Source organism: Salvelinus namaycush, chromosome 5 (genome assembly GCF_016432855.1).
Source record: "Salvelinus namaycush isolate Seneca chromosome 5, SaNama_1.0, whole genome shotgun sequence".
NCBI classification, from domain to species: domain Eukaryota; kingdom Metazoa; phylum Chordata; class Actinopteri; order Salmoniformes; family Salmonidae; genus Salvelinus; species Salvelinus namaycush.
Genome location: NC_052311.1, coordinates 43,601,456 through 43,673,267, shown reverse-complemented (window position 1 = coordinate 43,673,267; position 71,812 = coordinate 43,601,456). Strand labels below are relative to the sequence as shown.

The window sequence follows — 71,812 nt, the reverse complement described above, 5'->3', positions numbered from 1 at the left end:
TTTTTGTCAGATGTTACTATGGAATACTGAAGTATAATTACAAGCATTTCATAAGTGTCAAAGGCTTTTATTGACAATTACATGTGTCACGTTCTGACCTTAGTTCTTTTGTTATTTCTTTGTTTTAGTTGGTCAGAGCGTGAGTTGGGTGGGTTATCTATGTTCGTTTTTCTATGTTGGGTTTTTCGTTTGGCCTGATATAGTTCTCAATCAGAGGCAGGTGTTTGTCATTGTCTCTGATTGGGAGCCATATTTAGGTAGCCTGTTTGTCATTGTGGGTTGTGGGTGATTGTTCCTGTTTTATGTGTACTTGTGTTCACGTTACGGGACTGTTTCGTCGTCGTTTGTTTGTTGTTTTTTTGTTTTGGTTCTTGTTCACGTATTCTAATTAAAATGAATACATACCACGCTGCGCATTGGTCCCCCGATCCTTCTTACTACTCATCCTCAGATGAGGAGGACGATGAACATGACAGAATCACCCACCACCAAAGGACCAAGCAGCGTGGTAACGGGCAGCAGCAGCAGCGATCGCAGGACTCCTGGACCTGGGAGGAGATTCTGGACGGCAAGGGACCCTGGTCACAGGCTGGAGAATATCGCCGCCCCAAGGCTGAGCTGGAGGCAGCGAAAGCGGAGAGGCGGCGGTATGAGGAAGCAGCACGAAAGCGCAGCTGGAAGTCAGAGAGGCAGCCCCAAAAATGTATTGGGGGGGGCACACGGGGAGTGTGGCTAAGTCAGGTAGGAGACCTGAGCCAACTCCCCGTGCTTACCGTGGAGAGAGAGGGACCGGGCAGGCACCGTGTTATGCCGTGAGGCGCACGGTGTCCCCGGTGAGCAGGCATAGCCCGGTGCGGTACATAGCAGCGCCTCGTATCGGCCGGGCTAGAGTGGGCATCGAGCCAGGTGGCATGAAGCCGGCTCTACGCATCTGGTCTCCAGTGCGTCTCCTCGGGCCGGTGTACATGGCACCAGCCCTACGCATGGTGTCTCCAGTACGTGTGCATAGCCCAGTGCGGCCTATTCCACCTCGCCGCACTGGCATGGCTACGGTGAGCATTCAGCCAGGTAGGGTTGGGCAGGCTCGGTGCTCGAGACCTGTAGTGCGCCTCCACGGTCCGGTCTATCCGGTGCCTTCTCCACGCACCAGCTCTCCTGTGGCAGCCCCACGCACCAGCCCTCCGGTGGCGGCGCCACGTACCAGGCCTCCAGTTCCAGCACCCCGCACTCGCCCTGAGGTGCGTGTCCCCAGCCCGGTACCACCAGTTCCGGCACCACGCACCAGGCCTACAGTGCGCCTCCAGGGTCCAGTATGCCCTGTTCCTGCTCCCCGCACTCGCCCAGTGGTGCGTGTCCCCAGTCCGGTACCACCAGTTCCGCACCACGCACCAGGCCTACAGTGCGCCTCGTCTGTTCTGAGCCGCCTGAGCCGCCCGTCTGTCCTGAGCCGCCTGAGCCGCCCGTCTGTCCTGAGCCGCCTGAGCCGCCTGTCTGTCCTGAGCCGCCTGAGCCGCCCGTCTGTCCTGAGCCGCCCGTCTGTCCTGAGCCGCCTGATCCGCCCGTCTGTCCTGAGCCGCCTGATCCGCCCTTCAGTCCAGAGGCGCCTGAGCCGCCCTTCAGTCCAGAGGCGCCTGAGCCGCCCTTCAGTCCAGAGGCGCTTGAGCCACCTGAGCTGCCCTTCAGTCCGGAACTGCCCCTCAGTCCGGAGCTGCCCCTCAGTCCGGAGCTGCCCCTCAGTCCGGAGCTGCCCCTCAGTCCAGGGGCGCCCCTCAGTCCAGAGGCGCTCCTTAGTCCAGTGGGGCTCTTTATTAGGGTTCCCAGTCCAAGGTCGGCGGCGAGGGTCACCGCTCTAAAGACGCTACTGAAGCGGACTAAGACTATGGTGGAGTGGGGTCCACGTCCCGCGCCAGAGCCGCCACCGCGGAGAGATGCCCACCCAGACCCTCCCCTATAGGTTCAGGTTTTGCGGCCGGAGTCCGCACCTTGGGGGGGGGGGGGGGTACTGTCACGTTCTGACCTTAGTTCTTTTGTTATTTCTTTGTTTTAGTTGGTCAGGGAGTGAGTTTGGTGGGTTATTTATGTTCGTTTTTCTATGTTGGGTTTTTCGTTTGGCCTGATATGGTTCTCAATCAGAGGCAGGTGTTTGTCGTTGTCTCTGATTGGGAGCCATATTTAGGTAGCCTGTTTGTCATTGTGGGTTGTGGGTGATTGTTCCTGTTTTATGTGTACTTGTGTTCACGTTACGGGACTGTTTCGTCGTCGTTTGTTTGTTGTTTTTTTGTTTTGGTTCTTGTTCACGTATTCTAAATAAAATGAATACATACCACGCTGCGCATTGGTCCTCCGATCCTTCTTACTACTCATCCTCAGATGAGGAGGACGACGAACGTGACAACATGAAGATGATGAAAAGAGTCAATATTTGCAGTGTTGACCCCTCTTTTTCAAGACCTCTGCAATCCGCCCTGGCATGGTGTCAATTAACTTCTGGGCCACATCCTGACTGATGGCAGCCCATTCTTGCATAATCAATGCTTGGAGTTTGTCAGAATTTGTGGGGTTTTGTTTGTCCACCTGCCTCTTGAGGATTGACCACAAGTTCTCAATGGGATTAAGGTCTGGGGAGTTTCCTGGCCATGGACCCAAAATATCGATGTTTTGTTCCCAGAGCCACTTAGTTATCACTTTTACCTTATGGCAAGGTGCTCCATCATGCTGGAAAAGGCATTGTTCATCAACAAACTGTTCCTGGATGGTTGAGAGAAGTTGCTCTCGGAGGATGTGTTGGTACCATTCTTTATTCATGGCTGTGTTCTTAGGCAAAATTGTGAGTGAGCCCACTCCCTTGGCTGAGAAGCAACCCCACACATGAATAGTCTCAGGATGCTTTACTGTTGGCATGACACAGGACTGATGGTAGCGCTCACCTTGTCTTCTCTGGACAAGCTTTTTTTCCGGATGCCCCAAACAATCAGAAAGGGGATTCATCAGAGAAAATGACTTTACCCCAGTCCTCAGCAGTCCAATCCCTGTACCTTTTGCAGAATATCAGTCTGTCCCTGATGTTTTTCCTGTAGAGAAGTGGCTTCTCTGCTGCCCTTCTTGACACCAGGCCATCCTCCAAAAGTCTTCGCCTCACTGTGCGTGCAGATGCACTCACACCTGCCTGCTGCCATTCCTGAGCAAGCTCTGTACTGGTGGTGCCCCGATCCCGCAGCTGAATCAACTTTAGGAGATGGTCCTGGCGCTTGCTGGACTTTCTTGGGCGCCCTGAAGCCTTCTTCACAACAATTGAACCGCTCTCCTTGAAGTTCTTGATGATCCGATAAATGGTTGATTTAGGTGCAATCTTACTGGCAGCAATATCCTTGCCTGTGAAGCCCTTTTTGTGCAAAACAATAATGACCGCACGTGTTTCCTTGCAGGTAACCATGTCTGACAGAAGAAGAACATTGATTCCAAGCACCACCCTCCTTTTGAAGCTTCCAGTCTGTTATTTGAACTCAATCAGCATGACAGAGTGATCTCCAGCCTTGTCCTCGTCAACACTCACACCTGTGTTAACGAGAGAATCACTGACATGATGTCAGCTGGTCCTTTTGTGGCAGGGCTGAAATGCAGTGGAAATGTTTTTGGGGGATTCAGTTTATTTGCATGGCAAATAAGGACTTTGCAATTAATTGCAATTGTCACGTTCCTGACCTGTTTTCTGTTGTTTGGTATGTGTTTAATTGGTCAGGGCGTGAGTTTGGGTGGGTAGTCTATGTTATGTGTTTTCTATGCTGGGTTAATGGGTTGCCTGGTATGGCTCTCAATTAGAGGCAGGTGTTTGGCGTTTCCTCTGATTGAGAGTCATATTAAGGTAGGTTGTTTTCACTGTTTGTTTGTGGGTGATTGTTCCTGTGTCAGTGTATTCCACATGGGACTGTTTCGTTTGTCCGTTCGTTTAAGGTAGTCTGTTCCTGTTCTTGCGTCCTTCGTCTATATGTAAGTTCGTTTGTTTCAGGTCTGTTGCCTTCGTTTATTGTTTTGTAGTTTGTTCTAGTGTTTTGTCAGTGTTTCGTCTGTTTGTAATAAAGTCAGTATGTATTCATCACCCGCTGCGCCTTGGTCCGTTAATACACCACCAGACGAACGTTACAGAATCACCCACCAAACCCGGATCAAGCAGCGGGTTAACGGACAGCGCACGAAGCAGGATTTCTGGTCTTGGGAGGAAATCATGGAAGGAAAAGGACCATGGGCTAAAGTTGAAGTGAATCGCCGCCCATGGGAACAGCTGGAGGCAGCTCGGAGAGCGGAGGAAACCGGAGAGAGGAACCGGCGTTATGAGGGGACGCGTCTAGCACGGAAGCCCGAAAAGCCCGCAAGTACAACCCAAAAATTTCTTGGGGGGGGGCTAAGAGGTAGTGGGTCTAGGGCAGGTAGGAGACCTGCGCCCACTTCCCAGGCTAACCGTGGAGAGCGGGAGTACGGGCAGACACCGTGTTACGCAGTAGAGCGCACGGTGTCTCCTGTACGTGTGCATAGCCCGGTGCGGGTTATTCCACCTCCCCGCACTGGTAGGGCTAGATTGAGCATTGAGCCAAGTGCCATGAAGCCGGCTCTACATATCTGGCCACCAGTACGTCTCCTTGGGCCGGCTTACATGGCACCAGCCTTACGCATGGTGTCCCCGGTTTGCCTACATAGCCCGGTGCGGGTTATTCCACCTCCCCGCACTGGTCAGGCGACGGGGAGCATACAACCAGGTAAGGTTGGGCAGGTTCAGTGCTCAAGGGAGCCAGTACGCCTACACGGTCCGGTATATCCGGCGCCACCTTCCCGCCCCAGCTCAGTACCACCAGTGCCTACACCACGCACCAGGCTTCCAGTGCGTCTCCAGAGCCCTGTTCCTCCTCCACGCACTCTCCCTGTGGTGCGTGTCTCAAGCTCAGTGCCTCCAGTTTCGGCACCACGCATCAAGCCTCCTGTGCGTCTCCAGAGCCCTGTACGCACTGTTCCTTCTCCCCGCACTCGCCCTGAGGTGCGTGCCCTCAGCCCGGTACCTCCAGTTCCGGTACCACGCACCAGTCCTATAGTGCGCATCGAGAGTCCAGTGTGCCCTGTTCCTGCTCCCCGCACTAGCCTTGAGGTGCGTGTCTCCAGTCCGGTACCACCAGTTCCGGCACCACGCACCAGGCCTACTGTGCGCCTCAGCAGGTCAGAGTCGGCTGTCTGCCCAACGCCGCCTGCACTGCTCGTCTGCCCAGCGCCGTCTGAGCCATCTGTCTGCCCAGTGCCGTCTGAGCCATCTGTCTGCCCAGCGCCGTCTGAGCCATCTGTCTGCCCAGCGCCGTCTGAGCCATCCGTCTGCCCAGCGCCGTCTGAGCCATCCGTCTGTCCAGCGCCGTCTGAGCCATCCGTCTGTCCAGCGCCGTCTGAGCCATCCGTCTGTCCAGCGCCGTCTGAGCCATCCGTCTGTCCAGCGCCGTCTGAGCCATCCGTCTGTCCAGCGCCTTCTGAGCCATCCGTCTGCCCAGCGCCTTCTGAGCCATCCGTCTGCCCAGCGCCATTAGAGCCGCCCGTCTGCCACGAGCCATTAGAGCCGCCCGTCAGTCAGGAGCCGCTAGAGCCGTCCGTCAGTCAGGAGCTGCCAGAGCCGCCAGCCAGTCAGGAGCTGCCAGAGCCGCCAGCCAGTCAGGAGCTGCCAGAGCCGCCAGCCAGTCAGGAGCTGCCAGAGCCGCCAGCCAGTCAGGAGCTGCCAGAGCCGCCAGCCAGTCAGGAGCTGCCAGAACCGCCAGCCAGTCAGGAGCTGCCCTACAGTCATGAGCTGCCCTACAGTCATGAGCTGCCCTACAGTCATGAGCTGCCCTACAGTCATGAGCTGCCCTACAGTCATGAGCTGCCCTTCAGTCATGAGCTGCCCTTCAGTCATGAGCTGCCCTTCAGTCATGAGCTGCCCTTCAGTCATGAGCTGCCCTCCAGTCATGAGCTGCCCTCCAGTCATGAGCTGCCCTCCAGTCATGAGCTGCCCTCCAGTCATGAGCTGCCACTCAGTCCGGAGCTGCCACTCAGTCCGGAGCTGCCACTCAGTCCGGAGCTGCCACTCAGTCCGGAGCTGCCACTCAGTCCGGAGCTGCCACTAGTCCAGAGTTGTCCCTCTGTCCTGAGCTACCTCTCTGTCCTGAGCTACCTCTCTGTCCTGAGCTACCTCTTTGTCCGGAGTTGTCTCCTCTATTGTAGAGGGGCGTTGGTGAAGGTTCCTGGACCATGGTCGGGGGCGAGGGTCGCCACTCAAGGGACGCTAAGGAGGTGGACAAAGACAGTAGTGGAGTGGTGTCCTCGTCCACCGCCGGAGCCGCCACCGCGGACAGATGCCCACCCAGACCCTCCCCTTGAGTTTTAGGGGTGCGCCCGGAGTTCGCACCTTGAGGGGGGGGTCCTGTCACGTTCCTGACCTGTTTTCTGTTGTTTGGTATGTGTTTAATTGGTCAGGGCGTGAGTTTGGGTGGGTAGTCTATGTTATGTGTTTTCTATGTTGGGTTAATGGGTTGCCTGGTATGGCTCTCAATTAGAGGCAGGTGTTTGGCGTTTCCTCTGATTGAGAGTCATATTAAGGTAGGTTGTTTTCACTGTTTGTTTGTGGGTGATTGTTCCTGTGTCAGTGTATTCCACATGGGACTGTTTCGTTTGTCCGTTCGTTTAAGGTAGTCTGTTCCTGTTCTTGCGTCCTTCGTCTATATGTAAGTTTGTTTGTTTCAGGTCTGTTGCCTTCGTTTATTGTTTTGTAGTTTGTTCTAGTGTTTTGTCAGTGTTTCGTCTGTTTGTAATAAAGTCAGTATGTATTCATCACCCGCTGCGCCTTGGTCCGTTGATACACCACCAGACGAACGTTACAGCAATTCATCTGATCACTCTTCGTAACATTCTGGAGTATATGCAAATTGCCATCATTCAAACTAAGGCAGCAGACTTTGTGAAAATTAATATTTGTGTCATTCTCAAAACTTTTGGCCAAGACTGTACAATTATCTGTAAGGTTCCTTAATCAATCAGTGATTTTCAAACACAGATTCAACCACAAAGACCAGGGAGGTTTTCCAATGTTTCGCAAAGAAGATCACCTGTTTATAGATAGATTTTTTTAAAGAATCTGGCATTGAATAGCCCTATGAGCATGGTGAAGTTATTAATTATGGTGTATCAATACACTCAGTCACTACAAAGATATAGGCATCCTTCTGAACTCAGTTGCCGGAGAGGAATGAAACCGTTCAGGGATTTCACCATGAGTTTAATTGTAGTTACTCCACAATATTTACCTAATTGACAGAGTGAAAAGAAGGAAGCCTGTAAAAATATTCCAAAACATGCATCTTGTTTGCAACAAGGCACTAAATGAATACGTTAGTGTCCTCAATATAAAGTGTTATGTTTGGGGCAAATTCAATACAACACATTACTGAGTACCACTCTCCATATTTTCAAGCATAGTGGTGGCTGCATCATGTTATGGGGGTTGAATACTTATCTTATCAAGATACTGTACATTCGTGTTTTATTTTTTGTAAATGTTTTGGTCTTGTTCAAATTTTTCTTTCACTCCTACATTACAGAGTATTTTGTGTAGATCGTTGATAAAAAATGACAATTACGTACATTTTTATCCCACTTTGTAACACAACAAAATGTGGAAAAAGTCAAGGGGTGTGAATACTTCGTTTTTTTAAATGGTTATAAAGGTTATTTTATTTTCATGACTGTCTTCATCCATAATCGTCAGTTACACGATTATACGGTAATTGTCCATCCCTAGTGTGTGTGTGTGTGCAAATGACTCAATGTCAGTGAATTTAACAGTCTTTATTAACATCATCCATCTATTTGCAGAAACTTAAGAAGTGTCAGATGTTTATGTGCACAGAGCAGAACTGTTACAAGACTTGGATAACCAAAGACCCAATGCCTTGTCCCCTCAACCAGCCCTACTGTGAGGTAGGCTTAAAAGTGCACCCCCACCCTATCCTATTCATCATTCTATACCCATAGTAGACAAACTAGACATCCTTCATTGAACTGTAAATGCTGTAGGATACAAATGTACACTTTAAGTATTTCATAACGAAAGAAGGAAAATACATTTGTCCACGACAAGAATGATTATCTGTTATGATCTCAACAACATCACTCAGACAAGAGAGAATTTCCTTTCGCCAATCTCGTACATTCTTAAACTCATCAAACTCCATGCATTCTCAATCCACGTTTCTCTTTTCAGCTGAAAAAGATGACAACTGGTTCAACAACGATCTGGATGGGAGGCTGCAATGCCAACTGCACAAGAAACACCTGGTGTACAACCACAACAGATACATGCCACCAAGAGTGCTGCAACACCTCCATGACCTCCTGCCTCAAGCTGGATGGTACTCTGAACGTTCCTTCTTCTGCCGCGAGGGGTCCGCACTTCCCTTTAGCATTGGTCACTGCTGCTCTGCTGGTTTGTCTGCTCAGCATTGGTTCTCTGGTTTAAACTGGGTCGTGTTTAGTAGGTACCAAGCGGGAAAGAAATGTATTGAACGAGGGAGGAAATACCTTGACTTGTCCGTTGCAAAATGGTTTAAAAACGTTGCCTGTTGTGTGACTTAATGAACACAACCCTGATGTGTTGACCTACTGAGCCATTGCTTGAATAATATACAGCGGTAGTAGTTAGCACAGCAAAACCTGGTTTCAATTCCACATGAATACTATACTGGTTGTAGGTCTAGCCTACTCTGTTTATGTTTGTTTGTTTGTTTGCTTGTATATGTATTGATGTATTGAGATACTGTATATGAGGGCTTGTCACGTCCTGACCATAGAATGCCTTTATTTTCTATGGTAGAGTAGGTCAGGGCGTGACTAGGGGGGTTAGTCTAGTTTATATTTTCTAGGTGGGGTTCCAGGTTGTTTTTTCTATGTTGGGGTTTTTGGTATGATTCCCAATTAGAGGCAGCTGGCTATCGTTGTCTCTAATTGGGGTTCATACTTAAGAAGCATTTTTTCCACCTGTGGGTTATGGGATATTGTTTCTGTGTAGTTGCCTGTTTAGCACTGCATTGTCATCCCGGTTCGTTTGTTCTTTATTTTGTTTTTGTATTTGCTTAAGTTTCACTTTCATTAAAATTATGTGGAACTCAACGTACGCTGCGCCTTGGTCCGATCATTACTACGAACATCGTGATGGAATATCCCATCACCAAAGGACCAAGCAGCGTGACCAGGAGGATCAACGACGACTCCGTGGTTCGCAATCATGACGCAAGCATGACGAGGTGGTTGGCGGAGCCAGGTTTCAGACCAGAGCCAACTCCCCGCACTCGTTTTAAGGATCGTGTGATCGTTCAGGCACCAAGTTATGTGATGATACGCACTGTGTCTCCAGTGCGCATTCACAGCCCGGTGCGCTCGGTGCCAGATCCCCGCACTTCCCGTGCGAAAATGAGCATCCAGCCAGGATGGGTTGTGCCGGCTCAGCGCTCCTGGTCTCCAGTACGCCTCCTCGGACCAGGATATCCTGCGCCGGCTCTACGCGCTGTATCCCCAGTGCGCCTTCACAGCCCAGTGCGTTCTGTGCCAGCTTCCTGCACTTGCCAGGCTAAAGTGAGCATCCAGCCATGACGGGTTGTGCCAGCTCTACGCTCTAGACCTCCAGTGCGCCTCCACAGTCCAGTACGTCCTGTGCCTCCGCCTCGCACTCGCCCTGAGGTGCGAGTCATCAGCCCGGTGCCACCTGTACCGGTCCCACACATCAGGCCTCCAGTGCGCCTCCACAGTCCAGTACGTCCTGTGCCTCCTCCCCGCACTCGCCCTGAGGTGCGTGTCATCAGCCCGGTGCCACCTGTACCAGTCCCACGCATAAGGCCTCCAGTGCGCCTCCACAGTCCTGAGCTTCCAGCGACAGTTCCCAGTCCAGAGCTTCCGGCGACAGTTCCCAGTCCAGAGCTTCCGGCGACAGTTCCCAGTCCAGAGCTTCCGGCGACAGTTCCCAGTCCAGAGCTTCCGGCGACAGTTCCCAGTCCAGAGCTTCCGGCGACAGTTCCCAGTCCAGAGCTTCCGGCGACGTTTCACAGTCCAGAGCTTCCGGCGACGTTTCACAGTCCAGAGCTTCCGGCGACATTTCACAGTCCGGAACCTCCAACGACGGTCCATAGTCCGGAACCTCCAACGACGGTCCACAGTCCGGAACCTCCTGAGATGGTCCACGGTCCGGAACCTCCTGAGATAGTAAATTGGCCCGCACCAGAGCCACCACCAAAGATGGTGGATCCGAGAGCCAAGCGGGTTCTCCGTCCCGCACCAGAGCTGCCCCCGATGCTGGCGGATCTGCGGGATGAGCGGGTAACTCGTCCCGCACCAGAGCCTCCACCGACACTAGACACCCCCCCAACCCTCCCTTTTTTCCCAGGTTTTGCGGTCGGACTCTGCACCTTTGGAGGGGGTACTGTCATGTCCTTACCATAGAAAGCCTTTATTTTCTATGGTAGAGTAGGTCAGGGCGTGACTTGGGGGGTTAGTCTAGTTTATATTTTCTATGTGGGGTTCCAGGTTGTTTTTTCTATGTTGGGGTTTTTGGTATGATTCCCAATTAGAGGCAGCTGGCTATCGTTGTCTCTAATTGGGGATAATACTTAAGAAGCATTTTTTTCCACCTGTGGGTTATGGGATATTGTTTCTGTGTAGTTGTCACGTTCCTGACCTTATTTCCTTGGTTTAGTCTTTGTTTAGTTGGTCAGGACGTGAGCTGGGTGGGTGTAGTCTATGTTTTGTGTTTCTATGTTGGGTTTGTTGTTTGGCCTAATATGGTTCTCAATCAGAGGCAGGTGTTTTGCATTGTCTCTGATTGGGAACCATATTAAGGTAGCCTGTTTGCACTGTTGGTTTGTGGGTGATTGTTTCCTGTCTTTGTGTTCTGCACCAGATAGGACTGTTTTCGGTTTTCACATTTATTGTTTTGTTGCTTGTAGTGTTCACGTTATATTCTTTATTAAATCATGTTGAACACTAGCCGCGCTGCGTTTTGGTCCTCTCCTTCATCCCAGGAAGAAAGCCGTTACAGTAGTTGCCTGTTTAGCACTGCATTGTCATCACGGTTCGTTTGTTCTTTATTTTGTTTTTGTATTTGCTTAAGTTTCACTTTCATTAAAATGATGTGGAACTCAACGTACGCTGCGCCTTGGTCGATCATTACTATGAACATCGTGACGGAGCTCATATGTGCTTTTGAGAAATGTAGACAATTTAAGTGATAATGATTCCCCTATGTGAGTCCAAACCAAATGGGTTTAAAGGGTATTAATGAAGAATATGACGATTAATATGGCTACAGAAAGCTATTCGACCATACCATCATACCCATTTATAAATCAGTAATGCGTAAAACATAATACACGGAAGATGATAGCTATTTACGATCATAGATGACTGACCTAATTTATGGTACGGTAATAAATGATCTGCTTGTTGATACTTATTGAGATTTGTGTAAGTTGAAGTTTACAATTATGACATTTTCACAAATGTCCTCTTTTTTTAGGCACACCGTTATTTTCTTTCGCCAGTGGTTTGCATGATGACTTGCATGTTTTCTTTGATTTTGCACTTGCAAAGACCTTCTAGCCTGGTCTCAGATCTGGTTGTGCTCTTTGCTCACTCAATTGCTCATTGACAAACCAAACATGCCCAGGACAAGGAGTTGGCATGATAGCACAAACAGACTGGCACTCAGGCTAAAGACTTTCTCCAATACAAAAGCAAATATCTGTTCTTTACAGATATTGCATAATAACTCAGTTATTACCTAGTCTTAGCATATTGTGAAGGACAGATTGACAATTTATGCACTTATAAAAGAAATACAAAATATATATATTGGACTATAGAAGGTGTTTGAAATATTTGTGCTGACGCATTGAGGTGTAATTCATATCTGTGAATGTAGTCATACACTGTACAACTGTAATATGTGTTTTACGCCTTTTATTATTTAGCTGTATTCTTATTTATAATTCACCATCATAACAATATGGAAATTGATTTATAAAAATTGGTTTTGAAATTGGGTTATAAAAAATGTCAAAGTGTATATTTTTGCAGTAGTTTCATGGAAAGTTGACATACAACACCTGATATGTCATATCTAATATTTGGAGAAAAGTTACTAAAAGAAATGTGTCATGTTGGATACTTTCTACATTGTGTATATTGTACAAACTGTAACAACTGCTATAAATATAAATGAAATAAATGTTTGACCAAAACAAAATGTGAATATTTTCTTTGAAATTGTCTGCAGAGCTCACCTGTTATGAGATTTATTTAACTATTTGAATCAACTAGACTTCTTTAACAAATACTGCATCAAAAGAAACACAACAAATTATCTACAAGAGGACAGGCCAGGTCCTTGTAGACTTGTTCTTATTTAGTAATTGTACCTTAAAAAGTATTGGCCATTCAGAATTAATACATAGATTAAAAGTTCTGATTAAAACATTTAAATTATGACAAAACATTATGTATTCCGTGCCTCTATGCACCATGCATTATAATTTGATTACCATGGAGATGGCTGTTTAAACCACGTATAAATAAATAAATAAAAATTTGTAGCTGTGGCTAATACCATAGATATAGAACACTAATGGTATATTGTCTATGGTTATAGCAATATTGTTGAAATATCATTACAATTGTAAAGTTTGCATCATCTTACCAGCATCAATGATGTCATGATGATGTCAATGATGTCATAATCAAACATTATCACCAAAATAAACAATTTAACACAATGAATTCAGAACAGACATCTTGCTCATGCAGTGTGACTATGGATGCAACTATGAATGCAAATGATCACCCATCCTTTTCAACACCAGCCTTGCATCCCAATAGAACCCCTGGAAATCTTGTTAATAAGTTCATAGATGACTCCATTCCCTCCAACCCTGGTGTTGATGAGGATGACAATGATGTGATCCATTCAACCAACTTTGTGAATCACTTCTCGGGTAAGAGCTAATAAAAATCGAAGAAACTAAACAAATAATTCTACCATAGATAGAGATCTTTGCTAATCTGTTAATATTGGTAAATTATTTTTTCCGGTAGGTTCCTCCATTTTATTTTGATTCATGACATTATGATTGTTTATGAAATGACATTTTACAGGTCAATCATCCTTTTAATTTGTAGGCTTAAGTCATCAGAGTACCCCTGAAGATTTGGTTCAGTTTGTTGCATAATCAATTGTTGATGAGGATGTCAATTATGTCGTCATCTGCTTGGGAGAGTTATGGGCCAACCTCCTTCCTGGACATGTCTCAGGACAGCTTATCCAATAGAGACCAGTCCTCTCAGTCAGAAGACCTTGACTACCTAACAGGTGTCTAGTATGGTAGTTGATCTAATTTGCTGAATTTGGCATTGAATTGCTTTGTTTCGGTGTGTTGTTCCACTCTCTTTACCATCTTCCACTTTGTCCCTGTTGATCCACAGACCCACCCTGCTTCTGGAGACCCAGGGGGGGCCAAAGGAGCTCCAAAGTAGCTCAAACCAGCTCTCGGGTAAGATCTTACTCTACCATGCTGCTTAATCTGCTAAACTTTGATTATTGGTCAATTCATTTTTCTGGTAAGTTACCCGATCCACTCTTTACAAGCAACATTTTTTTCCTCTTGATCTACAAATTGGGGCTTGCCTCATTCGAATGCCTGGAGCCAATCGTTTTAGTCTGGTTATGATTACTATGACAAGCCTGGCTACCTGTCAGTTACGAGTTCTACCTCTGTCTCGTGTGCTAGTTTGCCTAATTTGTCTAATTTACTTGATTTTGCATTGGATTGTTTTGTTTGAGTATTGTTCAACTCTCTTTACCATCTGCCACATTGTCTGTGTTGATCCACAAAGCCACCCTGTGTCTGGACTCCTGACTCCAGCGGAGCAAGGAACCCTGAAGCAGCCGAACAGCCCCTGGGAGTCTCTTATCGCTTAACCAGAGGGTTTGGACTCCCCAGACAGTCTTTTTTACTCCTGAGGATGATGTGGTGTACATGTGAACAATCACCAGGTTCTTCCCGGAGTCCCGGGACATTCCCTGCCGCTCTGCAACTCATGTTGACGATGAAGAGGTTATGTACATTACAACAACCACCAGATCCGTCCTAGACGCCCAGGATATTTCCCCATACTCTGGCTCCACCCACAGCAAGCACTCTGAGAAAGCCACCTCAAATGCATGCTCTACTATTACTAAGGAGGAACTATGGAGTATGTGGATCTCAGATACACACACGTAAGGGGTCTTAGGGTGTAGTGTAGAATGATTTAGTTTATTATTATAGTGTCTTGCATCTTCAGGATGCCCAGCCCACATATGCTTATAAGACTCTGCAGTAGAAAATAATATCATATATGCACACAATAGGCCACATGCTGTCCATTCACATATAGTACTTTGTTTACAGATCATTACATTTGTATACTGCTTCGTTTTCTTTGTTTTCATCATCTATCACTTTGTCCCTCTTGATCCTCAGCCCAGGACTTCAGACGGGCTTTGCCTCTCCAGTTGAGATCTCTGCATTCTTACAAGAGACCTCTGAAGGTTGAGTCTCAGTCCAACAATAGGAAGAGGTGCCACTGCCTGGGGTGTGACGCAGAGGACTGCCCTGTCAGCAAGAGAGCCAGGAATTCATCTCCAATTGGCTCTCATGGGGCCATGAGGCACATTAATAGAACACAAAATAGGCACCAGAATAGAGCTGTGCCACAGTACAACAAGACATTCATAATAAGATATTGTGACATTTTCCTTAGATTTCTTCCTGAGAAATGCCATCCAATACAATAACTACAACACTTCAATCCAATGCAGTATTATGTTAATAAAAAGGTCCAGGGCCTATGTTTTTTCCTATTAAACTACAAAAATTATTGATGGCTAGACATGGCTACACAATACTGTCCAAATAATATAATAATGTAACTTTCTTTTGCCTGATGAATAAGGGTTTGATATGTGTGTGTATCAGGATTGGGGAGTAACTAATTTCATGTAATGCAGACATTTAATCTGATTACATTTTTTTTTATACCTGTAATCAATTACGTTAACAGCAAATAATATTGTAATCATATTAGAAACACTTTTGAAAAACTAGATGATTAGTACTTTTAAATTCAGAAAGGATGTTTGCGAACAAATACATTATAACACCTTTATGTTTTCTCAATGACATTCAATTTAGGATTGAAGAAAGGTGCAAGTTTGAGTTTGTTCCACCTTAGCCAATCTGACATCAAGTCAGAGACCACTACTATGATAACACACCAAATGCGTTCGATCATCCTTCTTGTCTTCTTCTAATGCCTCTTAAATGAAAGTAATCCAACAGCAACTGAAAGTAATGACATGACATTAGTGAATTTGGGTAATCCAAAAATGACATTACTAATTGCAATTTTGGACAGGTAACTAGTAGGTAATTTAACAGAACATTTAGAAAGTAACCTATCCAATCCTGGTGTGTATGAAGTAGATAGCACATCTACAATTTAATATTACACCTGCATCTGTCCGATTTAACAGTATTTATTCATGCTGCAATAGTTTATGTGTTGGGGGCTAGGGTCAGTCTTTTATATTTGGAGTATTTCTCCTGTATTATCTGGTGTCCTGTGTGAATTTAAGTATGCTCCCTCTAATTCTCTCTCTCTCCCTCTCCTCCCGGAGGACCTGAGCCCTGGGACCAGGCCTCAGGACTTTTTCTCTCTACCGCACCTGAAGTCTCTAACTCTGAATGCTCAGCTATGAAAAGCCAATTGACATTTACTCCTGAGGTGCTGACCTGTTGCACCCTCTACAACCACTGTGATTATTATTATTTGACCCTGCTGGTCATCTATGAAAGTTTGAACATCTTGGCCATGTCCTGCTATAATCTCCACCGGCAAAGCCAGAAGAGGACTGGCCAATCCCCAGAGCCTGGTTCCTCTCTAGTTTTCTTCCTAGATTCCTGCCTTTCTAGGGAGTTTTTCCTAGCCATCGTGCTTCTACATCTGTATTGCTTGCTGTTTGGGGTTTTAGGCTGGGTTTCTGTATAGCACTTTGTGACATCGGCTGATGTACAAAAGGCTTTATAAATATATTTGATTGATTGAAACAGTGAGTAATCCGATTAATATTTCCTCGAACGACAGCCAAAACATGACGTCACTCTTATTCGCTGAAATCTCTGCGTGGCAGGTCCACAAGTATCTAAGGGAAAGGGAATAAGGACATCTAGAAGAATACGGAATCATGTCGGGAACACTGCAATACAGTTTTACGCACTGTGAAAGCAAAAATGTAGTCGGTTTTGTTGTTTTGTGTTCTCGATAAGTAGGTGGTCTAGCCCAACTTCGTAAGAGAGAAACGATTGGCCTGTGTCTATTCTCGCTTCAATCTGTATTTTGAGAGCGTGAGAGAGTTCGCACGAAAGTAACGGTTTTAAGTAATGGATCAATCCTTCGTAATTCAAGAGATTTTGGCAGAAGACGAACATTGCGTCATAGTATCCTTTATAGCATGTACTAAATGTTTTTTGTATCACTCGGATGTTACGAGTGCGTTATCTAAAGGCTGATGTTTGTCTTCCTTTGGAAGAAGAACACAATGTTTCATTCCGTCGTAGCCTACGGGCAGTTCACCAAAGGCGAGGCCGTGGAGTTTGTTTGTCAAGGCCTAATAGGCTATACGTGTGTGTACCTGAATGTAGTGATATTTTATATATATTTCATTCAATAGTACAATTATTTGGATTTAATAGGCTTTGAGTGTGAAGAAGCAGAATGCAAGTTGCTCAATGAGGACATTGGTGCTGCTTTTCGACCGTAACACCAGTGTTACACTAGTATACGCCCTTATGTTATACTATGGACATTGTGTTTAAATAGCTAGGGCTAACAGTGAAGATGTGTGAAGAGCAGAATCAACAACCTCTGCATAAGAAGGTGTGAAAGTTCACATTTAGCCAGTGTTATGTACATGACAACTGAAAAGTACCAGTGGCCTGGCTTCGGCTCCAAGTGAGAGCAGGTCCGCTGAAGCCATGGCCAATGAGACACGGGTGCCGGGGCTGCGTAGATGGAAACAGAAAAGTTTGAGCCTTTTGGGTGAAGCACTGGTGTAAATCCTGTATGGATATAGGTGTGACATGTAGAGGCTACTGTCCAATTTTTGCAATATGATAGGTCCTCCACTGGGTGGCAATCTTATACAAGCTACTCAAATCAAATTGTATTTGTCACATACGCCTAATAAAACAGGTGTAGATAGACCTTACCGTGAATACAAGCCCCTAACTGTAGGCTACTGTAGGTCTACATATTTCCCAGACGTTTGATTTTTTTATAGCAATGACTAGGCCTCTGCTCTTTGAGGATACTTGATGCATAATGTTTTTCCCAATATAAAAAAAAGCATTTCATTTTTATATCAACAATTGTGTAGACCTTTTTTCAAATGTAACATTGTGCAAAAATCTTTGCAATTCCCTTAACTAGATTGTTGTAAACATGCTGTTCAATGTCTTGTCTTGGTGGACAATGTCACTGAAAGCAGACTATTGGGTTTGGTGGAGCGCACCAAGGAACATGCGTGAGTTGAAATTGGTGCTATTCCACCAGACTTATGAAATATAAATGCTCTGAAAAAATGCGTTACACCTGCCCATAGTAATGTCCTACCTTTGTATCCTATAGGCTGTTTGTTTTTACCCATAGAAGAATGGCGATAACTGGTGAAGATGTCACATTGGATGACATTTTTCCCATCTCTAATGACTTTGCAGTTGTGGAAGGTATGCAATAGTTAATGGATTGGTTTTAACTTGCTTATTATAATATGCACAATGGAGGTGGAGGCTTATAATGCATTGTAATAACATGTTATGCTTTCCTCAGTGTCCTCGGCAGATGAACTTTCTTTTGTGGGTGAGTTTTATTTTTTCCCTGGGTCAATTTCCCCCTGGTATGTTCATAGGGCCAAGTTATTAAATGTCTATTACATGATATTTCTATAGGTGCAGACACTAGAGTGAGGCTGAACTTCCAGGATGGGGATCTGGAGGTGAGGCTCCCCTTTGGCTCGCACTCTCGCCTTTTCCTCAGTGAGGTCAACAAAGCCTGGAGGGGTAAGACATGGCCTACTTTTCCTTCAAATTATCACAAGTGTTGCATCCAAATTATTTCTCCTGAAGTGTACACCTGGTCGCTACTTACCACAAATCTATAAGCATTGAATCGGTGGAGGCATGGGCAAGAGGGGGTGTCCACCATATTTCTTAAACCAGTCATTTCCTTTCATTGACATTCAAATCAGCATTGACAAAAAAAGTTTGTTCCACCAGAGCAAGTCTGACCACAAGTCAGAGACCACTATGATGACACACCAAATGTGTTTGATGGAGTGCGGGAAAAGAGCAGGAATAGGCTTTTATAGGCTACAGACTTAAAGGGGCAATCTGTAGTTGCTACATCCATTCTTGGATTTATAAATGATATATATACATATATATTCATTGATTCTTGAAGAATATAACTTATAAATGCCTCGAGCTTAGTTCAACTATCATACTCCTTGAGAACCCAAAATATATGTATGCCTGTTATTCTCAAATGTTTGTAAACTTTTTTACCAAAAGATCTGTGGATTTGCCCTTAAACAGCTACATATTATCAAGATATCAAAGTGTCACCAACAAAAAGGTAAACAATAGGCCTATAGCAAATGCAGCATATGGCATTCATTTTTCACATGTACTGTAAATAGCACTTTTCAGTAGTGCTCAAAGCATGCCATTCCATGAGTGTAGCATTTATTTTTCAACTCGAATCAATGAGTCCAATCAGTCCTACATGACAACAAAATCATAAACAACAGAGTAGGGCTGGCTAATAAGTCCTTAGTTTTGGGGTTATGCTCAGGTAAAATAATTTGACTAATCTATACTTTCATATTTCCAAGTCCTATTCTTGAAGATCGAGGGGTATAACATTTATTGGAATGACTGATATTCTGATAGACTTTGGTTTTTAATGTAAATATATAATTTAATCATATTATATGTAGCGATGGATTAGAAGAAGCCTACATAACCAACCCATAGGGTAAAATTTAACATCCATATATTTTTAATTTTTTAATTTCACCTTTATTTAACCAGGTCGGCCTGTTGAGAACAAGTTCTCATTTACAACTGCGACCTGGCCAAGATAAAGCAAAGCAGTGCGACACAAACAACAACACAGGGTTACAGATGGAATAAACAAACATACAGTCAATAACATATGGCCAGCAATGTAAACTTTAACATTGATTTATCCTGCGATAGATGTCGTTCAATTGGTAACATACATTTTTGTCTTCTTCTAATGCCTCTTAAGGAGAAACTAATCTAAAAGTAACGGAATGTAATCAGATTACATAACTGAGTTTGGGTAATCCAAAAGTTACATTACTGATTACAATTTTGGACAGGTAACTAGTAACTGCAACGGATTAAATTTAGAAAGTAACCTACCCAACCCTGACAATCACATATTTTTTAACCATAAGTCTATTGTGTTCTGTATGTACTTGTTGCTACTCAGAAAAATGGCAGATGGTTCAGAAAATGTTCAGTTGACAACAATAGGATTAATTCAAGTTGGTAAAAGTACAAATTATGTAATAGATGAGCAAAGAAACAGCAGCTCCTCACCACAAGTTACACAAAACTCTAAAAAGAGGGGAACCAGTTGTCACTTATAAGACAACAGCCAAATATGATGCATACTTGAGAGAGAGAGATAGCGATAGAGAGAGAGAGAGAGAAATGGCATCAGAGAAAGAGAGAGAGTGAAAGAAGGAAAAGAGACTGGGGAGGCGCATAGTTTTAGTGCTGTGTGCTCATCCTGAGTAGTTTATGTCTGTTGCTTAACTAAGCATTTGTAACTATGTAAGTGTAGGATAAATATAATATTTCCTTCCATCTGAATTATATATTTGAATTCGGCTTTTACGTGTTTTTTTCCTGTTTATCTCAATCGGATGAGCCACTGGATTCGTTGAGACACAGAGTCTACTTTGCTATGTATGTGTCATTTTTGGCATTAGCTCACTACTTTACACAATGGAGCTCTTAAATTTAAGATGGAGGACTAAAGTTCTTTTTTAAAAAGGGCCACACTCACTTTTACTCTGTGAGAGGAAACAGTGATGGAAAGGTTTGGTAACCTGGCAGGTTTTGTTGTGAACAGGAAGAATGTGAGAAACTCACAAGGTAAGCAGAAAAGTGACATCTTTGTATGAGCGTGTGGTCTTATTGAAAATAAAATAGCAGCATGAGTGATTTTGGTGCGGTAATATTCTCAAGGTAGCGCAAATGTACGTGTAATAGGAAGTGTGTGTTTGTGTGTGTGTTTCTGTGTGTGTGTGAACCATGTGAAAGAGACATAACTGAATACCTTTTTCAGCCACACAGTAACAAAAGATTTTGATTCAACATACGAGGCAACTAGCTTGTGAGAATGTGAAGTAACCTGCCTCTGAATCACTTTCTACTTTGAGTACCTATTTGAATGAAGCAAATGCTGTGTCATTTTCAGTTCACTGTATTACTGATGATTATCCTCATTGTGTGTTCTGTGAATCTGCTGAGGATCTCTTGGAATTGTTTCCTTGTCATTGATGCTCCTCCAGCTTTTCCACTTCCGTGGGATATTGGAGCAACAAATATAAACTATTTGAATAACAAATAGGCTACAATTGTGTTTATAGCCTACAATTGTGTGTTTATAGCCTACAATTGAAATGGCATGTTTTGGGATTTGTGTAAGTGCCTTTTTCATGTTTTCCTTTTTCCTCCTTCAGATGTTTGCAAGTCTCCCAAGGAAGCACCGAAGTTTGAGTGGCTCCACAAGTACCGCAAAGCCTCCAAAGGCCAAGGTGGCGTTAAACAGACCCTTGCACCTTTGGGAACGACACACACCAAGATCAGCCAGCATAAGAAAACAGGTAAGCCAACAGCCCTCTTCGTGTCCCTCTCAGTCAGTACCCTTCCTGAACTTCTACCCTTATCACACAGAGCCCATTGTGTGGTAATATCTAGCAAGTATGTGTAGCTGACAGCTGAATTAAATTACAGGTCTACACTAAGAAAGCACATGATTGATAATTAACCATGATTCTTGGATCATGATAACTGTATCTGATCCAAAGCCTAGGAGGTGCCCTCCAAAGTGACGTCACAAAGCTATGTCATTCCTTATGGTTTTGTGACATGTCTCTTGTTGATGTTAGTTGGTCTTGTTAAACTTTGGGGAGATTGACAACATTATCATCCATATTGGCTTTAACTCTAGAAAAACTGTTTCACAATGGATCTATCTTCACACTGTGAGCAAACTATCGCACATGTGTGCCTGTCAGTGTCAGCCACTGTCAAAGGAAGCTATTTGCTCTGGCACTCCGATTGATAAGCAAAGTGCCCAAACCTGTACATCTAGATGCTATTTGCAATGTTGATTTGTTGTTGTTGATTTGTTGTTGTTGTTGTTGTATCTTCTCAAATTTTCTCCTGCCACTGAAATATACTTTTCATTATTTCATGCAATTTCTTTATGCATGTACAATGCATATCAATTCACGTTAGTTAAAAAATTGGTTGACATGGAAATAATTGTAAGACTGCATTTGGCCGACATAAACGCTTCATAGTTGTGTAAACATTTGTACTGAAGCTTTTTTTTTAAATTTGCCACCTGCCAGAGACCGCCCAGTGTTTTCTTTTCTTTTAAATGTTTTTAATATATATATATATTTTTTTTTACACCCTTTTTCTCCCCAATTTCGTGGTATCCAATTGTTAGTAGTTACTATCTTGTCTCATCGCTACAACTCCCGTACGGGCTCGGGAGAGACGAAGTGTTTTCTTGGTTGATTAGTTTGGTTTGTGACACCGCCGTCATCACTTGCGCAAGTGCGGGTGAAAAAAAATGTATCAACATTCCTTGCACGAACAGGTCCTTGGACATTGCACTGCACATCATGCGTGGAAGCACTGCTTGGATATGTCTAGAGTGAATAAAGACACTGGTAGGGGGAAATGTTTATGATTTTCTGTTGTATTTAGATTGTCTATTTGCTAGCGCAGTCTGAAACGTAAGCAACTTTTTTTTCTGTGCATTAGTGCTTGTTCAAATTAGCTAGCTTTGCTAAGAATATAACTTCTAGCTAGCTATGTGGCTTTCTTTATTGGATGTTTTGAGCAGAGTTATGGTTTGGAACGAGCGCGCTAGTTAGGTAATTAGCTAACTATCCATATACAGCATGTCAATATTATGGTTTGTTAAGGTTCGCCATCTATATTTCTAAGATAGGCCATATTCTGTAGGTTTGCGACATTTCATCAGTCATTGTGTCCTGATTTGGGTTTGGTAATGCACCATGCAAACCTGACGTTCAGCAGCTTTGGGATTTTCACAGTTTTAGCTATCTCAGTATCTGTCAACTGAAGGTGTAAAGCTAGACAGGCAATTAGTAGCCACTCATTTCAATTGAAAATGGATGGACGCTGTAGTTTGATTGTCTTGGGTTCTCTTTATTTTTGTATCTTGGAAAATGTCCATATTAGTAGATTGCAGATAAGAACATATGTCTCTGCCCATTTTATTACTCCTAGATACAAATGGTTATTTTATGCAATGCTGAACTTTGTGATGAGCACGGACTTTTGTGCACCCACACTGTAGTATGCTACAGCAAAGTGGTTGACTCACACTTTTCTTTATTGAACCAAGACAGGGCAGCCTTTCATGTTTCTATTTTTAGACTGTAATTAGTGATGATCGCAATACTAACTTTGCCTTTACAGTGGACTGTTTGTTGGTGTAGCGTTTAACAGGTTTAACGAGCCTTACCATGACCACAGATTAATGTAAAACGTGTAAAAGTCCTGCTAACAAGACACTTTATAGGCTAGCTCATCTTCTGTTCTCTGTGGACAGAAGGAGGGTAAAATGCAGTAAATCATTCTTCTGAAATAGGCCTACTGAAAGCCAATGTAGGCCTAGATGTTTACTTTCAATATTAAGTTAGGTCAGGGACTGGGAAGCTCCGTTGGGGTCTTGTGGTGTATTATTTAGGACTTAGGTGAAATGCAGTAAGTCATCCTTCGGAAATAGCTGAGATCCAATGTAGTCCTAGGTCTAGATGTTGACTTTCAACATGAGCCTGGCTTGGGGACAGGGAAGCTCTCTAGGGAGTTGGGAACAAGGGATCTTGTGTGTTGGGGCTTACTCCTCCCCCATATTGGCCTCTCACAGCTCTCTGCGAGTTTCCATCTGATCTCACAGGGCGCAGTTTGTTTCCATTTCCTGTGTTCCAATAGCACGTGCGCACATATACACACAGTAAAAATGGACATTTGCGCTACAGCCCCACTACGCTGTAATTGATACTGTCATTTTGTTTACTCAAAATAGCACTCTGGTTCTCCAATGCCCCTGTTTTGTACATCAGTATGCCTAAAGACAGCATTCAATAGCCTAGACTTCACCCTCCCTCTTGGTTAGCCTTTGAAACAATATATTTCATTCTTAATGCAGTCTTTATCAGGAATTGTATCTGTGGTGAACTATTAGACTTTTTCTTTTGGGTAGCTGTAGCCTCTGATTATAAGCGATTCCATTGCACTACAGAAATGTGAGTTCTTCCTCTGGTATTGTTTTGCAATCGCTTTCCATAAACAATAGATAAAGCTAACATTTACCTTGACTGTCTTGTGAGAGTGTATAGTATGCAAGGAATATCCCCCGAGATGGTAAGAACTTGTGTGTGATGTGATTAGAAGTACATGCTGACCCAACCGGACACATTGCGTGCGCGAGCGTTGCAAAATAAATGTAGAAATCCATGTTATTCAATTATTGCACACCAACGAGCGTCTGCGTTGCCAAGGGCTAAAATAGAAGTCATTCCTATTTCTGACGCATATCGCGCTGCAAGTCCTGCCTCTCCCATCTCCTCATTGGTTTATAGAAGCAGGTACCCACGTGCCATCTCCTCATTGGTTATACCCACGTGGGTGATTGAAAGACGAACTGTTTTGCCGGTCGTCGTGGTAATACTATGACAGTTTAGATGCCAATCACCATATAAGTTCAAAGATGAAAAAGCCTGGAAGGAGGAGAGATGACTAGAAACGATTCAGTTGACCGTTTTGTGTGTGGATTAATTGTCGGAGTAGAGGACCTTGTGTATTTCAGGTAAAATAACAACTCAATGTTTATATCCCAGGACAAATTAGCTAGCAACAGCAAGCTAGCTAAATAGGACAAATTAGCTAGCATGTGCAAGCTAACTAGCTAAATTGCATAAATGTTTAATGCTTTTCGACCTGTCCCCAAATTAATGTAATTGGTTCAGAGTTTGTTTTGATATTTTAACCTGCGTGTCGTGATCGCGTTTCGTGTGGGGGGACAAAATACATTTATGCATGATGGCGCACGATGGCACACGCGCGCAGCTGGTTTGGGTTCCGTGGTAGGCTTTGCTAAAGGATGAGCCTATGTTTACGTTGTATTAGCCTATGTTAACTTCTAACTCTTTTTCTCCCAAGTCCTGTCCAATTGCAGTAAGCTATTGGTTCCTGAAGTTATCCCTGCTTAGTTCACGAAGCAACTCAATACATCTTGTGCTTAGCCTGGGGTGTAATCATTAGTCCAAACAGTTTCAAATGGAAAACATTTATCAACAAACAAGAGTTTCTATTGGATAAATTCAAGTATGTCTCCCCGTTATCATTCCGTTTGCTTCCGTTTCATTCCTAGTGAATACACCCCTGGTCCGATTGTTTTTTGCTATCTTGTCCTCATACTGGACAACAAATCTCAAAAGCTTGTAGGCCTAGGTCTATTGCATGAAAACCTGTTGGCTAATTTCTTGCACAGCTGCTTGTATTGAGTTGATTCTCTAAAACAGAATGCAATAAACGATGAACTCGCAATCAGATACTGCTACAGTATATGCTGGTTAAACAACAACAAAAACGATGCACCCTCAAAAGCAATTTCCTCTATTACACTTGCCATGTTCGTAGAGTTTGTTCTGCCAAGCAGTAGGAGACAGTGGCCATATTGTCTTAGACTCAGGCTTTGACTCTTCCATTGATTTGAACAACTTAAAATGCAATGTATTGTCTCGGGTATCTTGCAATAGAGAGTTGATGTCAATGAGATTAACCTGGATAAATAAAGGTTATGCCTGAACAACAATATACATGCAACAATTTCAAAGATTTTACTGAGTTACAGTTCATATAAGGAAATCAGTCAATTGAAATAAATTCATTAGGCCCTAATCTATGGATTTCACATGACTAGTAATATGTTTAAGGTATGTGTTGGACACATACCTTAAAAAAAATAAAAACAGTCAGTATCTGGTGTGACAACCATTTGCCTCATGCAGTGCTACATCTCCTTCGCATAGAGTTGATCAGGCTGTTGATTGTGGCCTGTGGAATGTTGTCCCACTCCTCTTGAATGGCTGTGCAAAGTTGGTGGATATCGGCGGGAACTGGAACAGGCTGTCGTACAGCGTGTTCCACATGCTCAATAGGTGACATGTCTGAGTATGCCGGCCATGGAAGAACTGGGACATTTTCAGCTTCCAGGAATTGTGTACAGATCCTTGCGACATGGGGCCAAGCATTATCATGCTGAAACATGAGGTGATGGCGGCGGATGAATGGCTCGACAATGGGCCTCAGAGCCTCGTCGTGGTAGCTCTGTGCATTTAAATTGCCATTGACAAAATGCAGTTGTGTTTGTTTTCCGTAGCTTATGCCTGCCCATACCATAACCCCACCCCCACCATGGGGTACTCTGTTCACAACGTTGACATCAGCAAACCGCTCGCCCACACAACACCATACACGCTGTCTGCCAAACCGCCATTTATCTGTAAAGCGCGCACTTCTCCAGTGTACCAGTGGCCATCAAAGGTGAGCATTCGCCCGCTGAAGGCGGTTACTACCCCGAACTGCAGTCCGGTCAAGACCCTGGTGAGGATGACGAGCACGAAGATGAGCTTCCCTGAGACGGTTTCTGACAGTTTGTGCAGAAATTATTTGATTGTGCAAACCTGCTGTTTCATCATCTGTCCGGGTGGCTGGTCTCAGAAGATCCCGCAGGTGAAGAAGCCAGATGTGGAGGTCCTGGGCTGGCGTGGTTACACGTGGTCTGCGGTTGTAAGGCCGGTTGGACGTACTGCCAAATTCTCTAAAACAATGTTTGGAGGTGGCTTATGGTAGAGAAATGAACATTCAATGCTCTGGTGGACATTCCTGCAGTCAGCATGTCATTTGCGCGTTCCCTCAACTTGAGACATCTGTGGCATGGTGTTTTGACACCTGCACATTTTAGTGGCCTTATATTGTCCCCAGCATGAGGTGCACCTGTGTAATGATCATGCTGTTTAATCAGCTTCTTGATGTGTCAAACTGTCAAGGGGTTGGATTATCCTGGCAAAGAAGAAGTCCTCACTAACAGGAATGTAAACAAGTTTGTACACATTTGTGAGAAAATAAGCTTTTTGTGTGTTTGGAACATTTCAGGGATCTTTTATTTCAGCTCATGAAACATGGGACAAACACTTTACATGTTGTGTTTTCCTTTTGTTCACTATAGAATATAATAAAATGCTATATCTAATGCAATGCTTTTGAAAACAGCCTCAGTCCATTTTCCGTACTTCCGAGTAAGCAAGGACCAAATCGACTTCACTATTGACTAGTGTGGTCTATTTCAGGCATGAGCTGATTGATTCTTCACAGGTGAAGCATTTGCATTGCTAGCTCCAGGGGCCTTATAGGATTAGTGTTGGCACATGGCAATGTATTTACCTGATTAGAATAACTTGGTTTACAACTCCTTTTGGCTCGCTCTTTCTCGCACTCTCTTTTGTTGTCTTTCTCTCTTTCAACTCCCTCCCGCTCTCTCATTCTTGCTTTGTCACTCACTCACTCACTCACTCACTCACTCACTCACTCACTCACTCACTCAACAGGGAACTCATTGAACGCAGCAAGCAGATCCCCAGTAGAAGGGAACAAGAGGGTGAACAGTGGAGTGGAGCACCCCAGAGTGGAGTCCGGCCCAGAGAGGTAAGTACTGAACACCACTCTCCTCTCTCTGACAGTGGTATGCAAATGGCTTGGTGCTTGAAGAAGGATAAAAGGACCAGTGTGCCATATTGGATTTCTCATCTCGCCCTCTAACCCCTGTCCTGTATTGATGACGACATTGAAATGTTTGTGTTGTGGGTATATTAGGCCCTTGACTCTATTACAGAATCACTATATAATGTCTCTCACGACATTAGCTTCCAGCCAGGCTAATGAACATCATGACTTAAGAAAAAAAACACCCACAACACACATCATCCTGGACATTAAATAATGATAGCCTAACTGTAGCTCTGCATAAGAAAGAACTTGGTGCCAAGTGCAAACACACTCTTGTGATACCTTTAGTTGGTTTAGTCTGAAACGAGATATGTAGTGGGAGATGTTATACAGTAGTAAAGGGGTGTAACTACATTTCTGACACTCCTGTCCCCCCACCCCGACCATCTTATATACACACATTTGGTCCTTTAGAAGATGTTCTTATCTAGAGCGACCTACCGTCAGTGCATTCAACCAAGGTAGCTGAAACCTCCACATAGCACAATCATTGCAACTAAAAACTTGGATCTTGTGGGCCCTGCAGCCAAGGGAAAGTGAAGCGTGAGGGCTGGGATGAGCTGAAGCGCGAGGGCAGGCATGACCTGGTACGCCAGTCCAGCCACACAGCGTCCAACAAAGCCACAATGCTAGCCATGCCGCAGTTTGGCCTGCGCGACAACCTCATCCGCTGTGAGCTGCTCAAGAACGAGGACATCTACACCTACCTGGAGAATTTCAGGTAACCCCCCTGCCTCTGTCCCTATCAACATCACTGAACATTTATTCTTATATCCTTTTTATGTTGCTGAGCTATACTGTGCTGGGCTGGTTAGGCATCCACCATTGCTGGACCAGTGACTAGCCCGCTACTATATTGCTTGATTCACAAGCCAAGCCGACTTGTACTGCGCTGTTCTGTTTACACATCTGGAAAGGACCATGTTAATATAATTATCCCAGCTACCACAATTTGCTCTGGGTTGGCACAATAGTGTGAAAAGGGTATATTTCAGCAAAAAGGCCAGAGGGGGTGTGGTATATGTCCAATATACCACGGCTAATGGCTGTTCTTAGGCACTACGCAACGCTGTGGTATATTGGCCATATATCACAAACCCCTGAGATGCCTTATTGCTATTAAAAACTGATTACCAATGTAATTAGAGCAGTAATTTCTTTTTTAATTGTCGTACCTGTGGTATACGTTCTGATATCAAGACTGTTAGCCAATCAGCTTTCAGGGCTCGAACCACCCAGTTTTTGTATTTGTAGCTATCCAACTTGTACTATGCAAACTAACATCGATGACTCATCACAAATATCAAGAACAACAGTCAGTACCGCAAGCTACAGGGTTGACACATTTTGCATTAAACAGGATGTCAGTGTTGAGTTGTGAAAAAGCAAGTCATGGCTATAACTGACGAATTGTCCATTTCCATGTAATGTTGAAGGAAATTGTTGCTTTTGAATTACTACTATCCAACCTCATAGTAATTAATTTCTAATGCAGTTTTTAAGCAAAAGGGTTTTACAAATGTCTTGGTGATAACAAGCTTTGGTTCTGTCCCAATCTCTCCACCCACTTGTACAATTCCCTTCACGAACATGAAAGTAAATGATTGGTATATGGTAGTGAAAAAGTACACATTTCAGGAGGAAGAAAATATGATTAGGACGCAGAAGGTTTGTACAGAACATGGACAGTGTCATGGCGACAAGTGATTTATACTACAATGCCCTCTGGTGGTGGACACACACACAGCTCTGTGAAGTGTTTAGGTTCTTGCTGCCCATTGCACCATATGAAGGGGCTTGCTAAGGTCATGTCTGCCATACACCCGCACAGTTCACCAGTTACGCCTATATTAGGCAGTGTTAGGCTTTGCTCCCACTCTCTGACTTTGTACTTACCACTCCCCCCTCTCTCACTCTCTACCCCCCATCTCTCAGTTTCTTCATAGGCACATACAATGTGAACGGCCAAACCCCCAAAGAAAGCCTCCGTCCCTGGCTGGGCTCCACATCCACTCCCCCTGACATGTACTGCGTGGGGTAAGTCCCATCCACCCAGGCATTACAAATCATTTCCCCTCTAAATCCATAACCCACATAGACTGTACAGTCGGTGTCTGAGACCCCACAACAAGAGGATGAATTAAGTCATAGATTGTGTTGAGTGGGAAGACTGTCGTAGTTGCTACAGCAGCAACTGAGCCAATTCAGCCAAACCTCTATGAATCGCGTCTCCTTTCCAGTGTGCACGACTAGTCTTGTGGTGTTTCAGATGAAATAACATTTATCTAATCTGCGAATTAGGATCTTTAACACAAGGTTTTCAATTGTAGAAGAGTGCATTTGAATTTAAAATATTGATGGGAGACTGTTACAGAGGAGTGTAAATGGTTTTTTTTTAGGCTGGATTATATTGTTGTATGTTTTAATTCTGTAATGTATTGATTGTTGCTGCTGCCTTGGCCAGGTCTCCCTTGAAAAAGAGACTCTGGGTCTCAATGGGCTTTTCCTGGTTAAATAAAGGTTAAATAAATAGAGTCAGTTGAGAAGAGAGGACTTATGCTCTCCTTGATCGTGTTAATCAGGGTACACTGTCGCAAAACGTTTAGCAACAGAAAACCAAAATGATTATCAATTGGTTACCTTCGGATAGTACCTCCCCGTTTTCTTCCGTTCTGTGCCTACTGAACATGACCCTGTGTTGCAGGTTCCAGGAGCTGGACCTGAGCAAGGAGGCCTTCTTCTTCAACGACACGCCCAAGGAGACCGAGTGGATGAGGGCTGTGTCTGAGGGGCTGCATCCAGACGCCAAGTACGCCTTAGTAAGAACCTCCCTCTCCTTCAGTTAACCACTGGCCACTTGTCATGCCCAGTCTTGCTACTGCCACAAGGTTGTGTGTCCTAATACTAATGTAAAAAACGTCTTGCTGTAGATGCCCTCATCTGCTAGTGGCTTAACGATGACTCTACTTTAGTCTGACCCACTACAGGCGGTCCAGCAAGAACCAGGCAGATGTGGCCATATTCAGAGTTGTATTCTTTAGTTCACTAACACACACAAATGATCTTGTGGTTCTATGAAAGAAAGGAAATTAACAACGGGTAATATTGTCAGGTCTGTACATAGCGTAGCATTACACACACATTAGGCATGCTAACACAGTAGGCCTACTACAGGATACATATCAGAGAGGAGCTAATCACTGATGAGGCTAGCTGACAGTCAGGATTTATGGCCATGTCTCTCCAACCAGATAGAGATCTTCTCTGATTTTAAGGGGCACCTTTGCTTAATTACTAGGCCAAGGCTGTAAATCAAGTGAACATGCTTGGGTGCACCAGGCTTTCTAGACTCTTCCACAACTTTAGTTTGAATATAACATACTCTCTCACAGTAGTTGAAACATGCACTTAATACTTAATAGCCTCAAACATGCAATAGTTAGTGGCTGGCAGTTCTGTAATTAGACAACATGCAGGAGGTAATGCTACCAGCTGGCGACAGAACAAATGTACATATATAACAAGATAACCAACACTAGCAAGGTTTCAGTAACATGCATTTAACATCGGCAAAAATATAAGGCCCCAACTTTCATTGTTGATGCATGCACAAACACTTCTAGAAAACACACTGTAAACTTGTTCCCCAGCCAAACTTGGCGTCCTCTTCGGCTGAAGATGATAACCACTCTGAGCTAGAGTGGGAGGGGCCAGAGTCCAAATGTCAAATCAAATTTGAATAGTCACATGCGCCGAATACAACAGGTGTAGACCTGCTTACTTACGAGCCCCTAACCAACAATGCCGTTTTAAAAAATACGGATAAGAATAAGAAATAAAAGTAAGTAAAGAGCAGCAGTAAAATAACAATAGCGAGACTATATACAGGGGGTAACCGGTATAGAGTCAATGTGTGGGGGAACCGGTTAGTTGAGGTAATATGAACATATAGGTAGAGTAATTAAAGTGACTATGCATAGATGATAAGAGCGTAGCAGCGGTGTAAAGGGGTGGGCAATGCAAATAGTCTGGGGAGCCATTTGATTAGGTGTTCAGGAGTCTTATGGCTTGGGGGTAGAAGCTGTTTAGAAGCCTCTTGGACCTAGACTCGGTGCTCCAGTACCGCTTGCCGTGCGGTAGCAGAGAGAACAGTTTATGACTAGGGTGGCTGGAGTCTGACAATTTTTTGGGCCTTCCTCTGACACCGCCTGGTATAGAGCTCCTGGATGGCAGGAAGCTTGGCCCCAGTGATGTACTGGGCCGTTCGCACTACCCTCTGTAGTGCCTTGCGGTCGGAGGCCGAGCAGTTGCCTTACCAAGCAGTGATGCAACCAATCAGGATGCACTCGATGGTGCAGCTGTTGAACCTTTTTTGAGGATCTAAGGACCCATGCCAAATCTTTTCAGTCTCCTGAGGGGGAATAGGTTTTGACGTGCCCTCTGCACGACTGTCTTGCTGTGCTTGGACCATGTTAGTGTGTTGGTGATGTGGACACCAAGGAACTTGAAGCTCTCAACCTGCTCCACTACAGCCCTGTCGATGAGAATGGGGGCGTGCTCGGGCCCTCTTTTACATGTCGTCCACAATCTTCTCCTTTGTCTTGATCACGTTGAGAGAGAGGTTGTTGTCCTGGCACCACACGGCCAGGTCTCTGACCTCCTCCCTATAGGCTGTCTCGTCGTTGTTGGTGAACAGGCCTACCACTGTTGTGTCATTGGTGAACTTAATGATGGTGTTTGGAGTCGTGCCTGGCTGTGCAGTCATCAGTGAACAGGGAGTACAGGAGGGGACTGACCACGCACCCATGAGGGGCCCCTGTGTTGAGGATCAGCGTGGCGGATGTGTTGTTACCTACCTTTACCACCTGGGGGCGGCCCGTCAGGACATCCAGGATCCAGAGGGAGGTGTTTAGTCCCAGGGTCCTTAGCTTATTGATGAGCTTTGAGGGCACTATGGTGTTGAACGCTGAGCTGTAGTCAATGAATATCATTCTCACATCGGTGTTCCCTTTGTCCAGGTGAGAAAGGGCAGTGTGGAGTGCAATAGAGATTGCGTCATCTGTGGATCTGTAGGGGCGGTATGCATATTGGAGTGGGTCTAGGGTTTCTGGTATAATGGTGTTGATGTGATCCATGACCAGCCTTTCGAAGCACTTCATGGCTACAGATGTGAGTGCTACGTGCCGGTTGTCATTTAGGCAGGTTTCCATAGTGTTCTTGGGCACAGGCACTATGGTGGTCTGCTTAAAAAATGTTGGTATTACGTACTTGGACAGGGAGAGTTGGTCTGCGCATGCTCGCATTACACATCCTGGTAATCCGTCTAGCTCTGCGGCCTTGTGAATGTTGACCTGTTTAAAGGTCTTACTCACATCGGCTGCGGAGAGCGTGATCACACAGTCTTCCAGAACAGCTGGTGCTCTCATGCATGTTTCAGTGTTATTTTCCTCGAAGCGAGCATAGAAGTAGTTAAGCTCGTCTGGTAGGCTTGTGTCACTGGGAAGCTCTCGGCTGTGCTTCCCTTTTGTAGTCTGTAATGGTTTGCAATCCCTGCCACATCCGACGAACGTCGGAGCCTGTGTAGTACGATTCGATCTTAGTCCTGTATTGACACTTTGCCTGTTTGATGGCTTGTCGGAGGCCATAGTGCGATTTCTTATTAGCTTCCGGGTTAGAGTCCCGCTCCTTGAAAGCGGCAGCTCTACCCTTTAGCTCAGTGTGGATGTTGCCTGTAATCCATGGCTTCTGGTTGGGGTATGTACGTATGGTCACTGTGGGGACGACGTCATCAATGCACTTATTGATGAAGCCAATGACTGATGTGGTGTACTCCTCAATGCCATCGGAGGAATCCCGGAAGATATTCCAGTCTGTGCTAGCAAAACAGTCCTGTAGCTTAGCATCTGTTTCATCTGACTCACTTTTTTTTATTGATCTAGTCACTGGTGATTCCTGCTTTAATTTGAGCTTGTAAGCAGGAATCAGGAGGATAGAATTATGGTCAGATTTGCCAAATGAGGGCGAGGTCGACCGATTTAATCGGCATGGCCGATTTCAAGTTTTCATAACAATCGGTAATCGGCCTTTTTGGATGCCGATTATGGCCGATTACAATCCAATCCACGAGGAAACTGCGTGGCAGGCTGACCACCTGTTATGCGAGTGCAGCGTCAAAAGGACCTTGTGGCTGCTAGGAGCCAAGGTAAGATATCTTCACGTAATCACTAGTTAACCTAGTAATATCATCAGCCATGTGTAGTTACGTAGTTTGTCCTGTGTTGCATATAATCAATGTTAATGTTAATGCCTGTTAATTTATCATCGATTCACAGCCTACTTCAACTTCGCCAAACGGGTGATGATTTCACAAAAGCACAATCATTTCACAAATGTACCTAACCATAAACATCAATGCCTTTCTTAAAATCAATACAGAGAAGTATATATTTTTTTAAACCTGCATATTTAGTTAAAAGAAATTTATGTTAGCAGGCAATATTAACTAGGGAAATTGTGTCACTTCTCTTGCGTTCAGTTTGGGCCACCTGGCTCGTTTGCGAACTGTTAACTAATTTGCCAGAATTTTACATAATTATGACATAACATTAAATATTGCTGTTACATTGCACAACCTTCAGACTTAGGGTTGCCACCCGTTCGATAAAATACGGAACAGTTCCGTATTTCACTGAAAGAATAAACGTTTTGTTTTCAAAATGATAGTTTCCGGATTTGACCATATTAATTACCAAAGGCTCGTATTTCTGTTTATTATAATTAAGTCTATGATTTTATAGAGCAGTCTGACTGACCGGTGGTAGGCAGCAGCAGGCTCGTAAGCATTCATTCAAACAGCGCTTTACTGCGTATGCCATTAGCTCTTAGCAATGGTTGAGGCACAGCGCTGTTTATGACTTCAAGCCTATCAACTCCCGAGATTAGGCTGGCAATCCTAAAGTGCCTATAAGAACATCCAATAGTCAAAGGTATATGAAATACAAATGGTATAGAGAGAAGTAGTCGGCGCGTCATAATTCCTATATTAACTACAACCTGAAATTTATTAACTGGGAATATTGAAGAACTGGGAATATTGAACCACCAGCTTTCATATGTTCTCATGTTCTGAGCAAGGAACTTAAACGTTAGCTTTTTTACATGGCACATATTGCACTTTTACTTTCTTCTCCAACACTGTGTTTTTGCATTATTTAAACCAAATTGAACATGTTTCATTATTTATTTGAGACTAAATAGATTTTATTTACGTATTATATTAAGTTAAAATACAAGTTTTCATTCAGTATTGTTGTAATTGTCATTATTACAAATATATATAAATAAATAAATCATTAATCGGTATCTGCTTTTTTTTGGTACACCAATAATCGGTATCGGCTTTGAAAAATCATAATCGGTTGACCTCTACTTTGTATGCGTCTCTGTGTGGAGTAAAGATAGTCCAGATTTTATTTTATTTTTTCTGGTTGCACATTTAACATGCTGGTAGAAATTTGGTAAAACAGATTTAAGTTTCCCTGCATTAAAGTCCCCGGCACTAGGAGCGCCACTTCTGGGTGAGCGTTTTCTTGCTTATGGCGGAATACAGCTTATTCAATGCTGTCTTAGTGCCAGCCTCTGACTGGTGGTATGTAAACAGCTACGAAAAATACAGATGAAAACACTCTAGGTAGGTAGTGTGGTCTACAGTTTATCATGAGATACTCTACCTCAGGCGAGACAATAGCTTGAGACTTAGATATCGTGCACCAGCTGTTATTTACAAAAATACATAGTCCGCCGCCCCTTGTCTTACCAGACGCCGCTGTTCTATCCTGCTGGTGCAGCGTATAACCAGCCAGCTGTATGTTGATGGTGTCGTCGTTCAGCCACTTCTCCGTGAAGCATAAGAGATTACAGTTTTGAATAAGTCATTACAACATCATACCACTTTGCTTTGTCCATTCGGGCACACTGATTGGCTGAAACCCAGGAGGCTGTGATAGACAGCAGAGAAAGGGAGAAATCACCCTAAAGTGACTGTGGGGAAGGTTACATGCATGTTTCTTTTTTTATAACTAAGGCCCTGTTTGAATACGCCAAAAACGCATCCTTCCTTCCTTAAAATAAAATAATCACCGATATGGGAGGGTTGGATTGGTAAAAGAAGTGGGGTGCTAATATTCCTTTCACTTATCCGAGCACATGCATGTCAGTGATTACCTCAAGTCAGTAAGGAAGGAAGGATGCATGTAGTCACAGTTGGTACAATTGAGTGTCGCTGTACTACAGATGTTTCCAAAGCAAAGTGGTACAATGTTGTAATGACTTATTTGCTTCCCTTTATACTGTAAAGTGTGGATTTGTTAACCTGGTGAAAGCTTGTACATGAGCTTCTCTTTTTCAATTTTCTTTTTATCTAGACCTATTTCCCCTTTTTATAAATTGCAGACTCAAGCTAAACTGCTTCTTCCTCTTTTAAAAGGCTTGTAAAGATTTTCTCCCTCAACCACCCAGTATTTGTCAGTCCTCTGTCACTGGTGTGAATTTAGCTCACTTGGTTGCTTCGTAATTGACATGGCATAGGGCAAGAATCTGTGAAATGGCTGGTTTCACATTAATATTAATATGGTAATGTTGGGTTATATCCTACTTCGGTTTATATCCTTGACAGGATTGAATGTGGAACAATCTGACTGTTAGCAATTTAGCATTTTTGCTCCTGCAGTATTGGCATGAACAATATTGCATTGTCCTGTATGCCACTTCACTGCGGTCCTCCTGACCAGATCTCTATTGTTTACCCCTTCCGCTAACACTACCTGAACAACCTTAGGTGTTTCGTGAACAGCACAAACACATCCAGGATCAGGCTAATAGCAAATGCTTGACCAGTGTATTGTTCTGTCTGTGACCTATGACCCCTGTGTATCCCTACAGGTGAAACTGGTTCGTCTGGTGGGCATCATGCTGCTGTTTTACGTGAGGAATGAGCACGCCAAGCACATCTCTGAGATGGAGGCAGAGACCGTGGGCACCGGCATCATGGGTAGAATGGTAGGTGGTGTGTGTGTGTGTCCAGTGAGGGTATAGTAGGAGTACATATCCTTGGCCGCTAAGCGGGCTGTAATCAATTGCTTAGCAGTTTATTTTTTTTTATTTTATTTTACCTTTATTTAACTAGGCAAGTCAGTTAAGAACAAATTCTTATTTTCAATGACGGCCTAGGAACAGTGGGTTAACTGCCTGTTCAGGGGCAGAACGACAGATTTGTACCTTGTCAGCTCGGGGATTTGAACTTGCAACCTTTCGATTACTAGTCCAACGCTCTAACCACTAGGCTACCCTGCCGCCCCAATTTAGAGCAGGAGGTTGGCTGGCGTCCACTAGTTTCATTTAGCTTCCATTTTACAGTTGGACAAGGAGTTATATTGCACCCTTCCACCTCCAAACTCGGCTTTTACCAGGGTTTGGAAAACCAGTGTTTCTCACATTTGTAGCCTTAAATACACCAGACTTGGAACCCAGGTATGTTTGGAAAACACATTGGAATTCCTATTGTTCATAGAGCTATTTTTTGTATACAAACAGATGTCAAGTTCGGGTGATGCGAGCGCATCCCGGTACCAACAAGCTCTGTAGCAGGATAGCTAACGCTAAAGTCGGACCTTGACAAACTTAACAGTGAGTGAGTGATGACCGTGAAAACACACAAGACTGATGGCTATAGCTATGTTCAACAAGTTGATTATTCTTCTGGCTTTATCTAGCTCTATTTGTGATATTTTACCTTGCCTCACAGGCTTGCTAGCTAACCAAATCCTCTGACATCTGTAATGTTGTTGACAATAACCATCTGATTCCGTGTTTGTTAATAACTTGCACTAGTTGTATTTGAAGTTGCATGTGATCGTATCCACTGCTAGATAACAAAGCTTGTTCTGAAACCGTACTGCTTGTACTACTTTTCATGACGCAGCAGGGAAATGGTTTGTTCTATAAGGGCACATAATATAAAATGTTTTACAAACCTCTCTCCACAGGGAAACAAAGGTGCTGTGGCCATCCGCTTCCGCTTCCACAACTCTGACATCTGTGTGGTCAACTCCCACCTGGCCGCCCACATCGAGGAGTACGAAAGGCGCAACCAGGACTACAAGGACATCTGCAGTAGGCTGCTTTTCCGCCAGCACGACCCCGCGCTGGCCCCACTCACCATCATGAAGCACAAGTATGAACAAGTCTTTAGTACAAAGCAGTATTTCCACTTTTCAGGGTTGTGTTCATTAGGGCCAAAACATTTAAATGAGCGTTTCTTATTGGATATGTTTTGGGTCGTATTCATTAGGGCACACATTGATAATATTTTGCAAAGGAAAACAAAAATTAGGTTCTTATTGGACGAGTCCAGATAATCCCTGCCTTTTCAGTCTGTTGTTTTTGTTTGTTATTTTGTGCCTAATGAACAGGACCCTGGATTTGGTAGTTGTGGTGGTACACCATGCTTTATATTTATTCCGGCATGGTGACATTTTCTCAAGGGAACAAAATAGCGAATGTATTATGTAAACCTTTGATCACAAGACCAGTGCACCTTGCCAATTTCACATAACTTTATAATGGCTTAGGTGAACATTTGAAATGAATGCAGTGTTTTGATGCAGTTGTAGAGTGGGATGAGTTCTAGAACCACATGCAAAGCCACCGTTTTCCGTATTGAAATATAATTATAGAAGAGTAGTTATATTTCTATGATTTTCCATATTCTCAATGCATCATCTTTTCCTTGCTTACAGTGTGGTCCTATGGCTGGGAGATCTCAACTACAGGCTAAGTGACCTTGACATCGACAATGTGAAGGACTTAATCGCCAAGAAGGATTTTGAAACGCTGCACAGTTATGACCAGGTAGGTAATCTCAAGCCGCTTAACTTCAAGCCATTTAAATGTCTACTTCTAGGGTGCGTTCAATAGGCAAATGTTGTAGAACATTGCAGATAGAAATGTTATGAATATAGCTGACATGATTCCTTACTCTACTTGTCAGACAGGCAGGTTTGTTCTTTGTAATATCTGAATGTTCCACAACATTGTTCCCATGGTCTTATTTATTAGGCTCCTAACTGAAGACAACTGATCTGAAACAGGGAGGTACTACTGTACCTGAAATTGTCCAATCACAAACACAAATTTTCCGTTGCAAAATGTTTTGCTACAATATGCCCTAATGAATAAGACTGCTAATCTCTGTGTTCAGTGCCAGTCACATTACACCCTGATGAGTGTGGTAATTGTCACGATGTCTTGTTGTGGCTCTGTGGTCCTCAGCTGAAGAGGCAGATCGATGAGAAGGCTGTTTTCGTGGGCTTTGTGGAGGGAGAAATCGGCTTCCTGCCCACTTACAAATACGACACTGGCTCTGACCAATGGGACACAAGGTAACTTCTCCTCTCTAAATGTCTAGTATTATCTATAAAGGCAATGGAGAACACAATAACACTTTACTAAAAGCCTGCAGACATATTGTATTATATTGCCATTTATAATGCATCGTAAGAACATGTATGAACCCCTTATAATGTCTTATGGTTGTCGCATAATGAGCCTAAGACGTTTTGAGTTGGAATATTGATACATAGGGAGACAGAATATATTATAAGCCTGATTTATAATGCATTACAAAGGCTCATACATTCTTATAATATGTTTTAAAGCGTTATAGCTGCAGAATAAAATGTTACAAAACTCTTAAATATCTTATTGCGTGGAATCTGTCTCCGAAATGTCTTAAAGTTTCATGTTTCACGCCCTCAGTGAAAAGTGTCGCGTGCCGGCGTGGTGCGATCGGATCCTGTGGCGAGGCAAGAATGTGCGGCAGCTGCACTACCAGAGTCACATGGACCTGAAGACCAGCGACCACAAGCCAGTCAGCTCCCTGCTGGAGATGGGGGTGAGAATTAGTTTCCACCATCTGTCCTTTGACCTCTTAGAGACCATGAGGTTTTGGTTGGTTTAGCCTGGTGGTCATAACCAAAGATTCTTATAGATAACCCAAGATTGTAAAAGGCCCATCTGAACAATCTTAGTCACACTATGGGGCAGAGCAAGCAAGGTGGTGGGAAGAGTTTCATCTTGAGCATTTAATTTATCCATTCATGACAAGTATTTGGATTCTAATTCTAGATGTTCTGTTGCATGGCATTTTTTAAAATGTTAAACTAATGATATGCATCTAGTTTCCCCTATTCATCTGTGTTTTAACCTCCCTTCTCTGCTGTTTCTTCAGATCAAGCTGGTGAACGAAGAGTCTTACAAAAAGACATTTGAGGAAATTGTGCGCTCGCTGGACAAGATGGAGAACGAGTGCATTCCGTCCGTAACGCTGTCCAGGCGAGAGGTGAGTGGTCAAGAGTTCAGTGATTCTACTGTGAATTGTTATTGATGAAGAATATGTTAACATTTCTCTGGTCTTTCACAATGCACAATACAACATTATCAGTGAACATTGACAGCAGCAGAACCTTGTGAACAACGCTTATCATATGAGCTCTGCTCTTTACGAACAGGAGTCAAATTGAGGGAAAACGTCTGTGCTACATGTACAAATTGACATTTTTTTCCTTAACATTTAAACTTCAAATGACGTGATTTCACAATTCAGATGTGGTTCTGTGTATAACCGCTAGGGGTCAATGCAGTTCAATCTACTGCAGGCCTGGAATTCCTACATACTGGTCGTCACTAGTTACCACAGCCACAAAGTCATAAAGCCCGCTTATTTCTACAATTGATCTTCTTAAAATGTGATTTTAAACCTAACCCTAACCACATTGCTAACCTTAGTCTAATCCTAACCTTACGTTAGGTTTTCATGAATTTTTACGCTATAGTCAATTTTGACTGTGTTAACTAGAGGAAACCCTACCAGACGGCGATGTATGACAGCGTGTTCATACATGTCCAACAATCTGTTGTTAATGCCACGTATGGTGTTTGAGAGCATGCGCTTTGTACTTGCACTTGCAGAGCAATTATTGTGCAATTTCTCCATCAGGGCCGTCACGGTTTTTCGACATGACATCTTGTAGCCTGATCCTAGATATGCCATTTAGGATATTGAAGCCGACATCCCCTACCATTGACAATGGCTGCATATCAACTGTAATCATTTCTGTAATCAACGCTGTGATTTTCACACCCCTACTCCCTACCTGTGAAACCTAATCCAAATCACTCTCCCTCCCCAGTTTCACTTCAAAGATGTGAAGTTCATGCAGCACCAGGCAGAGACTCTGACCCTCCACAACGACGGGCAGGTCCCGTGCCAGTTTGAGTTCATCCAGAAGCTGGATGAGCCCACCTACTGCAAGCCCTGGCTCACCGCCAACCCGGCCAAGGGCTTCATCGCCCAGGGTGAGTATAGCAGGACTTATGGCCCTATTCTTTCTTCCGCGTTTTCTTGATGTAAGCACTTGTATCAAGGTGTGTATCAAATATGTCAGAGTAGAAGTGCTCATCTAGGATCCGGTACCCCCCCTGTCCTTGTAATCCAATTCATTGTGATCTCAAATGTAAAACTGATCCTACATTATCACTCCTACTCTAAAACATCTGATACATACAGCCCCAGATCTAGAGTTTGGCTGGGTGAAAGCAAGGTTGCCACCCCATTACGTTCTTCAACCTAACTAATTCAGATCAGTGAGTACTTCAAGGAAGGTCGGAAGGCATTTCTGAAGTATTGGAACAGGGCCTAAGACTTATATTAAGGAATGGATATTAATTTATATAAACACCTGGCCTCCCCGCTATGTTAGACATAATGTCATGAGCTCTATGACATATGAAGCGAGAGACCACATCATAGCTCTGTTCTGAGTGAATGATAGATTTGAGTTTTCCCTGTGACTGCAATTGATAGAGGCATTTTCTCAACTCAGTGTTTGATGGAAGGGAAGCTATTTCAGATCTGTCTAGCACGAGAGACTTGTAAATAATGGCGATATCTCAAGGCTTAGGATGGAAGGAGTGGTGGATGTGCCATAATGCTCTTTGCCTCTTTGCTGATAGTTTGTTTTTTACCGTTTGTCTCATTTAGTTCTGAGATTGTCAATGTAGTGATGCAGATATAAATGAATAGGATTCCCTTCACACATTCACGTGCAGTTAGTAATGCTTAGTGTACAGTACATCCTTTGCTTGTGGTTCGTCAACACCGTTCCTCAACAAGTTTCCACACAGCATATTTACATAGAGCATGATCATGTTCATTAGGTCACGCAACAGAAAACATTTTCAAACGTTTTGAAACTGAATAATTTGTGTTTCTTATTGGACATGTCCAAGTAGTCCCTCCTTCAGTTTGTCAGTGGAGTTTTCTTTCATTTGATCCCAAATGAACACAACCCTGTTCTTCTGTGTCTCAGGGAATTGATAATCAGGAATTGGTGCTTTTCTGAAATGTTCCTCCATTCCTCCATATAATCATTGAAATATACCTGATCCCGTCCATGCATTGTTCACCAAGGCGGCAACGTGGACATCGACCTGGAGGTGTTTGTGAACCGCTCCACCGCCACGGAGCTCAACGCAGGCCGCCAGCAAATCGAGGACATCCTGGTGCTCCACCTGGAGCGGGGAAAGGACTACTTTCTCTCTGTGTCGGGCAACTACCTGCCCAGCTGCTTCGGCTCGTCCATCCATACCCTGTGCCAACTGAGGGACCCCATCCAGGAAATGCCCCTGGAGACCATCCGGGAGCTGGTGAGTTCAGTATAGCCAGCAAGGAGTGTGTTCATTATTGTATATATAGTTTGCACTGGAAAGCAAAAATTTGTGTTTCTTATTGAACAAATTCATGGTCTGAGTGAATACGATCCAGGTGCCGTCTGACTCTGAAGGCTGCTTTCCCATTCTTCACACTTCTCCAAAAGTGTGCAGTGGTCTGGTACATTCTCCATCGTGGATTTAAAAGTATTATATTGGTGTAACCTAAGCATTGGCTGAAAGGAGTTTCCACCATTGTGAAATATGGAGTATGCAAGTGCACACGTTGGGAGAAGGGTGAAGAATCAGCTGACCGTGGCCTGGAAATGTCCCCCTCTTCAAGGCTGTTTCATATGAAAAGCCTTGCCCAGAATAAAAACAATTAAAAGTGAAAGTGCTCTGGGGGGATTCTGTCCTGCTCATAATTTTTGTATGATTTTGTTTTCAGTTATCTAAAAATGACCAGGAAGTGCAAATCTTGAACTAGCTGCAGTCAAAATTCCCCCAATTCATTGAGACAAGAGACTAGACACATTTGCACTAAACATAGAAGCTAAAGTGAAATTCTGTTCGTAAGCTTTTCGCTATAGCCCCCACCATTTCCTTTTTGTCTTTTTCCTTTTTGTCTACATCTTTTGTAAAAACAGAAACTGTTTTTTGCGCTGTGTGAACCAAATAGGAGATGTTGTGTCTGAAGTGGGTTTCCAAACAGGGAATCAAATCACCCATTGGCCCAGAACACACTGTTGCCAGGGGGGAATATCCACAGGGTCATTAGTGTTGCAAAACAGCATGCTGTTGTGTATGCTAGAGCAACCCTCTCCAGAAACCTCTGCTTTTTTGTTTGATCTTCAATCAGTGTTATTCTAAAATTGACCAGATGAAAAGATGATAGATTCTGAGAATAAAGAAGACCAAAGATGTCTCACCCTTTTTAAAATATTTGTATTTTTTTAAATCTATGGCTCGCTAGTTATTAATACAGGCAGCATAAATAGCTACAACACATTGTCCTCTAAGGACATGTTGTTCAAGAAAGGTTAGGTCCAGGATTTAAACCCATTTCACTAAAATGTCTTTTTTTGTTTTTGTCTTCTTTCTAAAGACGTCGTCAGGTGATGAGACCAGAACCTTAATCATCGATAAGCCCCTGGATATCCCTAAAGAGATATGGCAGATGGTGGACCACCTATATCGTAATGCTCCTAAACAGGTCAGGACTCACCGAAATCTTTTACCATTTTCGCACTACTGAGCCAAACCTAGAACAGCTAGGTGCGTCATTGGATGCTTTTTTTGCCCCTCACTTTATACACAGATCTCCGCTACACATTGAATCAAGCTGTTTATCTGTCTCTCTGTGACCGCCGATAATTTCCGAACGAAGTTGACTACAAATACAAAGTTGCCAATGTCTTTACAATTGAACAAGAAAAAGATAAAAAGATGCTTCAAATGAAAACTGAGATTGCATTAAATAATAAATAGGCCTACAGTAGACCTATAGGCTATATAGCCCTTAATATTTCAAACATATTGAAATCAATTGAATGTTCAGTCAATTGAGTTCTATTGATAGGCTACACTGCCTCAATATATTTCATGATTTGTAATGTGCGCAATGATGTGCCAAATGAATCTGTGATTATAGGGTAAGGATTAGAATATGCTGCCTCAATATTTGCAGCCATAAGGTGATATCTCTCTAGGAGCTGGTCTGTTGTCAGTATTGTGGAATAATTCTAATGTTAAGGTAAGATTGAAGATTTACATGTAGGCCGTCATTGTAAATAAGAATTTGTTCTTAACTGACTTGCATAGTTAAATAAATAAATATAAAATATTGGGAAAATGGGCCCTGAGCTGTACTGGCCCTGAGCTGTACTATGCCTCCACAATAGTTGTTGCTGCCTGGGAGGGAGAATGTGAGAAGAAAAAAATCTGAACCAGTACAGCTCGGGTCGGAATCAGGGATTAGTTTCTTGACAATACACTAGTTTTCAAGGATGTTGGCTAGTACCTTTTGTCTACTTACCTCCCCTTTCACAGTTAGTTGCACAGCCTCAAAGAATTCAAAGTGAGTTGGGCAGCTTTTGGCATCCTCCCAGCTGTGTGCAGACATATGTCTCTTTCACCACAGCAATCCAGCGGATTGAAAATAGGAACGTTTGGAAACATTCTATTTGTCTCTAGCAACCACCAACAGGCTGGAATGACTCAACAGAACGGTTTTGTCTTTGATGCCCGGTTCACTTTTTTGTAAAACCTGGCTCTGTCTGAATGTTAAGGGCCAAATAAATATATGTATTAGTTGATTAATTAAAAAAGTGAAATGCATAATACGCTACAATATTGACATGAATACAGTTCTACTAAGCCCTGATCAGTTGAAATGCTGCTCCTTTTGCCAGCTACCTTTCTGTGTGCTTAGAAGTTGTGTTTACAGTACAACTCTATAACCTTTTGCCTCTATTTCTAGGGGGAACTATTTCAACAACCTGGGCTCCACAGGGAATTTGTGGAGATAAGGGATTGTCTTGACACTGGCATGCCAGACTTGCTCCGTATCCTTAACAACTGATATACACCTGGATTGTGTTCATTAGGCATTAAACGGAAGAAAAATGGCTTGAAACAGGGAAGGACTACCTGGACATGTCCAATAAGAAACGCTTATTTCATTTTCTTTTGTAAAAGTTTTGCATTTTGAGCCTTAATGGACACAACCCTGGATAAATTGAGACTTAGTGTCTACTCTGTATTTTTTTAATGGTTGATGCCCCTTGACCCATGTTGACCCCTAGCTGGCAGTAACCACTCTGTGGCAGAAGCACTGCTCCTCTTCCTTGATGCCCTCCCTGAGCCTGTGGTCCCCTTCTCCCTGTACCAGCAGTGCCTGGAGTGCTGCTCCAACACCAGTCAGTGTAAAAAGGTCAGTACCAATTCAACTCACTCTTTAAAGTAGACATTACTTTTCTCAGTGCCCTATAGTAGGATATTCTGTATGTAATGATTGTCTACTGTACTAGGTCTTGTTCATTAGGCTTCAAATGTTCTGAAATAGGGAGGGACTAACAATTTTACTTAAATTTATTTAAAAAAAAAACATTTTCTGTTGTGTGCTGTAATGAACCCAACCCAGTTGTGGGAAATTGGCTGTGACTTTCTATCATGTTGGGGTGTTTTAACTTGTCTATGGTATTGAGTGATGTTTTTCTTCATCCTCAGGTTGTATCCTTGTTACCTCAGTGCCATAAAAACGTGTTTAACTATATAGCGGCTTTTCTCCGCGAGTTGTTGAAGCATTCTACACACAATAGCCTGGATGTCAATATTTTAGGTAAGGTGAAATGGAAAAATGTGTAACACATTTTGCATTCTTATCAAACACACAAACAATTGACTGAATATGTTTTGAAAGGGTTAAAATTAAACGTCATGGTCTTCTTGACCAGTACCCAAGAGGTTCAATGTTTACAAAGTCGAGCAGTGCAAGTTTAAGATCAGAAGCCGTAACAAGCTTTCCTATTTGGTGGTTTCCATATGTGTCACAATATGCAATGAAGCAATAAAACAATAGGACCAGGGACTGTTGCGATGCCTGATTATTCCAAAGGCCATAATAGTCTTTCTGTGCTGTGATACTGTGCATATGTTTTTTTTTACTTTTTCACCTTAGGGCAATCAGTTATCATTTATTTACTTAGTTGAAAATATAGCCTAGTAATACAATACTAGCTATAGCTACGATATTGGCTGTAATAATGCTGGGTCAGATTCTGGATTTGGTTCCTTTTTCAGTGTTCTATATTTTAATAAAAAATGTATGATGCATAATAAAAAAGCGAACCTATTTAATCTTACATCAAGTGCCAGTTAGTAATTATTATGTTATTGACATTGTGCCCTGTGTCATCCCTCACAGCCACCATTTTTGCTGCCTTGCTACTGAGGTCACCCACGAAGCAGGACCTTGCAGAGAAGAGGAAGACCCAAGAGTTCTTTCAGCATTTCCTAGTCCAGGACCTCTCCTGAATAGAAGAGGGTGCTCCTGCTGTGTCATTTAGACACTATTTTAGTTTAATGTACAGCTCAGTATTTGTAAACAGTTCCTATTCATATAGATGGCTCTTTGTATATATCCAGTCAGTCAAATTGTTTAGGCCTACTCTCCTTTGATTTGAAATCAACTATGTTTTGACAAGCAATGTTTAACCTGTAAGCTGTTGATGCACAGCTAATATTCTGTCAGTAGCTGTAGTAAACTGACCATTTTTAATGTATGTATATTTACCAGTTTATTTAAAGAAAAGAAAATTGTGCTGTTTTGTGAAGGCAAAACAGTGGATCCTTTTATATATGAAAGTATTTCAAACAGTTGTGGTTTGGCGATTTCATGTTTCTTTCCCATTTAGCAAGCAAATGGAAAAAGTTTGTTTGGAATTTAATTACAAATCAAATGATTGCTTTTGTAGCTTTACATTATTCTAAATTGTATATTTAATTCAGTAGTTTCGATTTCATTATAGGGGTACTAGTGTACCTGGGAGGGGTATATTTCCCAGAATACAACACGAGGGGGAGGCTGAAATATGACGTTTCTATTTAATCATGGTATCACTAGGGAGGGGATGGGAAGAAAGTGCTAAGCTACCCGAAACATAAACCAAGTCGGCATTTGCGCTGCACGGGTAAATGTTTTCTGTCTTGTATATATGTTTCTAGTGGAGCCCTGTAACTTTTATTTCGTCAATTTATCTGTTTCGACGGGAGATTTATCGACAGACAGCCAGTCAAGCTAACGTTAGCTGGCTAGCTAGCACTACGTTAGTTCACAGATATGTAGCTAGCTTTAACTACTAACGTTGCCTAACTAGTTAGCTAGTAACGTTAGATATCTAAGCATAAAATACCCTGCTTGTTGTTTTACGCTGCATGCTTGGTAGCTGCTTATCATGGACGTGTTCATTAGTATTATAGCTAACGTTAGTCTGAAACGTTGATTAACGTTAGTTAGCTTGACATTTTCAACCCACACATTATCGTTAAAGCTAACGTTTGCGAAATACCAAAAAAAAACTAGCTGTCATGTTTTCCTTTTAGTTAACATGCTATGTAAAAGTGTTCAACTAGCGAGACATTTACGTTTGCATATTAACGTTAGCTAACTAGCTAGTTAATTGAACTGTCATGTCGCTCGAAGTTAACGTTAACTATTGACAGCTGGCTGTTTTTTATTTAACTAACGTTACCTAGTTATTACGAACGTTATCGGGATGGAAGTTGGTTGTCCTTGCAACTCTAAAGTTAGCTGCCCACCCAACGTTGGCTACCTAGCCAAATAATTACAACTATTCACAAATGCACGAGCTAGCTATTAGTTATGTGGTCGCGCTGTATGGAGCCTTTAGTCAAAAGGCGAAATCACAGATGAGTGTGACATGACATCTTTAACTTGTCTCCTGAAAGTGTTTGTAAATAGCTTTGGTGTAATCCTAGCTAAGGTTAAAGAAATATGTATTTAACCAGGAAGGGCTCATTTAGATTTGGAATCTATTTTTCAAGAGCGTCCTGGCCAAGATGGGCAGCACCAAGTCATTACACAATTACAGACAGAGAAAATGAAAAACGACAGGTAATCTTGTAAAAAATAAAAACATAGAATTCATAAAACAGCACATTTAAAAACATTGACAGGTCAGGGAATCAGCCTCAAAATACTTCAATGATTTAAAAACACCAATCAGGACAAGTTCTACCAGTTAAAGTATTTTGTACTGCGTTCCAAGCAGATGGCACAGAGTTCATAAAAGCCATTTTTACCAAATTCAGTTCGGACATTTGGAACAGTTAAGTCCTGCGAATAAAATGGTAGTAAACCCAAAATGGCTTTGTAAATAAAAGTATACCAGTGACTGAGCCTACGATTGACTAGAGAAGGCCAGCCAACCCTGGTATATAAAAGTGCAGTGGTGCGTTTTGCAGTTTAAAATAAATCTCAATGCTTCATCGTAAAGGGTGTCAATTGATCTCAAACGTGCTTATTTTCCACGATAAATCACTGTGCTGTCAAACGAAATCAGAAAGTTCTAGAACTCCATGGGTGTCAAGATGGTTAGTGCCTAGGAACACAGACCATTCTACACCATTCAAATGAAACCAAATCAAATGTTATTTGTCACATGCTTCGTAAACAACAGGTAGACTAATGGTAAAATGCTTACTTACGAACCTTCCCAACAATGCAGAGCAGAAATAATAACACAAGGAATAAATAAACAATGAGTAACGATAACTTGGCTATATACACAGGGTACCAGTCCCAAGTCCATGTGTGAGGTAATAGAAGGTAGATATGTACAAATAGGTAGGGATAAAGTGACTAAGCAACAGGATAGATCATAAACTGTATCAGCAGCGTATGTGATGAGTCTAGAAAGTTAGTGCAAAAAGGGTCAATGCAGATACTCTTGGTAGCTATTTGGTTAACTATTTAACTAACTACAGTATTTAGCTGTCTTATGGATTGGGAGTAGAAGCTGTTCAGGATCTTGTTGCTTACATATGTTGTGCATCGGTCCAGCTTCTCATGCGGTAGCAGAGAGAACAGTCTGACTTGGGTGTCTGGAGTCAATTTTTAGTGCCTTCCTTACACTGCCTGGTATTGAGTTCCTGCTATAGAGGTCCATTCGGGTGTTATTGGATTTATTTGCTATTTGTTAGCCACTCTGACACATTTTTCTCCATAAAATGGGAGTAGCCTTTGCAGTTGAGCTGGCCGCTTAAAGGAAAGGACTCAAATCTTCCCATGTAACTGTCATACTCATGGAATTTGTTGCATGAATTAGCCTAAATCCATTTATAGCTACATCTAGACCTTACTCCAATGCATTGTAGAGAATAGATGAGTTTTATAATTTCACTCCAGCGTTAGGGAATAGGTATAATGGTTATGGTGCTATGCATGGCATGTTTGAAGATGACGAGTAGCCTACACTACCACTTTTGTAACCAAACTTTAGGCTATAGATTTGGTGGCTTAACTGGCACCGCCAGAAAACTGTTCAGTTATCTTCTCTAGCTGCATTCTCAATATAGCCAGGTGTTGTCTTCAATAGCAAGTGTTCCACTCTTGTCTTTGGATTAAAAATAACTGCTCTGCATTGTCCCACTTACCTACCTTTGCAATACTCCACCAAATATATTTCCAAGTATTTGTATTCTGCTCTTGGAAGGTGGAAATATTAGCCTCAAGTGTCAAAGCGTTTTTGTTTTTCCCTTAAATCTCCTGTTTACAGTATTTGCTTGGGAGTCACGTAGGCCTTCCCCATTTAGCCAAATAGCTACAGGGTTAGCCCAGGTCACTGACTGAAACTAGGCTCTAGGTACTTTAATTGCAAGGAATCATAATTTGTTATATTCTTTACTTCAATGGGTCAAGATGTAGCAAGCAGAGAGATTGTTTCTGTTAACAGAATTGTTTTGAAATTCAGAGAAGGGTAGGTCAGCACTCACTTTCCTGTCTATCCTCCTCTGTGCAGGAACAAGTGAGCACGCCGTCCTCTGCGCACACTCACCCACCAGAGGCGGCCAGCCCAGCCGGGACCATGAGCGAGCGTGGCCCTCGCACGGAGGCCTCCATGTTTTTGGAGGTGGACCGCCTCGAGCGCGATGACAACGATGAAGACAAGATGGCGCACTACGACGACGACAAAGACGATGCCGACCTGATGTCGGCACCCTCGGGCTCCCGCGTCTACGACCGCACTACGGTGCTCATCGAGCAGGACCCCATCCGGCTGGACGAGGAGGGAGAGGAGGACCATGGACACTGCGTGGGGGACGACGACGGGGGCACTTTCCTAGTCGACGGGGACCTGGACGAGGAGGACGAGGAGGAGGGCTCTATGACCTTCATGGGCGACCAGGACGGCATGTCGCAGGGATACGTGCATCACACCATCTCGCCCGACCAGATCCAGTTCATCATCAACCCGGGGTCCATGGCCATGCCGCGCAACATCGAGGGGGCCACCCTCACTCTGCACTCCGAGTGTCCAGAAACCAAGCAAAGGGAGGTATGTTGGCTTACCACCACTGAAATGCATTATGTGACGCTGTGTGGAGGTTATACAGCATATTTGAGGGGATCAGTTTGGGCAAGGCGCAGAATCACTAATTTTGATCACATAATGAGTAGTCATTTGGAATGCAAGGTGGTTTGTAGATCAGGGATTTTGCGCTCCCTGATTTTAAATGTACTTGATCTCAACCCACAATTAGCCTAGTGTGTTGTGTTAAGTAAAAATAATAGAGACCCCAGGTTGAAAGGGAGCAACGTGAGGCATGAGCAGGGAGAGTAAATTCACTGGATGAATGAAATGCTTTGATTTGCCTAGCGAGCTAGGTTCTCCTCAAGACCTTTCTGCTTCCACATGGTTTCAGAGTTGTAAAGTCCTTAAGTAAAAATACTTCAAAGTACTATTTAAGTAGTATTCGGGGGGTATCTGTACATTACTTTACTATTTATATTTTTGATCAATTTTACTTTTACATCATTACATTTCTGAAGAAAATAATGTAATTTTTATTCCATACATTTTCCTTGACACCCAAAAGTACAAAAGTTACATTTTGAATCCTTAGCAGGACAGGAAAACGGTCTAATTCACGCACTTAAAGAGAACATCCCTGGTCATCCCTATTGCATCTGATCTGGTGGACTCACTAAACACATGCTTTGTTTGTAAATTCTATCTGAGTGTTGGAGTGTGCCTCTGGCTATCCATTAAAAAAAAAATCATGCCATCTGTTTTGCTTAATATAAGGAATGTGATTTATTTTAAGAAAAAATAAATAAAATGATACTTAATTAAGTAAATATAGCAATTACATTTACTTTTGATACTGAAGTATATTTAAAACCAAACACTTTTTTACTGTTTTACTGGGTGACTTTTACTTGAGTATGACAATTGGTACTTTTTCCACCACTGCATTATTTTTTATATGATAAATGTTTAACCCCTCCTCCCCTGTGTACAGAACAGCACACATAGTAAATGAAGTTTGTGCAGTGTCATAATTTGTGTTGTACTTTATGATGCCAGGTCTAGTGGCTGCAGACTTTACGTCTAGCTCTTAATCATTGTGTAAGGCACGCTGGTCTGCAAAAGAGCACTGTACAATGGAGCTTGTTGGAGGGTTGCACCTCCAGGTTATTTCTTCCTAGAATGCAAAGCAGCACCGTAACAACAGGCTACCTCAGGGTCACACCAGTGGTCAGTTCAACACTACTCCTGACCAATCATGATGAGTCCCGGCCAAATATTGCACCCTCAATGCAACAAGTTCCTGTTTGTTACCAGGGTCTCCCTCTGTCACCGTGTTGGCGACTTGGCCAGTGCCACTAGGGTACTTGTGCTGTCTTTGTGTTGAAGTGCTCTGCTGGAGCCCATCCAGTCCACTCTGCCCCCTCCTAGCCTAGCTACTTGCATGATGTCATTGAGGGAGAGAAAATGCATTTTGCTTACTTACAATTGGATTTATGAAATCTCATCTACAGACTCTGAGCCAAAGATGCAATCACCCCAAATGACTGTTCCTCTCAATTCATTTGGCATCTGTTCATGTTGCTTCTCCTTATTTCCTTTTGACGTTTTGTCATAATTGCACATGTGGATTCCTAACATTGCAGATGTTAATTTCAATGTTTCTCTAGCCTAGGTGTTCTAAATGTGTCAATGCAACACAAAGCAGTCCTTAGCATAGCAGTTCAGTAGGCTTTGCAGCATTCTTACATACCTTTTCAGTAGGCCTTGCAGCATTCTTACATACCTTTTCAGTACACTTAGCAGCATCTAGTTGCATTAGACACTCTCTGTGTAGCCTACTACTGGAGTGCTCTTTCCCCACTGTGCATGTGGGAGGCGATGGCATGCCAATCTAGTGAACCTGTTTGATTTGAAGTGATGCTGCAGAAGTGGGAGAGTCAGTCGTGAAGTTGTGGGGGTTGAATAACAATACAGTACAGCTGATACGCTGTAGCAGCACCGCAGCCAGGCTCCTCACTGTGTGGGGTTCATACTTCTTACTTCCCTTCCTCCTCTCTTGTGTTAGAAATGATGTGTATTTTTTGCACTGTCTTTATGCACATTCACAGAACCCTACTCACGCACACTGACACTCCAACACACCCCCCTTACTCACTTCATTTGCTCACACACACATAACATGCACACATTTATACTGACTCTACACGCACGCACACATTCATCATATATGCTGCTACCACTTTGTTTGTCATATGTCCTGATGCCTAGTCACCTTACCCCTATACATATCTACCTCTATCACTTCAGTACACTCCCTGCACATTGTAAATATGGTATTGGACTGATCCTGTTTATAGCTTCTTACATTCTCATGTTCTTATTTTTATTTCTTGTGTGTTTTTGCTCTACATTTTGTTATTTTTACTACATTGATATTGAGTACTGCATTGTTGGGTTTAGAGCTTGCAAGAAAGGCGTGTCACGGTACTTGTGCAGATGACATTGAAACTTGAATGAATAGCACAACCAGTCAGTCATTAGGCCTAGTATCACCAAGGGACGGGTTATGCTGGGTCGTATTCATTAGTGCACAATGTAGCAAAATGTTTTGTAACAGACAAGTTCAGGTAGTCCCTCTGTATTTCGGTCAGTTTTCTTCCGTTTGGTCCCTGATGAATAAGATCTCCGGGGGGGGGTTTCTCCTATCTCCTCCTTTAACATAGGCCAACAGTTGTCTAAGCCATCTCCCGCTGCGTCTCTGTTAGGTTCCAGTAATTTGTAGTGTCATGCGGAGACTGCTAGTGGACCAGTTGTCATGGCTGGAATCCATGCTTTTGGAGAAATAATAAAGGACCGCTAGCTCTATTAAAAAATGTTTTTGATTGGACAGGCTGCCTCACTATTGTGTCTAGTAGAGCCTCTCTGTGTGCAATGTGGCTATCCAGGAGTTACATAAGGGGATGTTAGCTGTTGTTCACTATTTATTAAGGGAAAAGAGTGTCATTTTAACGCGTTCAGGGCTGGTTGACTTTCTCTTGAAATTTGTGTAACAAAGCGTTAATTCCCCCCCCCCCCCCCCCCCCCCCCCCCCAGTCTACAAAAGGATCAAGGCATTTAGTTATGTGGTATAACGCAAGCTCTGTAAATAGGGGGGTGGGAGATAAAGCTTGGATGGGAAGGCTTTGTGTTATGACAATGTAGGCTAGTGTGTTCTATGGTAATACAGAGGAGGGGAAAAGAGCCGGCTTTATTCTCTCCCCGGGGCCTTTTGTGTGAGAACAGAACAGTGCCATAAGAGTGACTGACTGCAACGGCTGCTGAATGCGGAGACTGCTGAGTTGAAACACGGTGCACAGCAGAATCAGTCAGATGGAAATGGATGGGGGGGTCGAGTCACTGATGTCATGTGCACTTACTCATGCGCCGTGTCATTGTTACCTGTGCAAACATACCTCATTTGTTTCTCACTCTGGCTCTCATCCTATCGCCTCGCCTCCTTCTCAACCACATTGGAGAAGGTCCAAGGTCCCTCCCCTCTGACCTTATTATCCAAAGTCTTTCGATAGGCGAGAAGAGGTGTCGCAAAGAATCAAGGAAAGATTAATTAAGAAAAAGTAATTATCTTCTTGTCTGTCACTCAGGTGAAGAGGTATCAGTGCATGTTTGAGGGCTGCACACGGACCTACAGCACGGCGGGCAACCTGCGCACACACCAGAAGACCCACCGGGGCGAGTACACGTTTGTGTGCAACCAGTTGGGCTGCGGCAAGGCCTTCCTCACCTCCTACAGCCTGAAGATCCACGTGCGCGTTCACACCAAGGAGAAGCCCTTTGAGTGCGACGTGCAGGGCTGCGAGAAGGCCTTCAACACCCTGTACAGGTGAGGCTCGACTAGCACAAAACTTACTAGCTGCATGTCGAAATATTCCCAGACATGCTGACTAATCAGATGACTGTATATCTACAGGTAACTGCCAAAATAAAGGAAACACCAAACATAAAGTGTCTTAATAGGGTGTTGGGCCATCACGAGCCAGAACAGCTTCAATGTACCTTGGCATAGTTTCTACAAGTGTTTGGAACTCTATTGGAGGGATGCAACACCATTCTTCCACAAGAAATTCCACCATTTGGTGTTTTGTTGATGGTGGTGGAAAATGCTGACTTAGGCTCCGCTCCAGAATCTCCCATAAGTGTGACTGAGACAGACACACACGCACACTCTTTAAGCTCTTTTGAGACCCCTCTTTCAAAGTTACTGAGATCTCTTATTGTAGTCATGGTAGCCAAAATAATGGGCAACTGGGCATTTTCATGCATGATGGGGATGTTAATTGCTTAATTAACTCAGGAACCACACCTGTGTGGAAGCACTTGCTTTCAATATACATTGTATCCCTCATTTACTCAAGTGTTCCCTTTTATTTTGGCAGTTATCTGTATATGTAGGCCTATACTGAAGATGGATCGATAATAGATGAAAGGTGACAGGTAATAAATTACATATAAAATAGATACAATATAAAAAATGTCAAGTGACATCTAGCCTTCACGTAGGGCCTAAAATGTACTTTTTGGTCCACCATCCACATCCACTCAGATTTTACCATAAGAAGAAAAGAAAAACACAAAACAGCAGATGACCATGCTTGTTTCTTAAACAAGAAATGTATTAGAAGTAATGTGGTATATTGCTCAATTTCATTCCTTTATCCAAAATATCAGAGACAAAATGTTCAGCTGCCCTTTTAAGGCTGGGAGGTTACCGTGGTAATGGGGCTACTTGAGTAGTGTCAAGTGTGTCTGTGATTTGGGATCAGTATCAGTTGAGGCAGCAGACTCAACTAACGTTAAAAACAACTGAGCTTGTGAACAAAACAAAACAATGTAAATAGCCAATAAACACGAGGACAAAGTCTCACTTTGTAGACTTTAGACTAAATTAGACACATTTTTACCCTCCAGTCCCAGTAAGCAAAATGCCGTATTTTCCAGACGTTGAAGTTACGTTCAAATTAGGTTCTGAATGAAATTTGAAAAGGTATTTTCCGTATGTTGAAAATACATATTTTAGATGTTGAAAATGTATTTTCCAGATGTTGAAGTCAGGCAAATTTTTGGTTCTGATTGAAAGTTGAAAATAAGTAATTTATCGACGTCTGTTTGGGCCAAATCAAGGCTGGTCTAGACCGTACAAAATCTGAACCAAACATAGACGGCGCTTATTTTTTTTGGCGCTCTGCCTCCAAAAAGTGGGCAGTGCTTATCAATGGGCGGCATCAGCGCTCACCTAAAAAGCCAATATGCCACTGGTTGAGAGAAATTGTCATTCTTTTTGGGCAGAATTAAGTTAGGTTTTATGTGTTGTTGTTGGAGGTGCATCTTGGCTAGTTTGGCTCAGAAAATGCCGCCCTCGTCAATCTGCCGTCATAAGCGAACGCCTAATCCTGCCTAATGAGCGGGCTGGCCATGTGTGCGCAGTGCTTCCAAAAATGAATCTATCAGCACTTCACTCAGTGCACACAGCTCCCCTGCCAGGCAGTGTTGCTATGCGAGGTGGGATATAGGATTTGTAATTCTTTGTGCGATTAGTAGTTATGAAACAAAACGGCACAAATAATTTGAAAACGCTACTGCAGCATCTTTCTAACCAGCACGTGCTCATACTTGACTTTTTGACTTTTTATTTGCGAATGTAATACTCACTGTAGAGCCGTACAAATTGACCACCAATGTTGTTGGTGAAATAGACATTCTTACCTGCCAATACCTAAATCTACCTGCATGTGGCGGGTGTTAATTTTATTCCCTGCTTACATCCATTCAGAGGTATTCTTCCATAGTAGATTAGCAAACAATGTGTAGGCCTAGGGCTGTGACAGTCATGGACATTTGGTTGACTGATACACGGAACCCAAACCGGCTGTGCGTGCGCCATCGTGGATACATTTATTTTGTCCCCCTACACCAAACGCAATCACGACACGCAGGTTAAAATATCAAAACTAACTCTGAACCAATGACATTCATTTGGAGACAGTTCGAAAAGCATTAAACATGTATGGAAATGTAGCTAGTTAGCTTGCACTTGCTATCTAATTTGTCCTCTTTAGCTAGCTTGCTGTTGCTAGCTAATTTGTCCAGGGATATAAACATTTGAGTTATTTTACCTGAAATGCACAAGGTCCTCTACTCCGACAATTTATCCACACATAAAACGGCCAACCGAATCGTTTCTAGTCATCTCTCCTCCTTCCAGGCTTTTTCATCTTTGAACTGATATGGTGATTGGCATCTAAACTGTCATAGTATTACTACACCGACCGGCAACACAGTTCGTCTTTCAATCACCCACGTGGGTACCTGCTTCTATAAACCAATGAGGAGATGGGAGAGGCAGGACCTGCAGCGCGATCTGCGTCAGAAATTGAAAGGACTTCTATTTTAGCCCATGGCAACGCAGACGCTCGTGAGCAGTGTGGGTGCAATAATTGAATAACATAGATTCCTACATTTATTTTGCAACGCTACGCGAGCGGTGTGGTCAGCCTGTTATTGGTCAGCTAATTTATTGAGGTCACGTTTATAACAGTTCTAAAAGCAAAACTTTGCCCATCTTCAGTCAGCTGTTCGTTCCACAAACCCCCCCAGATATGAGTTAATTTATTTTTGACTGTCTTCATCCATTACCGTCAGTTATGCAGTTATATGGTAATTGTGCCAGCCCTAGGCCTAGTTTTTTCATTCAGTCTGACATTGCATAAAAAAAGGATGTATCAAAAAAGAGGATGTGCTTGCTTTTCTTATCTACAGCACAGTCTGTCTGTAGGTCCAATCGTTTTGTCAGTTCATTGTGATCTAATATTGTTAGTATTTAGTTGTTTTTTCTCCCAAGTACTGAACAGTGCTTTTATGCATCGTTGGGTGTTCTAGCCTAATTGGTAAGGACTTTGTTTTATCTCCCAATTTTAGTTTTCTAATTTGTTTTCTAATTTGTTCTTGGTTTTATAGTATCTGCTGCATTTAGCTTCTTTGGTTTAGCACTCAATGAAGGCATTATGAAAGGAGACCCTCAGCCAGGCCAGTAGTAGGCTAGTCAGCCAGTGGCTCCAGTGTTGTGACATTGAACCGAAGACTACAGAGACAGGCGGTGGTGGAAGCGTGCCACCATCGACTCCCCTGTCAAGGTCCATTTATCACCACGGCCAAGCCAATGTGTTGTTTCCCCCTAATCACATTACTTTGCTCTCAGAACCATGCTGCCCTGTCCCCTCCTATAAGGGAAACGGTGGCACTATGTCTACTAGGCCACGGGTCCTGTTCATTAGGCACCAAACAGAAGAAAACAGACTGAAACAGGGAAGGATTATCTAGACTTGTCCAATAAGAATAGCGAAAGTTGGTTTTCCATTGCTTGCCCTAATCAACATGACCCTGGATTGTGTCCTTAAAGTTTAAAGCAAGATTAGGTTATTTCCCAATTTGGTGTCTTTCTCTTGGAGTGCCCCCACATCTTCTATGCCCAAGTGTTTGCACATTAACAGTCTGCTGTGTTCTAATGTGTACTCATGTTTATTTAATTCAAGATGGTGAGAACATTTTCAGACGCTAAATATTTTTGCTCTTGTTAAAAGAGCTACATTTCCACTTGGAATTAGGCCTACCATTTAAATGTCAATGATGTATTTATATATATTTGTAGTAAAGGAATAAAATTCCCCGAAAGGAGTGCATCATTTTTCAAACACTGCTTAACCCTTCAAATCAAAAACTTATACTGTAACTATCCACTCTGGCCCACTGCTTCCTACTACACGACTGGCTCTCGTTTGCTGAGTTTGAAAACAAAAGATAGTACACAACTTCACACCCATACAACTTTTGGGGGGATTATGACATGGTTAGAAAGCAGTAATACGCTATCTCTAAGCCATATTCTTCAAAAACTAGGAAATTTAATTTATCCCCCAAATGTTACACATAGCTCCTTTAAATCTTCCCAGTGGTTGATTACTTTTAATTATCTCCTCTCGGCAGACTGAAAGCACACCAGAGACTGCACACGGGGAAGACGTTCAACTGTGAATCAGAGGGATGCACAAAGTACTTTACCACACTCAGTGACCTGAGGAAGCACATTCGCACTCATACTGGGGAGAAACCATTCCGGTGAGTTCTCCGACTCCACGCACCACTATGGTTTATGTTTCACAAGGGGAGGAAGACCGCTGCCTTGGATATAGGACATTATCTGCTAATGTTTGGATGCCCTTTTCTTGGTTTGAGATTTTCTATGCATATAAACAAATGTAGCCTAAAGGAGTGGGAAAAATGCACATTGAGGGGATTATATCTTTCATCTGTACTGATTAGTTAGATATATGGTTTTGTATTGGAACTGCTTTGTGGTGCACCAATTTTTCCTAATTTCTATGCACCGCCCTAATCTTCATTTTTTTCATTTATTCTTCATCAGCTTAATCTCCACATGTTTTTCTCTATTGCTGTTTGGCTTACATTGACAGATCATTTGTGTGATCTTCCCTCTAGGTGTGACCATGATGGTTGTGGCAAGGCGTTTGCTGCCAGCCATCACCTAAAGACGCATGTACGGACACACACAGGTACGCTTTACTTAGGCTACTTCTGTTTGGAAAATAAGTTCTCAGTCAAATTTCAGAGTGACAGTCAACCAATCATTCATCCATATTCCACACCTCAGAGACACCAAGTAGCGCTTAATATCTCAATTTTATTGTTATAATGGTGCCACAGAGAGGGTTGCCTCGCTTCTGTGTCATGGTCTACAGACAATCACGGACTACAAATGGAAAACTAGCCACGTCGTGGACACCGATGTCTTGCTTCCGGACAAGCTAAATGTCTTCTTCGCCCGCTTTGAGGATGACACAGTGACGTAAGACATTTAAGCGTGTTAACCCTCGCAAGGCTGCCGGCCCAGACGGCATCCCTAGCCGCGTCCTCAGAGCATGCGCAGACCAGCTGGCTGGTGTGTGTACGGACATATTCAATCTCTCCCTATCCCTGTCTGCTGTCCCCACATGCTTCAAGATGGCCACCATTGTTCCTGTACCCAAGAAAGCAAAGGTAACTGAACTAAATGACTATCGCCCCGTAGCACTCACTTCTGTCAACATGAAGTACTTTGAGAGACTAGTCAAGGATCTACCTTACCTGTCACCCTGGAGACCCACTTCAATTTACTTATCACCCCAATAGATCCACAGACGATGCAATGGCCATCACACTGCCCTATCCCATCTGGAGAAGAGGAATACCTATGTAAGAATGCTGTTCATTGACTATAGCTCAGCATTCAACACCATAGTACCCTCCTTGCTCATCATTAAGCTCGAGGCGCTGGGTCTGAGCCCCGCCCTGTGCAACTGCGTCCTGGACTTCCTGATGGGCCGCCCCCAGGTGGTAAAGGTAGGAAACAACACCTCCACTTCGCTGACCCTCAACACTGGGGCCCTACAAGAGTGTGTGCTCAGCCCGCTCCTGTACGCCCTGTTCAACCATGACTGTGTGGCCAAGTACGCCTCCAATTCAATCATCAAGTTTGCAGACGACACAACAGTAGTAGGCTTGATTACCAACAATGACGAGACGGCCTACATGGAGGAGGTGGGCTCTGAGAGTGTGGTGCCAGGAAAATAACCTCTCACTCAACGTCAACAAAACAAAGGAGATGATCGTGGGCTTCAGGAAACAGCTGAGGGAGCACCCCCCCTATCCACATTGATGGGACCGCGGTGGAGAAGGTGGAAAGCTTCAAGTTCCTCAGCGTACACATCACTGACAAACTGAAATGGTCCACCCACACAGACAGTGTGGTGAAGAAGGCGCAACAGCGCCTCTTCAACCTCAGGAGGCTGAAGAAATTTGGCTTGGCACCTAAAACCCTAACAAACTTTTACAGATGCGCAATTGAGAGCATCCTGTCGGGCTGTATCAGGGCTCTCCAGAGGGTGGTGCGGTCTGTAAATACCACGACTGTATATACTGTATTATATTCTACTGTATCTTAGTCTATGCCACTCTGACATTGCTTGTCCATATATTTATATATTCTTACTTTCTTTACTTAGATTTGTGTATATTGGGTGTATGTTGTGAAATTGTTAGATATTACTGCACTGTCGGAACTAGAAACACAAGCATTTCACTACACCCGCAACAACATCTGATAAACACGTGTATGTGACCAATACAATTTTATTTGAACTTTTTCCAATATTTTATATTAAGAAATGATCGTGTTTGATTTGACACAACTTTTTAATTGGAAAATGTTTGTCATGCAGACCAAATAGTAATTTCCCTTGGCATACAGTGAAGGTGACCCTCTCCCTTCCTCCCATTCTCCCTTGTCTCGCCCCCCCTTCCCCCTCCATCCATCCTTCCCTCAGGGGAGAAGCCTTTCAACTGTCCCAGCGACGGTTGTGAGAAAGCATTCAGCAGCCAGTACAGTTTGAAGAGTCACGTCAGGGGCCATGGGGCTAAGGGCCAGCCCTTCAGTGTCACCCTCACCCACCCCTTGTCCGAGGTGAGCCATACATAAATCAAAGTAACTATTTTGCTAAGAGCCGTGGGTTCGATTCCCTTGTGGCCACCAATTTTAAAAAGTATGCACTCACTGTTGAATAAAAGTTGCTGAATAGAGTGTATTGTTAATATTATTAACATGGATTAAATAGCCTGTGAAGTCATTTTAAGGGTAAACTCATTTATTTGTACCTACAACATTGTGCCTGCTATCAGTATAGTCTGTTTTGATTGTTTTTATGATCTAACGTATTACATTCTATCCTTATGCATCTTTATGACTTCAGATAGCTTTTGCTCTAGAAAGGAAGGCTTCTTGGCTTCTCCCATGTCTCGTTCTGTTAATGTTCCTAGGCAGTGGAAAATGTAATTTGGGCCTATGCATCTCTAATTACAGGATGCAAATCATTCACTGTGCCTCAGTGACTTGAGCCTCATCTCGACTGACTCGGAGCTCAGAGAAAACATCCACAATGTGAGTGTGTGCGTTTTATTTCATCAGCCCTTATTTGACTATATAGGTCCATTCTGCTTTTGTCCATGTATGAACAATTTATTTTGTGGTGGGTTACTATGACAGCAAAAACAACCATATTTATTTTGTTTCTGTATAAGGGATCAATAAAGAATCAAGATGTATTGTAAGACAGACATGTACTATCGTGTTAATGCTTGGTTACATCTGTGTTAGTCTCAGAACTTGGACTTGAGCAGTGTTACCCCCGTGAGGATCTTCGAGCTCATGTTCCAGAGTCCGGAGAACAGTGTTAGTCAAGACGATGCACATCCTCACGGCAAGTACCCATCACATTCTATAAACTGTAACTTGGGTTGAATTCAGTGCATTTTCATACTAACTTTTGCTCTTTGTATATATATTTTTTTCATATTTTTCAGAGCGCCTTGTTGAAGCCTTTGGCCAGGAGACTGGCCAGTCCACCATGGGCGATGGATCCACCCCCATCTCCTTCTCGTTCTCCCTCGTCCCTTCCTCCTCATCCTCCTGTTCCCACTCCCACCCTCACTCCCACACCACCACCACTGTCCTTGAGGCTTCCTCCCAGATCCCTCTAAGCCAAACCCCCTCTTCCCAGACTCCAGCACCTCCTGCCCCCATTAGTAATATAACCACAGTCAGCTCTACCCAGCACCCTGCCACCTTCGTACCCTTACCCACTGCCCTGCAGACGCCAGATGTGCCTGCCCCCTACGTGGCACTGCCCGCCCAGACTGCTCCAATAGTGCCCTCTACTGTGCCAGTAGTGGTGCCAAGCCCAGCCCTGGCCAACGCGGCTCTGGGCGCTGTAGTCGCCACCACAGAGACTGTGCCGCTGCCGGCCGTGGCTCACACTCACACCGTGCCTTTGGCCAGCAACACCAACCCTGCCCTGGTGCCCCCAGCCTCTGCCCCCACTTTCACCCCAAGCCACAGCCACACCCAGAGCCTGCTGCAGCCCAGCATCGTCATGTCCGACCAGAACCTGCAGTGGATCCTTAACACCGCAGCCAACAACCAGCAGAACCCAGAGCAAGCGGTAAAAGTGCCGGTTTGACATTGAATTAATAGTTTGGTTGAGTGGTGATGAATTTGTGTGGACATCAATGCTGTCAATGTTGTTTGTTTCCAGGCACACGGAGGTCCAAAAGTAGAGAAGGTCTTCTTTACCACAGCCATACCAGTGGGAGGAAATTCAGGTGAGATTTGTCCCCTACTGTTACCAGTGTGATTATTAACAGCAATAATGCTGCACTGACCCACATGAAAAAATAATATAGTATACTGAAGCAATAAGCCCCAAGGTGTTGTGGTATATGGCCAATATACCACGGCTAAGGGCTGTTCTTAAGCAGGACGCAACGCTTAGTCGTGGTATATTGGCCATATATCAGAACCCCACGAGGTGCCTTATTGCTATTATAAACTGGTTACCAACATAATTAGAGCAGTAAAAATAAATGTTTTGTCATACCCATGGTATACGGTCTGATATACCACGGCTTTCAGACAATCAGCATTCAGGGCTCTAACCACCCAGTTTATAATATGGTATACATACTATAGTATTTACTGTAATGTTTTGCTGAATTTATTGTAGTATTCACTGTAGTGTGTTTTTTTTTGTGGACTAGTATATTGTAGTATTTACATAAAGTGAGAGCTTTCTCCTTGAGGAAACCTACTGAACAAATACTTAAACAGCACATTTTCCATAACCTGTAGGTAGGTAGGACTGGGGTCTGAACAGATAGTTCAGAGCTTCTGCTCTTTTCTAAAATCTGAAGGAAACACAATATTTGTAGGTCTCATGGGTGGCACAAATTTGGATAAGGGGAACGGGCAGAGTATATGGAAATTAAATACAGTAGTATTGCTAAAGACGTGTTTTTGCAAACTGTAGTGTTTTTGCGGACATTACTTAAGTGTTTACTATAGTGTTTTATCATATACTACAAAATGATATAGTAAGTACTGTACATGATCAAGGGATACTACAGTGTGTAGTATATTATTCTACATTATAAACTGGGTGGTCCGAGCTGAATTCTGATTGGCTGACATGGGTATGACAAAACATGTATTATTATTGCTCTAATTAAGTTGGTTACTAGTTTATAATAGCAATAAGGCACCTCGGCGGTTTGTGGTATATGGCCAATATACCACGACTAAGGGCTGTGTCCAGGCACTCTGTGTTGCAGAGTGTGTAGGATATTATTCTACAGTATACTACAGCATTCTATAGTAAGTACTGTAGTATTCTATAGTAAACTGTAGTATTTTTTCATGTGGGGTAGCCTACCAATGTTGAAATTAATCAGGATATTTAAAAAGCACAAACTCAAGTCAGTAACGTAGAAAACTCATCCATGTTGAATGTATTTACTTGGCACAAATTAATTTGATGTTCCCTAGTAGTATTTTTTCATGTGGGGTAGCCTACCAATGTTGAAATTAATCAGGATATTTAAAAAGCACAAACTCAAGTCAGTAACGTAGAAAACTCATCCATGTTGAATGTATTTACTTGGCACAAATTAATTTGATGTTCCCTAGTAGCATTTGAATGGAATTTGAGTTACAAAAGATAGGATGTAATTTTTGGACAGCTGGCTTGGTCTGTAGTCATGCTGTAGCTCCGGTTTGTCTTCATTAGGGTACATTGTGTTTCAGTGTTGTGCAAAAGAGAGTTCGCTCTGTTTTGGATTTTCTTCCCTTTCGTGCCTAATGAAATACAACCCTTGTTTTGTAATGTGTTACAGGCAACTCTGTCCAGCAGATCGGCCTCAGCCTTCCCGTCATCATCATCAAACAGGAGGAGTCATGCCAGTGTCAGTGTGCCTGCAGGGACTCTGCTAAAGACAAGACCTCCAACAAGAGCAGCAACGCCTCGGCAGCACCACAACAACAGCCCGCAGTGCCCCCCACTCCTCCACCTCCCCCCGCTCCCGTGGCACTGCCCTTTCCCCCCGTACTCCCCCCGGCGCCCTCTTTCCCCTTGTGCTGCCTCCCACCGCTCACCTCAGAAGTGAACGAGTCCCTGCCTCTTCCCCAAACAGGTGCAGTACTAGGACCGGGTAGCCCCTCGACCTCTGTACATACGTTCTCCACAGGGGTGGCCACGGCGACCACCAACCCCCCTCCTATCACGGATGGTTTGGCCACCATGGACGTGTCGGACTTCCTGTCCCTGCAGAGCCCCGAGAGCATGGCCAACATCGAGGCTCTGCTACTGGTGACCAGCAGTGACGACTTCACTATGGCTGGCGCTAGCACCACCATCAACCCCTAGTGGACACTCAGGCTTTGTCCCTATTCTCCACCCTTCTCTTGCATACTCCCAGTCATGGATTTAAAAGCATTGAGTTGGTGTAAGCATTGGACAGAGGGAGTTTCTACCATTGTTAAATTAAAGGGAGTGTGCAAATGCACACTTTAGGAGAAGGATGTAGAATCAGGACGCAGCCGCACTTTCCGATTTACCCACTACACGTCCGCTTTTCCAGTATTGTAAGTGAAACTTAATGAGTGGGCTTGTTTTGGAAAAGCAGCTAAATGCATGCCAGTCTAGAAAAGTGTTCTTAATTGGCTGGCTCTCCATCAAACAAGACACTGTCTTGAAAGGCCCTAAGAACTATTGTCGGCTTCTAATATGGCGTGAAGCTGATTCCTGAGAGAAGCAAAACAAAACATTGTTGTCTATATCCATGTACTGTACATTAGTTCCTAACTGTAACTAATACGATTAGTTGGTAAGTGATTGACCAGAATGCACTGCATGTGAAGTGAATTGGAATTTCATCAACTATATTTCCTACAAGGAATTTGTGGCAGTTTTGCCATTCCCTTAAAAGCAATGTATTGCTAATGCCATAATGTGAAGAGTAATTTCCAGTGTTTTATATAAATTAGCTAGTGTAGTCCAGATTTTTGTTTTGTCTTTCGTCTCGCTTTGTTAGTTTTTGTCTTTCTTTACAGGTATATTTACCCATTGAAAAAGAAATTGCCTGTGACACAATTTGCTTGACTTTTAAATATAATTTAGAAGTCAATACATTAGTAATAATACTTTTTTTAATTATTGGAGAGAAAAAATCTAAATCTCTGACCTTAGACTGTCATCAAGTCTCAGCTTATTGATCATCATTGTTAATTTATTCCACTTTTCGCCTAAGGTTTCTTTTTTAGTCCCCCTTCTGTTGTTACTGATTTTTGTTTTATGGAGCCCCGCTCAATCTAAGTTTTCAGAAAGCCGTTTTAACACTGCACCTTATTGCAATTAATTGTACATCGAGGTTGTCAAAAAAAGGTCCTCAATGGTATTTTTGGTCTGCAAAACCTCTTCACAATGAAATCATGGATCAAGGATGAAAAAAAATTGCTCTCAAACGTGTTTCTCTATGAATTACAACCCACTCAGGGATGCATCATGGCATATCTAATTTATACAACTTGAGATTTTCCTTTATTTAATAAGAGATTGTCCATTTTAGACATTTTAGCAGTCAACTGCCCGGATGCCCATCGATTGTAGTAGCCCCCTTTTTCGGCTGCACTCTCCCCTCTTTGTGCACTGTCTAATATGACTAGTTATCTGCGTTATTACTATGACACTATTTGAATACCACTGCGGTCAGAAGTGGTTTGTTTCTGAAGGGTGTTGATGGTGTAAATACGGTACATTTAAATATGAACACTTACTCCTTCAGATTGTTTTAGAATGTATATAATTTTGAATATGTAGACTTGAACCTTGGAGACTGAAGACGATAGCCCATGCGCTGCCCTTTGTCTTTGCATTCTGCGCCCATGCAGATGCTCACACATCTTATGCAGAAGAGTTTAAAATGAAGCCTTATAATGGTTAGTTTTAGGGCCATTGGCTTCTGTGCAGTCAACATAGTATTTATTTTCAAATGCAAGCATAAGTAACTTTCTTGGAATATATGACGATATTGTTTCACATGGGACATAATGCAATGATTACAAAATTGGAGAGAAGGCATTATGCCCTAATATCGTGTGTAGAGCAACCTAGCCTTACTACAGGATATCTCACTTGCTGTGGCTTACTGAGCTGGCTCCTTGCCTTGTCAATCTTTGCCAATGGCTTGATTTGGACACGCTGCCTGACTACTTCCTCTTGTTAATCTAGTCTTGTTCGATGCCTTTTTAGCAGCTGTCTACAAGTGGACAACAGTACATTAAAAAGAAATACGTCATTTTTGGTTTGAAGATTTAACATATTGTGCCAACAAATCAAATGATCCCCCGATTATTATTTTTCTATTGTAATTTTTTATGTGAAGATGTTACTGCAGAAATGTACTGTAGACGGAAAAAAAAAAAATGTTGTAGTACTGTATTGTAGACTTAATACTTTATTTTACAGATCAATACATCAATGTTGTAGTCGGAAATTGTAATTACATCAACAGTTTGAATTGGTACTTCACAGGCATTGATTGACAGCAGCTATCATGTTCTATTATTTAGCATGGAAAGAGGGACTGAGATCCAACCTAAGTGTCGTCATGTATCATAGGATAACAGAGTATGCAGGAAATCTTTGTCTGGCAGACCTGAATAGGGGAAATGTTTAAACTAACATGGGCTTTGCCCTTTTCCTGTTTTGAGATTTAACCAATACCAAAAACCTGGTGATATCCTGCAATATTAGTTAATGTAGTTGGCACTTAAAATTTAATATAAAATGTGAATTATCAAATGTAAAATAATTTGTATTATTGCTATTTATACTAAAGAAAAATATTAGTGACAATTTGAAAGATTTTACTGAGTTACAGTTCAGAAAAGGAAATCAGAAAGGCCCTAATCTATGGGTTTCACATGACTGGACAGCGGCACAGCCATGGGTGTGCCTGGGAGGGCATAGGCCCACCCACTGGGGAGCCAGGCTCAGACAATCAGAATTTGTTTTTCCCCCAACAATAGGGCTTTATTACAGACAGAAATAATCATCAGCTGTCTGGGTGGCTGGTCTCCGACAATCCCGCAGGTGAAGAAGTTGGATGTGGAGGTCCTGGGCTGGCGTGGTAACACGTGGTTTGGACGTACTGCCAAATTCTCTAAAACGACATTGATGTCCACCATAACAACAGCTCTGGTGGACATTTCTGCAGTCAGCATGCCAATGGCACGCTCCCTCAACTTGACATCATGTGCCCAGCATAAGGTGCACCTGTGTAATGGTAATGCTGTTTAGTCAACTTTTTGATATGCCACACCTGTCCAGTGTATGGATTATATTGGCAGAGGAGAAATGCTCACTAACAAGGATGTTAACAAATTTGAGAGAGGCATTTTGTACGTATAGAACATTTCTAGGATATTTTATTTTATTTTTTTCATGAAACATGGGAACAACACTTTATGTTGCATTCATATTTTTGTTCAGTATAGGTATTCCCCCTCACAATGCTGGTCAATAACTTGATGTATTACAAATATGAACCCTGACCACCCTCAACATGTTCACCTCCCAATTCGATGCATACTTTAAAAAAAAATATCTATGCAATGATTTGAGTGCAGTATTCCTTAAAGTACAAAATGCAACAAAAAATCATGACCAACCTTTTACATCAATGTCTTGGTCCAAGTAATTCAGTTAAATCAATATTCAGGTTTGCTAATGTCAACTTTGAAGGCTCAACTTTCTCATTTGTGAAACTCCATATACGTAACCATTTTTGCTCAAAATTCTTTCAGTATTCAACTTAGCGGTATAACCAACTTGACATCCTATTTTGATCACCATAATCATCCATTTTATGTGAAGGTTCAAGTCATTACGTGTGATGTATCATGTTTGAGGTGGGGCTGTAAGCCTGGGCATTGAAATGTTTGTCTTTTTTCCCATTGCTTTCCAGTGAATATTGAATCATTAGTTCTTTACATTTACCTATTTAAAAGCTAACTGGATTTGTGTGGGGGGGGGGGGGAATTATGTTATGATTCTGTTGTAAGAATTATTTGGGTCAAATGTTGTATGCTGCGTCTAAGTTTTGGGTGAATAACAATCATCGTGTTCTCATACTGTATGTGCTATTTTTACTCAAGTCATCTCAATTAACTTTATGTTAATCTGTAAGGGTGATACAAGTCGGGTCCAAAGTTGTTAGAATTGAAAGTGCTGGTTCTAACTTTGCTAGAAGATACTGACCCTACTGTTATGCTTGTTTACACTGAGCTCAAAAGGCCTTCATGGTTACATTAAGACACTAGAGCCGCCGCGAGATATGGGTGGGGAAAGTTACCTCAATGCAGGGACGGGATATGCCACTGTACTCCAAAAAACTGCCCTTTCTGTCCTGTTAGCTAGCAGTAGCCACAGCAGCCATTATGGAATGGCACAGTTATCCACTAGTAACCACAAAGTCAAAATTGGCATGAAACAAGCTTTCTTAATTTAAGGGTTAGGCATAAGATTAGCAGTGCTGTTAAGGCTAGGTTTAAAATCACATTGAGAGAAATGGAAGAAATGTGGGGTTTGACTGAATTCATGAAAACAAAAATGAGCTTTTCTAAATTTAAGGTAGGCAGTGTGATTAGGTTTAAAATCACATTTTGAGAAGAGAAATGGCAGGGTCTGTCTGTGGCAGCTAGTGATCAAGGGCACGTCACAAAGAAGCTGATTGGCTGACACTCAAATGGCTGCGGTGAATACTGCTAGCTAGCAGGAGCACAAAAATGACAGTTTTCAGGGATGGATGTGTTAAGGTAAAATATAGTACAGTAGAATAGCCCAGAGGTACGTTTTCTGACCCATATCTCACGCCGGCTCCACGGTGTCCAGGGCAGCAGGTAGCCTAGTGGTTAAGGGTGTTGGGCCAGTAACCGAAAGGTCGCTGAATCGAATCCCCATGCCTGCCAGGTGAAAAATCTGCCTGTGCCCTTGAGCAAGGCATAATTGCTATTGTAAGTCGCTCTGGATATGAGCATCTGCTAAATGACACCATGGTTCTGACCCCAGTAGATCTGTGAACAAGGGTTGAATCTTCTGGCAAGTTCAGCCTTTATTATATACACTTAACCGCTTACCTTTAGGTTAAATTGTCAGGCGAATAACGGCTCAAATAGGGATTTTTGTCCTTTTTTATAGCCAATGGTCAGATGCTTGGAATGGTGAGTGCATAGGTGCAAAACACTGGCGGCAGTTGAGGTTTTGAAAAAGTGCCACTTTGAAGAAAGCAGTTAGTATTTTGGAATTCTGTTCATTTGAACACTCAATGGGTAAAACGAGGGGGAAACGTAATGCTTCCAAAGGAATGTCTTCAACACCCAAAGAATGAAGTTGTAAAGGATTTCTATTTTTAAAAGAATGTATCATGTGAAATTGGTTTGCTTATGCTTGTTTTGTATAAAGTAGTATTGCATAATAAAGTAATTATTTTGAATTGAGAGCAATATAATACTAATGAAACCTTATGACGGGTCTCCCATTTTTGCCCAAGCGAAGAAGTTATGTGATTCATGATAGTTTATTTATTGACATACAAAATGATTCACATTTCCACCATGAGTAAAATCAGTCACTTCGGCGCAGGGAATGATCCATCGCTAAGGTTCTTCTCCTGTGGAGTTCAGAGAAGATACTTCAGTTTGGTGGTTGACACATTTTCAGAGCTTGAAGCATGGAGAAACATACCCTTAAAATACCCCGCAGGTCCACCAAGTCCTTCAGAACAGTGTTGCATAGGTCCATCTGTTCCTTCAGGGAGACCAACTGGTCTTGGAGGTCTTCAAGTAGCTGTGCTGACCAAAACAAGGATGAGTTGACTTTTTGGTAAAAGTTAAGTCACCCTACTAACCAGAGACCGATAGAAGTTAAAACCTCTTAATTCACTAAAGCACATGACCATAAATAAGGTTAACTACATTTATGTCTGGATACCTTCAGTTTACTACCTCTAATTAGAAGTACTTTTTGAAGATTAAAGTCCCATTGCTGACCTGTGTGTTAGAGTCTGTCCCATCATTTTGGGTAGCTGGAGCCTTCATATCTACAATAAAAACATTTTGTCACATGTGCCGAACACAACAGGTGTAGACCTTACAGTGAAATGCTTACTTAAAAAGGCCCTTAACCTACAATGCAGTTAAGAAAATACCTAAAACAATAAAATAATGAAAGAGCAGCAGTAAAATAATAGCGAGGCTATATACAGGGGGTACCGGTGTCGAGGGAATATGTACACGTAGGTAGAGTTATTAAAAAGTGACTATGCATAGATAAGAGTAGCAGCAGTGTAAAAGAGGGGGGGGGGGGGGGGCAAATAGTCTAGGCAGCCATTTGATTAGGTGTTCAGGAGTCTTATGGCTTGGGGGTAGAAGCTGTTTAGAAGCCTCTTGGACCTATACTTGGCACTCCGGTACTGCTTGCCATGCAGTAGCAGAGAGAACAGTCTATGACTAGGGTGGCTGGAGTCTGACAATTTTTAGGGCCTTCCTCTGACACCACCTGATATAGAGCTCCTGGATGGCAGGAAGCTTGGCCCCAGTGATGTACTGGGTCATACACACTACCCTCTGTAGTGCCTTGTGATTCGAGGCCGAGTAGTTGCCATACCAGGCAGTGATTCAACCAGTCAGGATGCTCTCGATGGTGCAGCTGTAGAACCTTTTGAGGATCTGAGGACCCATGCCAAATCTTTTCAGTCTCCTGAGGGGGAATAGGTTTTGTCGTACCCTTTTCACGACTGTCTTGGTGTGCTTGGACCATGTTAGTTTGTTGGTGATGTGGACACCAAGGAACTTGAAGCTCTCAACCTGCTCCACTACAGCCCTGTCGATGAAAGTGGGGGCGTGCTCGGTCCTCCTTTTCCTGTAGTCCACAATCATCTCCTTTGTCTTGGTCACATTGAGGGAGAGGTTGTTGTCCTTGCGCCACACGGTCAGATCTCGGACCTCCTCCCTATAGGCGGTCTCATCGTTGTCGGTGATCAGGCCTACCGCTGTTGTGTCATCGACAAACTTGGTGTTGGAGTCCTGCCTGGCCATGCAGTCATGAGTGAACAGGGAGAACAGGGGGGACTGAGTGCGCACCCCTGAGGGGCCCCAGTGTTGAGGATCAGCGTGGCGGATGGGTTGTTACCTACCCTTACCAGCTGGGTGTAGCCCGTCAGGAAGTCCAGGATCCAGTTGCAGAGGGAGGTGTTTAGTTCCAGTGTCCTTAGCTTAGGGATGAGCTTTGAGGGCACTATGGTGTTGAACGCTGAGCTGTAGTCAATGAATAGCATTCTCACATAGGTGTTCCTTTTGTCCAGGTGTGAAAGGACATTGTTGAGTGCAATAGAGATTGCATCATCTGTGGATCTGTTGTAGCGGTACGCAAATTGGAGTGGGTCTAGGGTTTCTGGGATAATGGTGATGATGTGAGCCATGACCAGCCTTTCAAAGCACGTCATGGCTACAGACGTGAGTGCTGCAGGTCAGTAGTCATTTAGGCAGGTTACCTTAGTCCCTGTGCCCAAAAACACTATGGTGGTCTGCTTGAAATATGTTGGTATTACATACTCAGACAGGGAGAGATTGAAAAATGTCAGTAAAGACACTTGCCAGTTGGTCAGCGCATGCTCGGAATACATGTCCTGGTAAATGTTGACCTG

General features: G+C 43.1%; 2 protein-coding genes across 4 annotated transcripts; both read left to right on the top strand.

Moving 5' to 3' along the window:
• Positions 1-16,249: 16,249 nt before the first annotated feature.
• On the top strand, positions 16,250-46,436 carry LOC120048316 (type II inositol 1,4,5-trisphosphate 5-phosphatase-like). Of its 2 annotated transcripts, XM_038994190.1 has the most exons (23): positions 16,250-16,577; positions 17,583-17,662; positions 17,767-17,864; positions 17,968-17,997; positions 18,087-18,197; positions 20,918-21,061; positions 27,116-27,212; positions 27,820-28,014; positions 29,229-29,330; positions 29,998-30,112; positions 36,234-36,350; positions 37,337-37,524; positions 38,090-38,201; positions 38,622-38,731; positions 39,108-39,243; positions 39,580-39,690; positions 40,541-40,706; positions 41,821-42,056; positions 43,165-43,272; positions 44,539-44,623; positions 44,864-44,991; positions 45,288-45,399; positions 45,985-46,436. In XM_038994190.1, the coding sequence occupies exons 1-23, from the start codon at positions 16,521-16,523 to the stop codon at positions 46,092-46,094; spliced, it is 2,748 nt and encodes a 915-aa protein (XP_038850118.1). In that variant the 5' UTR covers positions 16,250-16,520; the 3' UTR covers positions 46,095-46,436. The 2 variants fall into 2 exon arrangements, with proteins under 2 accessions (XP_038850118.1, XP_038850119.1); XM_038994191.1 differs by lacking the exons at positions 16,250-16,577; positions 17,583-17,662; positions 17,767-17,864; ... (1 more) ...; positions 18,087-18,197; positions 20,918-21,061 and adding an exon at positions 22,082-22,141.
• A 195-nt stretch (positions 46,437-46,631) lies between these two features.
• LOC120048317 (metal regulatory transcription factor 1-like) lies at positions 46,632-66,582 on the top strand. 2 transcript variants are annotated; one of them, XM_038994193.1, is made up of 11 exons: positions 46,632-46,750; positions 49,601-50,137; positions 53,755-53,993; positions 58,151-58,282; positions 58,664-58,737; positions 60,547-60,683; positions 61,080-61,157; positions 61,380-61,476; positions 61,580-62,217; positions 62,311-62,377; positions 63,944-66,582. In XM_038994193.1, the coding sequence occupies exons 2-11, from the start codon at positions 49,667-49,669 to the stop codon at positions 64,471-64,473; spliced, it is 2,463 nt and encodes an 820-aa protein (XP_038850121.1). In that variant the 5' UTR covers positions 46,632-46,750; positions 49,601-49,666; the 3' UTR covers positions 64,474-66,582. The 2 variants fall into 2 exon arrangements, with proteins under 2 accessions (XP_038850121.1, XP_038850120.1); XM_038994192.1 differs by having other exon boundaries at positions 46,633-46,750; positions 61,374-61,476.
• The last annotated feature ends 5,230 nt before the right edge of the window (positions 66,583-71,812 follow it).

Coding starts and splice junctions, on each gene's coding strand:
- LOC120048317 (XM_038994192.1), top strand. CDS start 49,667: ATGAGCGAGCGTGGCCCTCGCACGGAGGCCTCCATGTTTTTGGAGGTG. Junction 50,138..53,754: donor CAGAAACCAAGCAAAGGGAG/GTATGTTGGCTT, acceptor TCTGTCACTCAG/GTGAAGAGGTATCAGTGCAT. Junction 58,738..60,546: donor GCATGTACGGACACACACAG/GTACGCTTTACT, acceptor TCCTTCCCTCAG/GGGAGAAGCCTTTCAACTGT.
- LOC120048316 (XM_038994190.1), top strand. CDS start 16,521: ATGGATCAATCCTTCGTAATTCAAGAGATTTTGGCAGAAGACGAACAT. Junction 17,998..18,086: donor AGATGAACTTTCTTTTGTGG/GTGAGTTTTATT, acceptor ATATTTCTATAG/GTGCAGACACTAGAGTGAGG. Junction 29,331..29,997: donor CCTGACATGTACTGCGTGGG/GTAAGTCCCATC, acceptor CCTGTGTTGCAG/GTTCCAGGAGCTGGACCTGA.